The sequence below is a fragment of the Phoca vitulina genome, unplaced genomic scaffold (assembly GCF_004348235.1).
Source record: "Phoca vitulina isolate PV1807 unplaced genomic scaffold, GSC_HSeal_1.0 scaffold12, whole genome shotgun sequence".
Lineage (NCBI taxonomy): Eukaryota > Metazoa > Chordata > Mammalia > Carnivora > Phocidae > Phoca > Phoca vitulina.
The window spans coordinates 39,881,866-39,953,954 of NW_022589715.1; the positions used below are offsets into that span (position 1 = coordinate 39,881,866).

The 72,089-nt window shown below is 38.9% G+C and overlaps 2 protein-coding genes, 1 non-coding gene and 1 pseudogene across 6 annotated transcripts in view; all 4 read right to left on the reverse strand.

Annotated features, from left to right (window-relative positions):
* Positions 1-9,429: 9,429 nt before the first annotated feature.
* LOC116636516 lies at positions 9,430-9,536 on the reverse strand. The gene has a single exon (XR_004300358.1). It is a non-coding gene; the product is annotated as a U6 spliceosomal RNA (small nuclear RNA).
* Positions 9,537-16,000: 6,464 nt separating this feature from the next.
* Positions 16,001-40,407, reverse strand: CUNH2orf73 (chromosome unknown C2orf73 homolog). 2 transcript variants are annotated; one of them, XM_032410981.1, is made up of 5 exons: positions 40,266-40,407; positions 36,288-36,498; positions 30,059-30,212; positions 17,343-17,458; positions 16,020-16,532 (listed from the first exon to the last, which is right to left on the reverse strand). In XM_032410981.1, the coding sequence occupies exons 1-5, from the start codon at positions 40,289-40,291 to the stop codon at positions 16,164-16,166; spliced, it is 876 nt and encodes a 291-aa protein (XP_032266872.1). In that variant the 5' UTR covers positions 40,292-40,407; the 3' UTR covers positions 16,020-16,163. The 2 variants fall into 2 exon arrangements, 1 of the variants encoding a protein (XP_032266872.1); XR_004300316.1 differs by lacking the exon at positions 36,288-36,498 and having other exon boundaries at positions 16,001-16,532.
* Positions 25,964-26,050, reverse strand: LOC116636497 (annotated as a pseudogene).
* An 18,496-nt stretch (positions 40,408-58,903) lies between the features above and the next one.
* ACYP2 (acylphosphatase 2) overlaps positions 58,904-72,089 on the reverse strand; it is a 161,674-nt gene continuing 148,488 nt past the window's right edge. For all 3 annotated transcript variants that reach the window (XM_032410983.1, XM_032410984.1, XM_032410985.1), the window contains exon 4: positions 58,904-59,358. In XM_032410983.1, coding sequence (XP_032266874.1) covers positions 59,244-59,358 — 115 coding nt within the window. In that variant the 3' untranslated portion in view covers positions 58,904-59,243. The remainder of the gene's footprint in view (positions 59,359-72,089) is intronic.

The window sequence follows — 72,089 nt, forward strand, 5'->3', positions numbered from 1 at the left end:
CAAAGCATTCCACGTGCAAGATCTCACGGACTCCCTAGGACGCTGTGATGTCGCTGTTTGCGTTCTCTTCCTGTCACAGAGGAAGGACCGTGACCCCGAGAGGTGAGGTAGCATTCTCACAATCACACAGCCGGGAAGTGGCAGGGGTGGGAAACCTGCCTTCCTGCTTCCTTAGGCTCGGCTCCTCCCAAGGCAGCTCTGCAGCTCCCAGGCCCCTCCGGCGCTCACCCACACTGTGGGATTAGCTTCCTGGCAAGCCGCTGCGTTTCTGGCGCTGATGTCGTCCTCCTGGGAGCCGCCTCTGAGGCGGCCTCGGCCCTCGCCCACTATTGGCATGTCTGAAATTTACTAGAAGCAAGATTCCTACAACTGTGACAGCAGGTGGGACTCCTGCAGGCACCCGCCTCCCCCCTTGAAATTTGCAGACTGTTGTATTTGCTCTGGGATGGGCGTGGGCTGGGGTGGGGTAGGGGTCTAGCCCCTTCCCCAAAGCCAATGGGAACCTGGGATGGGACACATTAGTGCCCCCTCCGCTCCCCCCGGACCCAGCGCCAGAGCGGATGCCAGGCGCAGATGCTCCTACCCCCTTTCCTGGCCAGAGGGAGAAGCCCAGACCGCTGTGTGTTGGGGGGCTGTTGAATAAGGACAGGCTGGCTTTTCCCCTCTAAATCCAAGGAGAGCCAGCACCCTGGGGAAGGCTGTCAGCCCCCAGGGTGGTACCTGCAGGCTGGCTCCTCTCAGTCCCTGGGCACCCTGGCCAAGCTCAGTACTTTTCCCAATCTCAACCTGCCTTCTACGTGGGGTGCTCAAAATCAAACGACAACATTCAGCACAGGGACGGGCTTCCTCTTCATCCTTGAGCAACCTAACACATTGGCACATCTGCGAGAAGATGAATCTATCCACTCATCAGAGACCCTGAAACTGGCTGGAAAGGCACACCAATGTCCGCTGCTTTCTGTTAAAGGGCACCCTCTAGGCCCTAAGGAATTTTTCCTGAATTACAAAGGAGGAACAGATCAAATGCCTGTCATAACACACTTCAGAAAACAAGGAGCAACCAGAAGTTCCCATTCATCTAAGGAATCTTTGGAAAATCCTGTCTTGGGTGGAGTGACATTTGGTAACAATAAAAGCAGTTCACTGGGCAGGCAGCCCGGGGATGGCCAAAGCCGACGGGCAGCCGGTCCCTCCACGGATTGTGGCTCACCTCTCAAGGCTTCTAAGAAGTTCACAAGAATGTCAGGAACCCTGTCTGGCCTTGGTGGGTCCCAGGCCACCCCCACCCAGGCTTCCTCTCCACCCGAGTCACAAGACAAGGCGCCTCCTTCACAGAACTTTCTTCTTCTGAAGACCAGCGAGGCTTCTGCACCTTTCCCACAGCTCAGGCTGAACAGGGTCAGCGTCGGAAGAGTCACCAGGCGGAACTACCCACAGATTCGTGTGTGTCCCACAAGTTGTCTGGGTTCCTGCCCAAATCAGATGCTAGGGGTGGAATCCTGGATGGCAAAAACAAAAAACATCTCATCTATTCTGCAGCAACAAGTCTGAGTTAATAAACTTGCTACTCTTCCTTAGAGGGTTTTTTTTTAAAGCACCAGAATAACAGCTAATATTTGTACTGTTAAAGGAATATGTAAAGTACTTTTTATAATTAACATCTCATGATTTCCTTTACATTCTTACAGAGGTGGTAGGGAATTTTATTTCCTTTCCCTCTTCTTTCTCTGAAAATGTAATTTTCACTCTTTTTTTTTTCTTTTTGATAGCTGGCAGCACAGAAATCTAATATAGGACTAAAGTAGGATGGAATTACTCAGTGTTTTGTGCTGTGTGAATGTACTGACAACAATGTTGGAAGCAAGATGAAGAAGGGAACATCCCACTACCCTGCAGTGGGATGGCCTTCATTGCTATCAGTGGGTTCCTTTAACAACTCTGGCAACTTTGGTGTTGTTAAAAAACAAAATTCCTCCACATAAACTGAAAGATCAAATTGGGTTTATTCAATAATTCATGAATCGAGCATCATCCCATCCAGCAGATAGAAAGGAGCTCTTTTGAGCTGCAGAAAAGGTTTTTAAAGGCAGGGAGGGAACAGGAAAAAGGAAATTATTAGCAAAGAATGCATTGTTTCAGGCAAAGTCACCCTGGTAAGGGGAACAGAGAGGATCTCTCAGTGGGTTACCTCCTCATGCTGGCTACCTCCTTGTGCTGACCAGGAAACTCCAGGTTGGCTGGTTAAAGGTCGCATTCCGTAGGGGGTTGAAACTGCAGTTAGGTTAGGTATTGAGTCTTCATTTGCTGACAAGGACCTTAACATAAAGTGACTCAATCTTGGGCCTGTGATTTTCTTTTTAGCAGTGTGATGAGAAATGTCAGTGTCACATTGATTTACAAACTACTCCTACTCTGTGGCCTAAAAAGAAAACCTTTTTTTTTTTTTTTTTTTTTAAGTAGGCTCCATGCTCAGCATGGAGTCCAAGGCTGGGCTTGAACCCACAACCTTGAGATCAAGATCTGAGCTGAAATCAAGAGTTGGATGCTTAACCAACTGAGCCACCCAGGCACCTGTAATATATGTGTCATATATATACAGACATATGAAAATAAATGCATGCAGTAGTGTTCTTTTTCTTCCCTTCAGAACAGTGCTTCACTGTAACCAAGGAATTATCCTAGTTATTTAAACAACCATTTTTATTTGCCTATTAAAATTTTCACAGGATCAGGACTTCAAAGATAAGATAAAGAAACGGCACACCTGTCTGTTGTTTTACACATTTTAAAGCACTTTCAAATAAATTTTTGATTCCAATTTGATCCTTCAGGTCACCTGTGATTTAGGCAGAGTGAATGTAACTGCTCTTGGATCATGAAACTGGTATTTCTTTGGATGAGATGACCTGTTCCAAGACCTGCCTTGGGGTTAGAAACCAGATTTTTAAGCATTTGGCTCAGGTTTGGTCCCAGGTGCCTCCTTAGAGATTTCCAGGATTTTTTTTAGCCTCCGGAGAAGGGATTGCTGTTAGATGATAGGAGTCCAAATGTCCATAAATCTAGGATCATTTCACTTCAGATAGTCATACAGACACACACCCTACACAAATTTTTGGAAGTTTTGTCTATGTCAGTTTCATTTTACTTTTTGGTAAACTGAGGATTTAAGTTCTTACTCTGAGAGGAATATTGTGCCGTGACCCGGATGACTAACGGTTCTCGTGGCCCGGTGTGTGTCCTCTGCATAAAGCTGCACAGCACGACCAGTCAGCAAGGGCCGGCAGAGCGAGTGCGGAGCCCCTGGGGAAGCTGCGGCTTGGGTCTGAGAGGATGCAAGATTTTCAAAAATGTTGGAAGGACAGTTGGGCTGGATTGATGGAACCGCCCTACTGGGGTAGAGTTTCAGTCAGATTCCCAGGGGAGGCAGGGTGCACCAGAGAAGGGTGCCCCGCACTAAGGGGACACCCGGGCTGGATCTTGGTGCTCTGCTGAGCAGGTCCTACGTGTGGGAGACAAAGAATGTGATAGCTAGGAAGTGATGACCCACTTCAGAGGGAAACCCCCTGACTCTGCTCCCCTTCCTGGTCTGGGTCTGGCAGCACTACTGGTATTTTATTTGAACAGCCGTGTATTTAAAATGTTTCTGAATTATGATGTCTTTAGAAAGGGCCTTGACTCCTTAGTTTACTCTAGGTTCAAGCACTGCTTATTGCCTCATTTTTAATAACTTTATTGAGATATACAGTTGACCCTTGAACAACATGGGTTTGAACTGAGTGGATCCACCTATATGTAGATTTTTGGATAAATGTAGTACAGTACCATGATTCTTTTCCTTATGATTTTCTTAACATTTTCTTTTCTCTAGCTTTATTGTAAGAATACAATATATAATACATATAACATACAAAACATGTGTTAATCTATTATTAGTAAGCCTTCCATCAGCAATAGGCTATCGGTTAAGATTTGGGGGCATCAAAAGTTATACGTGGATTTTAGACTGCATGGGGGGTTCGGCACCCCATTCCCCCGCATTGTTCAAAGGTCAACTGTAATCGACATGCAATAAAATGTACTGTTTTAAAGTGTAGAATTCAGCGGTTTTTATTACGAGGTTGTGCGTTGATCACCACTGTCTGATTGCAGAACATTTTCATCACCTCAGAAAGAAACCTTGTACCCATTAGCAGTCACTCCCCATTCCCCTTCTGCCATTCCCAGCCCCTGGCAACCACTGATCTTTTGTTTCTATGGATGTGCCTATTTTGGACATCTTCTATACATGGGATCATACAACTTGTGGCCTTTTGCGTCTGGTTTCTTTCCCTTGGCATAACGTATTTTCAATATTTGCTCTTACTGCTGCATAATCTTCCATACTATGGGTACGCTTCATTTCATGGATTCGTCTATAAATTGGTGGACATTTGTCTTGTTTCTGCTTTCTACCTATTATAAATAATGCTGATATGAGCATTTGTGTGTAAGTTTTTGTGTGGACATATATTTTCTGTTTTCTTGGGTATATTCCTACAAGTGGGATTACTGGGTTGTATGTTTAACTTTTTGAAGAACTACCAAACTATTTTTACAGTGGCTGCAGCATTTTATAATCCTACCAGCAATGAATCAGGGTCCCAATTGCTCCACATCCTGGAAGACACTTGTTGTCTTTTTTATTTTGCCATCCTAAGGGGGATGAAACGGTTATTCATTGTGGTTTTCATTTGCATTTCCTAATGTCCCTTGATGTTGGGAATTTTTTCATGTGTTTATTGGTCATTTGTATAGCTTCCTTAGAGAAAAGTTTATTCAAATCCTTTCCCATCTTTAATTGGGTATTATTTTAATTGTTGAGTTTCTGAGTGGTTTATATGTTTTGGATACAAGTCTCTTAAATGATTTGTAAATATTTTCTCCAGTGGGTTGACATTTATTTTTTTGACGGTGCTCTCTGGAGCACAAATTTTAAAGTCCATCTTACCTATGTTTTCTTCTGTTTCTTGTGGTTTTGACATCATACAAATCATTGCCTAATCCAAGGTGATAAATATTTATACCTATGTTTTATTTGTAAGAGTTTTTTAGTTTTCACTCTGACATTTAGGTTGTTGATCCATTTTGAGTTAATTTTTGTTAAATGTAAAGAAGGGGTCCAACTTTATCCTTCTGCATGTGGTTATCCAGTTGTCCAACACTGTTTGTTGAAAAGACTATTCTTTCCCCATTGAATGGTCTTGGCACCCTTGTTGAAAATCAATTGACCAAAGATGTATGAGTTTATTTCTGAACTGTCCAATCTCCACTGATCTTTACGTCTCTTTTTATGCCAGTACTACCCTATCTTGATTCACCATAATCTTGTAGTAAATTTTGAAACCAGGATGTTTGAGTCCTCCAATTTTGTTCTTTTTCAAGCTTGTTTGGCTGTTCCGGGCCCCTGGCATTTTCATATGAATTTTAGGATCAGCTTCAATTTCTGCAAAAAGGCACCTAGGATTTTGAAAGGTATTGTGTTGACTCTGTCAGCCAGTTTAGGGAGTGTTGCCAGTTTAAAATTACTTGTTTCAATCCATGAACATGCTCTGTCTTTTTATTTATTTAGATCTTCTTTAATTTCTTTCAACAACATTTTGTGGTTTTCAGTGTAAAAGTCTTGCACTTTTTTTGCTATACTTATTCCTAATTATTTTATCCTTTTTGGGAGTAGGATGGGAACAGGGCAAGTTAAAGCACCACAAAGCTTACTGTTCTCACAGAGACTGTCATTTTTATTGAATAAATGCTCTTCCAATTGTTGTAAGCCTTTGGTTAATTTTCAGAGTTTTGAAACAGTTGATTTCAACAATTTTTGCCTAGTGTTCTCGTTTCTTTTACGGAGGAGTGGATTTTTAGAAATCTTTTCTCTGTTGTGCCAGAAATCAGAACTGCCTATTGTTTATACCACTGTCTTTCTTAGACCATCTGCCTGGTCTCTGAGGATATTTGAGCTATAGAAGCAAGTGACTGGCAAATAAAGAGGTATGATACAGAAATTCATTGGGCCACAGGGCATCTTGGTGGATGTTATATATCAACAGGTATACTGGACCAGAATTCTCATCACTGAGGTCCCAGGGAGAGTGGTAAAACTGAGGTATTAGAAGCTGTTCCTCAGTGACTTAGAAGTGAGAGAGCAATGAAATGTCTGATAATAAGGAACATTTTTCATGTTTCTTGGTGGGAGCTCAAACCAGGAGGAATATTGTTAAATCTCAAATCTAGGAATGACAAATGCATTTCAAGTGTCAACTTGAATCAATTCATAATAATAATCTGGAGCTCAGTGTTAAGAAAATTCTGTGATCACATGTGGCCTTAGTGCCAATCACTGTATTGATCAAGTCTAGCCAGGAAATAGTGGCCAGTCAAATCAGGTGAATGAGGAGAATTTAATAAAAGGATTATTTAGGAAGCTGTGGGCAGAGTTAAAGGAAGTCTATGAGGGAGTGGTGCTGGATATAGGACAGAGATTGGGATTCCCACTTACAGGCCTGAAGGACCTTTAATAGGACTGATTGAAGAAATGAGAGTTTTAGTGATTGATCTAGAGTTCTTCTTCTTTCGGCCATTTTTTAGTACCATCTGTGAGATTACTTGTAGTAAAATCAATACTTTGTCCTTAAAAATTTCAGAAGTTTGGGACACCTGGGTGGCTCAGTCGTTAAGCGTCTGCCTTCGGCTCAGGTCATGATCCCAGGGTCCTGGGATCGAGCCCCGCATCGGGCTCCCTGCTCGGCGGGAAGCCTGCTTCTCCCTCTCCCACTCCCCCTGCTTGTGTTCCCTCTCTCGCTGTTTCTCTCTGTGTCAAATAAATAAATAAAAATCTTAAAAAAAAAAAAAATTTTCAGAAGTTCTTAACTAAAAATGCTTTGGAACATTTTTAGAGCAAAACAAATACGATTTATTATTAACTTTTATCAAATATTTCAACTTTATCTAATATGGTGAGAGATTCCACATTACCAAGGGTTTTCACTGTAGATGTCATCATCTTACTTAATTTTCACAAATAAATCTGTATTGCAAGGTTTGAGAATCCCCAAGTGCGGCCTGACTTCTGACATCAAATTTGGGGGTTGTCACGACCACCCTCACATTTGTTAATTTGCTAGAAGGACCAAACTCATTAAAAGCTCTTATACTCACAGTTATGGTTTATTACAATGAAAGGATACACATTGAAATCAGTGGAGAAAAGAGGCACATGGGGCAGAGTCCAGGAGAATTCCAAGCATGAACTTCCATTTGTCTTCTCCCAGTGAAGTTGTGAGCAGTGCTAACTTCTCTCAGTAACTTGTGATGAAACACATGGAATATTACCAACTAGGATGCCTTGCTGAGTTTTGGCATCCAGAGTGTTTAATTGAGCTTGGTCCTATAGTCATGGTTGACTGCCAACCTGGCTGACCTTAATTTCCAGCCCCTCCAGAGGTCAAACTAATACTGTGTGGCCCAAGACCTCTCCCCCCACCAAAAATTGCATTGTCAGCATAGACTTTCTGGCATGGCCCAGGGTCCCCAGATAAACAAAGACACTCTTATCAAGCAGGACATTCCAATGTCTTAGAAGTTACGTCACAGAAGTCAAGGGCAAAAGCCAGACCTCTCTTTGGGCAAGGTTAATCCTTCACTACACAAGCATGTACTATGGTTATAAAAGCCTAATATAAAAACAGGACGGAGGAAACCCTACAGGTAGGCAGACATCTGATAGGGATTTTCCTTTTGTCCCATAGCTCAGTGATATTTTTTAGTGTATATAAGAATTACTGTATACAAAATTTTGTATACTGGACATCATGGACTATATAGGGGACTTTCAAGGGAATTTTTACTTTATAGGCTGACACTTAAAAATACCTTCTCAAGGGGCGCCTGGGTGGCTCAGTCGTTAAGCATCTGCCTTCGGCTCAGGTCATGATCCCGGGGTCCTGGGATCGAGCCCCGCGTTGGGCTCCCTGCTCCTTGGGAAGCCTGCTTCTCCCTCTCCCACTCCCCCTGCTTGTGTTCCCTCTCTCACTCTGTCTCTCTGTCAAATTAAAAAAAAAAAAGATTAAAAAAAAATACCTTCTCAATATTCCCAACTCCTTCCACAGTGAAACACACAGACTCATAAAACAACAAAAGCAAAGGGGTGCCTGAGTGGCTCAGTTGGTTAAGTCTTTGCCTTTGGCTCAGGTCATGATCCCCGGGTCCTGGGATCGAGTCCCGCATTGGGCTCCCTGCTCATTGGGGAGCCTGCTTCCTCTCCTCCCTGTTTGTGCTCTCTGTCTCTCTCTCTCAAATAAGTAAATAAAATCTTAACAACAACAACAACAAAAAAGCAAAGCAAGAAATAATAGCACCCTAAAAAATTAAATTGTTTTTACAGAGAACTTAATCTGGAAATTCAGTTTCTTTTACTGCCACAATTAAGATTCTAGCCATGGAAATTGTGCTAGGTCATACATTTTTTTCAAATCATTTGCCTATGATTGTGAAGCAAATTGCTGGGAACTCTGGGGACCATTTTTGGGGTATCTCTTTCTGATGCAAGGTAGACTAGAGAATGGGAAAATTGTGTGAGACCTATAAAATTACTTAAGAGTAAAACCTTTGGCTTTCTTAATCTACAGCATAAAAAGTTTACAGAGTAATTTGAAGAAAATTTTATAATAGTTATTATTACAAGTAAAAAGTAACATATATTCTCTATTTCTCACAAAATTCACTCCTTCAGAAGTGTTCTGTGTGGTTACCCATCTTTGATTTTGGTGGGCATGTAACAGCACTGGGCTCTGCCTTCTGGGCTGAAATATTGTAGATCACCTTGATATAATTTATCAACAAAAAGCATTTTCTCCATAAACCTTAATAAGTTAGCAGTGAGTTTCTGTGGTGGAAAGCGTTTTTTTTCTCCTTTGTTACATTTTGATTTATAGCATGGCCTTCAAAGGAGCCGTGTTTGAGGAGCAGTGTTTGAGGAAAATAGTGATTCTCACTAATGGTTACATGCAGCCTGTCCTTCTCACAGAATGAATACAAATAACAAAATATACTAATACCAATAAATATTTTTTGGTATGACACACCAGTAATTAACTTTGCAAATTTGCTTTAAAAAAAAACACACAGAAAACAAAAAGCCTTTGTTGCACAATAGATCAATGGTTGCCAGACTATGATTTCACAGACTAGGAAAATTACCAAAGTTTTGGGGGGAATTGACATAGAGTAGCCAAATATTTTCTTTTGCCAAATAAAGACACTACAAGAGGAAAAAGTCCCCTAGAATCTAATATTGGAATTATTTCATGAAATAACATTTCTGTAGTCAATACATAAATTGATCCATAGGATTTGCTGATTTAGTTTTCTTGTTTTTCTGCTTACATCCTACTTGTTCTGTCCAGGTTCCATACCAGTCTTTTGCATGTGATCCTCACACGGGGGCCGTGCTAATCTTCTCTGTATTGTTCCAGTTTTAGCAAATATGCTGCCAAAGCGAGCACCATACTAATATTTTAAATGATTTCAGTAGTGATCTCATTGAAGATCTGTGAGTAAAAAACTCTATTCTGTGAGTGATTAAAACCATGGAATCTGAAACAGGATGCCTGTGCTTGAATCCCAATTTGGCCACTTACCAGCTGTGTGACCTTGGTCAAGTTACTTAACCTCCCTGTATCTCAGTTTCATCATCCTTAATATAGTAATATTAATAGTATCTACCTCAGAGGCTTGTTGTGCAGATTACGAGTGAAAATATATAAAGCACTTAGAACCGTGCCTTATAAAGTTGTATTATATAGGTACTTGCTATTATTGCTAAAATGTGTATGTCTGGCAATGTCCATATTTTGTCCTCATTCTTGACTTATAGTTTAGCTAAGCATGGAATTCTATGTTGAGCATTACTGCCTTTCAACATTTTCAAGGTATTATTCCATTTTCTTCTTGTATCTCTCATTCTGGCTGAGAAGTTTGTCTTTCCTTATAGGCAACAATCTCTTTTCTCTCTGATTTGCTTTTAAAGTTTTTCTCTGTACATTTGATGTTCTGTGGTTTTATTATTCTGTGTCCATGTGTGGATTTAATTTCATTTTTTCTAGCTCAAAATTCATTTCGCTCCCTTAAATCGAAGACTCCCATCTTTCTCTAATTGTAGAAAATTCTCAATCAGAAGTTACAATTAGATTCTGCTGCAAGTGGTTTTAAAAAACAACTCTAAATCAAAGTGGTTCCTACAAGATAGAAGTTTATTTCTTTTTCACATGGATGAGGCTCTCCAGGTGGTGTTTGATGGTGTCAGGGGCTCAGGGACCCTTTTATTTTATTGTTCCACCATTCATTCTCAGCAAGTAGATTCTCTAATCAAACTTAAATCATACCATCTGCATTTGAGCTACTAGGAAAGAAAAAGTAGAGAGAAAAATCCTACTTCTTTAAGGACATTTCTGGAAGTTGTACATGCTGTTTTGGTTACATTCTAGAACACAGTCATATAGCCAATCCAGGTATAAGGTAAACTGGGAAATATTGTCTTTATTCTGGGCAGCCTAGTTCTTAGCTAAAAATGGGTGATTCTGTGAAAAGGGCAGAGGGGGAGACTGGTTATTGGGAACAGGTAGCAGTCTCTATCATAGCCGTTTTTATTGCAGATTTCTCTCATATTCCCTCTATTGTGTCCTTCTGGAACACTTAGTAATGTTCTATTTTCTCTGTGCCTCTTTCTTTTTAATATTTCTTTTTTATCTTTTTGTGTTTCATTCTGTGAGATTTCAACTTTGCCTTCCAACTTTCTTTTAAGCTATGTTTAGTCTACAAAGTTTTTAAATTTTTTTTTAATCTAAGTTTTGAAAAAAATGATATATTTTTTATCTTTGGAATTTCTATAGCTTATTTCCCCCCCTGAAATATGCCTCTTATTTTTTATGCTGTTCTGGTTTTTCTGTATAGTTTTTATTCCTTTATGTCCAGAATCATTTAAGCTTACTTACTTTATAGTCTCTTTGCTCTGTTGTCTGTAATTCTCAGGGCATGAATTCTGCTAACTCCCTCCCCTGGAAGATAGGTATTTTCCATCTCATCTTTAGGTATTTCTTTCCACGGTGTCTCATGTCCCCAGGATTGTAGAGTGTGACTATGGGGCAGTAGTGTATTTGTCTTTTGTCTATACCAGGGTCCTTTGGGTTTCTCTGATTCTTCTGGATCTTTGATTCTCAGGTTTTTCTGTTGCCACCTTGGTTTGCGTTTTCTGTGCTACTTCTCAGGAATACACCTGTGGCTCCTACTTTGTGCACAACTTAGTTAGGGAAGTGTGTTGTCTGGGAGGTAATCAGTTTGCTTCACCCCCTAATTCTCAGGCTAATGGGAGAGAGATTCTAAAATCCTTTTCACAACAGCTGAGCTTCAGCTCCATTGCACGTGGGGCCTCAACTCCCATTGTAGCTCCTAAGCTCAACTTCTGATTCCACTTCTGCAGTTGCCTAGTTAACCTTACCTCTTGATCACTACTTTCTAGTGTTCTCTTTTTTTCTGGCACCTGAGGATTTTGCTTTCTTGTTTTAGTGCTTAGTTGTGTATTTCGAATGTTTTTGTTTATCGAGCCTTTGTTGGTGTAGGTATGATAGGTGCTTCCCACAGCAACTTAGTCCATCATAGTGATAAGAAGTCTAACAGAGAGCATTTTGAATCCCAAAAAGCAGTAAAGTGAAAATCTCTTAATAAAAGTTTTGAAATTGCTTTTATACTCCTTAACCTTGTTTTTTCGTTTGCAATGGGCCAGCATTGTCCTGTGCATTGACATTTGAGAATGAATGGACAGAGCACTGAGAAACTTAGGTTCTGGCCCTGGTTTTGTTGCTTGCTAACTGCCAACTTGGGGAAATTATTTAAGTTCTCTGAGTCTATTAATTAGCTGGAAGATTGACATACATAGTATTATTTTCCCTGCTCCATAGGATTATTGTAAAGATCCAATGAGATAATAGATTGGAAACTGCTTTAAACCTTAAAACACACAAAGATTTATGGTATTAATAGCAACGTTAAGGACTAAAAACCATTAGCTCATTCATTAAGGTATTTTTTAAAATATTAAATTTTATGAAGGACTTTTTTTTCCCCCCTTTGTTAAACAGAAAACAATCCTCATCCTGGTAAAAGCTATAATTCTTAGAAAATACTAATAAAGGGACAACTTGAAAATATTCAAATATTCTTGTGAAATTTAAGAGCACTATTTGTACCAATAGGCAGTTATAACTTTAATAGACTATGGAATTCATTGTGGAGAGACACAACCTTAGCAGTTAAAAAAAACAGATAATTGAACCTGGAAATCATCACTGCATTTTGTTATTATGTGTTTTCTCAAACAATGGATACTAAAAGTTTAATTACACTTTGTAAGGAACGATAAACTTTTTTTAAATGCAGAAAACATGTCCTTATACTTGAAAATGTTGAGAACCACCAATCTAGCCTATGGTAGTAGTCCACTAACTGGGCTGTTTGGCCCCAGACCCTCCATCTCTCACTAAAACACATTCCCTAAGACAGAAGGACTATGACAATTCTTACCTAATGTCTGCCGGTCAATTGTGAGGTCTATTGCAGAAAATCTGTGATTTACTAATGGCCACAGTACTAAGTTTGCAAATGATTTACTTAAAAGAAAATTAGAGAATGATTCACGATGGCAGACTGGTCATACATATCTACCACTTACTGCCCACTAAATCTCACAAAAATACATGTAAATAGATATTAATAATAAAATATAGTTTAATAGCATTGGAAACCAGGGAAACCTACTATCAGAAGAAATAGATTTTTATTAAGTTCTAAAAGATATTACCAGAGAACAAATGTTTGGAGGAACAAAACTAAATGAAAGAAAAACCGAGGGGTGCCTGGGTGGCTCAGTTGGTTAAGCTTCCAATTCTTGGTCTCTGGTTGTGGTCTCAGGATGTTGTGGGACCAAGCCCTGCATGGGGTTCTGTGCTCAGTGTGGAGTCTGCTTGTGATTCTCTCATTTTCCCTCTCCCTTCCCCTCTGTTCCTCCCCCAACTCATACACACTCTCTAAAATAGATAGATGAAATCTTAAAAAAAAAAAAAAAAAAAAAAAAAAACCAACGCATGTCTAGACATGACTGCTGTAGAGGGAGGTTGGATAGAACTACGAGTGTAGAGCTAATGGATATTTTATTTTTTATTTTTATTTTTTAGAGCTAATGGATATTAAGTGGAAGGGGGTCTGGGGCATTTATCAATTTGAAAAATTAGGGAACTGCATGTGGAGCAGCAAATTAGTAACCCCTCCCTGTTCTGCATGTGCTAAGTGCTGGGCAGCTGTGGATGAATTGACTCATACACTAGGGCTAGAAAAACAGGCCAGTGCTCAAGTAGCTACTGACCTCCATGAACGTCAAAAATCCTATCACATAAATCATCTTCAGATCACGTCTGACTCATATCCTAACCCTGTCCCAAAGTCAGGTGCAGCAGACAGAAACAGTTTACACTGATAGGGATCTGAAAATCACATAATCAGAGAAGAGTATACAACCAAGAATCACCACACATTTGAGGAAAACAAGTATAATACCAAGAAATTGAGGCATCATGCTCAACAAACAAAAATTAACAGAATTAAGATGTTAAGCTTTATTATGTTCTAAGAGTGATAAGAGAAACTATCATATCCATAATATAGGAAGAGTCTTATGTATTAAGGAAGCATTTATAGATCTTAGAAATTAAAAAATAAAATACTAATTAAAAAATGTTTTCCATAGATGGCCTGGTATAACAATTGACATGGCTGAAAAGCAAATTAATCAGTAGAAAATTAGTGTCAAGGGATTCTTGCATTACTTAGTGGTAAAGTACCATGAAAAAGATCATGAGAGAAAAGTTAGGACATATAGAAGATAAATCTGAGTGTTCCATCATTCAGCTGGTAGCTGTTCCAGAAGGAGGGAAGAGAGAGAATGGAGGGGATGGAAATAATAGAAAGGCTACAGAGTAAAATTTTCCAGAATGAAAGAAAGACAAGTACCTTTAAGTTGAAAGTATTTAAATTCTACTACCTCTAATTCTGAGGTTTAACCATTCTCTTTGTTATACTGCAGACTCCTACTCAGTTTGGTTTTCTTTTTAGTGATCTGTAATTTTTGTTTGTGACCTTACCTTTAGCAGGGACTGTTTCTTCTGTGGATTGTGGAAATCTCTCTCTAGGGGAGTTTTGCATTTGCATTTCACCAGCAGGACTAATTTTTATGTTAATTTTCTGTCCTATAAGATGTTCCTCATGTAAATTCATATTCCAACTGGAATGTGGCACAAGCTTGAGGTTTTACTTTCTTACAAAGATTTTAACCACTATATATAGCTGTAGGAAGAGGAAAACTTTTTTGCTGTCTGCCTGGTTATACAAGTGAAGTTCTTCTAGTCTGCCTTGTACCAAGATAGGCCAACTATTTGAGGGTTCTAGCTTTATGCAGGTTTCAATCTCAACTCTATTTTGGAGGCCATAAGATTCCATCAAGGGGCGCCTGGGTGTCTCAGTCAGTTGAACAGCTGCCTTAGGCTCAGGTCATGATCTTGGGGTCCTGGGATCGAGCCCCGCATCAGGCTCCCTGCTTAGCGGGGAGCCTGCTTCTCCTTCTCCTGCTCCCCCTGCTTGTGCTCTCTCTCTCTATTAAATAAATAAAAATCTTTAAAAAACTTCAAGTCCTTAGCCTTTAAGACCTCTTTCCATATTTGCTATCAAACTTCCCCCCACCCTTTCCCACACATACACTGAAGCTTGCATTCTTTGTGCTTCAATTCTATAGTATATCTATACTAAGGAAGACTATGCAGCTCTTAAAATAATGAGGTACTCTACACAAAAGATCTTTAAGGTGTATATTGATAGACAAATAAGCAAGTTCTTATTTGAGGGTTTCTCTGTTTTGTGACCTTGGCTATATATTTATTTGTTGTTTTATTTTATTCAGCATTTCAAGGTGTGTGTAATGAAAGTGGCTCACTATTACCCTTAATCTGCTGTATTGTAAGAATTGAAAGTCCCCAATACACAAATATATAATAATGGCATTCATTCATTTGCAGTCTATTAAAGTTTCTTTAGTGGAAAAAAAGGGATAAAGATATACCTATTGTCTTATCAACACTACAGATAATAGTGTGCGACTGATATAGTGCCATGGAAATTTGCTGAGCATATAAATACTCTTTTGGCAGCAGAGAGATATTCCACCTACTGCACTTGTGTGCAACAGAACACAGCCTCTGATAGATACATTTTGGCACACCAAATGTGCCAAATAGAAGAGCTGGTAGAATTAACCACGCCAAACTCTTGTAAAAAGCAAAGATTGAGTTAGTGCTAGAAGTGATCTAAGTAAAATAGAAAACAACTTAGGAAATATTTTTATATTCTAGGTATCCATATGTCCTTGAATTAAGAGTATGTGTGTGCGTGCGTGCGCACACATTTGTGTAACTAGTACCAGGAGAAATGTTTCCAGATTTTTCACACTCTTAATTGTATACAGAGGGACTAAAAGTTTTAAAGGAGGAAAATTTAAGGTTATAGGAGAACATTATCTTTAAATTTAATTATAGTAATAGTGATAATATAATCACATTGGTTACTTACTGATCAATGTACATAATCTCATGCTCATTAACCTTGGGAAATCGTTATTATCCTGATTTTACAGACGAGGAAACTGAAGTCTAGAAAGGTTAAGTAATTTACCCAAGGTCACACAGCTCATAGGTGTAGAGGCAAAATTCCAACCCTGCTTTGATTCCAGAGAATGACTATCCCATAGGGCCTCTCATAAGAGTTTTATATTTGTTAATTATGTTCATTTTTGTGAAAAACAAAATTGTTTGGGTTATAAATAATATGACTTAGAAATATGTCTCATTATCCACCACTCATTAGAGACCACTCTTAAATTTTTGGTGCATTTTAATTGTCTTTTTTCATTTTCCCATTTATGTAAATTGAATTTTTTGAGGTTATTGATAACAGAAAAAGCAACTGTGATGGTTTGTGTGATTCTGCAATTTCTCTCCATTCCAAGGATTAGATTTTTATCTGAAGAAGGTAATTTATCCTGACTTATCCTGACTTTTTATTGGTGGATTGAAACGATCATGCCTGGGGAGAAGAACGTTTACTGCAGTTACTTGGAAGATGTCTGCGACCTTCTCCCTTCTCTCAGGACTTCGGGGGCATGCCTTGGCTGCCTCTCTGACATCTGTTTCTGATAAGGGAGTTTCAGTCTCTGACAGCTCTGGGGAATTTTGTCGGCAGAGACCTGGTGAGATCATTTTGCTTTCCGCTGAGTTTCCTTTCTCTGTTTTTTTGGACACTTCTGATGAGCATGACCCCGGAGCATTCCGTAATACCTCTGTTCCCGTAGGAACTATTGGCCTACTCCCTGGTTTTATCTCTGTCTGCACAAAAGCTCCATGTCGCTGGAAAGGAAAACAAAGTTGACATTAACCAGGGCACAAGTTGCTGGAAGATGCAGCTGTGAACTCAGTTCATGTGTTAGCTCAAGTTCTGGTGAGGCAGGCCCTTATTTCTGCCTCTGCATTGGTTGTCACCTTAGTCTAAAACTGAAGACAGTGGCATAATAATTATTAGTGAAACTTTTAAATCAATGATAAAAACAGGGTGTGCCAGAAAAATAAAAGGGAAAGGCAGAAAGCCAAAGAGTCAGCATCTTGTTTCCCCTTCTCAACATTTCTATCAGTTGGCTTGTATAAGACTACGCATATCAAATTTCATTTCTTGCTCTATAGTTTGCTGTGGATACAATAACAACTACAGTTCATAGACCTCAGGATTTGTGATTGCATCCCAAATATCAGTTAGTTTCAATGAAAGACTTAAAGTAAAATATGAAAACAAACATCTGCAGTTGGAAAAAAAATCCAGCATGTATTGTAATATGTAATAACATTTACATTTGGCTTTGTAAATCTTAGATGCATTCTCCTGCCTCACCCACATGAGCATATCCAACAGTTTATCAAACTGCTTTACCTTAAGTGAATGATTGTAATAATTGAAACCAAACTCCAAAGACTGTGATCCAAAATTATGACATCATTCCTTAATTTTAACTATGACATGTTGTTGAGATTTTACCCCCCTAACAACCACGTTAGTTTGTTGAAATAGACTTTTAGAAAGATGGTTATGACTCGGAAAGGCTTAATGTTCTAACATAAATCTGTCCCATCCTAAAGTATTAAATAATTGATTTTGAATACTCTCACCTTTCCCCGGATGGGCTCATTGGGATTTTTCCTAGCATCATATTGATGTAAAAAAGAGATGTGCTGTATAAAATTCTTTTGAAGTTCTGCTGATGCATCAGGAGAGGCAAGTGGAACTGAGAACAAAGATTTTGTGAAGTCAGGACAAAAATAAGATTTGTATATGGAAATATAATCAATATTCATAATCATACTTTTTAAAAAATGTTAATAAAACTTAATTTTTTAAAGTATGGATAAATATAATGGATACATCATTCTTTCTCCATGAAAAGAACCAAATCCAAACAACTGAATTAGCCCCATATATGGAATTACTGGTACTTTCTAAAACTAATATTAATGCAATAATGGCTTTAAAAGTCTGTTAGATATGTCTTTTGCATATATACCAAACAAAATTTTAGGAAAGGTGTAAGTACAATTCATTTGTCAACTCATTTTTTACTACTAGAAAGGCTATGTGAACTTTATGCATACGTTGCTCCCAACTAGCACTAACAGAATAACCTGGAAGACTCCAGGGTTGCTGTAGTTACAGTTGAACATGTGATTCTTTTCATTTCCCATTGACAGATGTTCTGAAAATTTATAAGACTGTTAAACCCTTTAAAAATCACTTTTAAATAATTTTTCAAGCTAGGTGATGGGTATATAGGGATTCATTCTATTGGTCTCTCTCTGTTTCACATTTTTAATAACTTTTAAAACTCACTTTATTTTAACGTTTAGCATGCAAGGTTATATAAAGATCAGAGCAACTCCCAGTTTAGTGAGGTAAAATTATGGCAAGGAAAAAATTTAAAATTTCTCCCTTTTATAAAAAGTCATATATAAGAGGTTATGTCCACCTACCATATCTCTGGAGCAATATTCAAGAAATTGATAAAATGACTGCTGCAGGGGGAGAGAATTAGGTCACTGGAGGACAGAGGTGGGTTCACTTTCACTGTGTATTCTTTTGTGCCATTTGAATTTTGCACTATATGCTTGTGTTAACTATGAAGAAATGAAATTTAATTTTTAAAAAATCTTGCCTTTAAAGTTAGGGAGAATATATAAGAAGGAGAAATATGTTAGTAAATTCATACTTATTAAGCATTCATGAATTCAATTCAATATTCAGACATTGATATAAACTAATTTTGCTAGCAGGAATGATGAGTCTTTAAGTATTTATATATTATATGACTTGAAATGGCAATCTTTTCCCTGTTAGCAGGGAAAAAAACATTAACTGATAACATTTTCTTGATTTCTAATTGAGATCAGTTACTCAAAACTCATTTTCTACATAATCATTACTTTTTTTTTTTTTTTTTTTTTTAGGATTTGCTAGTGTACAAAAGAACAGCAGGTGCCAAAGATTTACTAAAAATGTATGGGCAACTATGACATTGAGAAAATTCTAACCATAACATACACATTTTTTCTACCATTTTGGAAAAGACTGTTGGGTTTTGGGTAAATGCCATGGTCTAGCTCACAGAACATTAGTGTTTTTAGAAACATGGTTTGATAGATTCTTGAATAAAATAAAACAGCTCTAAATTCAGTCATTAATCAGTTGGGGTTAATGGAGTATCGAAAGCATGGGCTTTGGGATAAGATAGACATGTTTTCAAATTCTAGCCCTACCACATTTCCTAGTGGTGTGACTTTGGACAAATCACTTAACTTCATTGAGATTCAATTTCCTCCTCTCTAAAATGGGGATAATAATTTGCTTTGAGAATTGAAAGATGCTGGGATCAAATTAGAGAAGGTCTTTCAACCTAGGCAAGGGGCCAGTTCTTTTGTATCCTAATGAAAGGGAAAACTTTGGAAGGGAGAAGTATGAATCTGAGGAACTATTGACTGTTAGAAACCCAAAGACTTTAGTGGACTGGGGTGAAGGGTTGGTGGCAGCTTGGGCTGGAGGGTAGGAAGGTCAGATATGGCTAAGAGAGAATAGGAGGCAGACAGGTTTTAAAATCTTCTCTTGACACCCCCTCCCCCCCCTCCACATTGCCTGGGAAGATCATTGCTTGCCTCAGGGGGAAGAAACTGGCAGCAACTGTCTAGCCATCTGTTGTCAACTTAGTAATTTGTGAACAGCACAGAAGTCCCTCTAGAGCTGATGAAATGGGTGCATGCTACCCCTTTGGGTATTTGCTCTGCTACCATTCCCCCAGCAACCATCAGTGCTGGTGGACTGAAAACATCAAGAGATTGCCTCTTCTTGTGATGCCTCTTTTTAAGAGTTTAAAGTGGAGGGGAGGGGTGGTGTTCTAACTAGAGGACTGGCCTAGTACAGTGACAGCATATGGAAATGGTCAAGGTTGGTTTTATGGGGTCTGACACTCTCTAGCCTGACCCTCATTTTCTTTCCTTTAAATTCACTGGGAGGCACACAAGTCAGACCCTAATCTTTACATTTTGCCTCCACAGGGCTGTTGGCTCCCCTTGGGGAACATGACCTAAGATAAACTAGACAGACACTATAAAGAAAGACAACAAAATTTAAAACATATACTGTGTGAGGCTGAATAATTAGAACCGGTACTCCAGGAATTTAAAATAAGCACAACAAACATGCTCAAAGACACAGAAAGTATTATTAATATGAAGCAAGAAGAAGGGGTCATTAAAAAAGAATCACATATATATCAGAAATCAAACAAAATATAATAGCTGAATTTAAAAAGATGAGATAAAAAGACTCATGAACTAGACAGACTGAGAAACTCTCTCAAAGGGCAGCAGTAAAGGATAAAGAAATTAAAATATAAAAGAAAAGCTAAAAGACATGGATGGTAGAGTTCAGGAGACCTATATAAAGAAACAGAGGGAAGGAAGTAGTTGAAGAAATAATGATGATAGGGGTGCCTGACTGCTCAGGTGGTGGAGCACATGACTCTTGATCTCGTGGTCATGAGTTCAAGCCCGGCGTTGGGTGTGGAGCCTACTTAAAAAGAAAAAAAGGAAAGAATGATGATAAATATCCAATTAGAGAAAGATCAAAGACCTCAGATTGAAAGGGCTCATAGATTACCAAGGAGGGTGGCAGGTCCAGGAGTAAGATGAGGCAAGTGAGACCCATGTGCTGTAAAATTTAAGGGGGCATTTACATAGCCCTGGGAATGAGTGCCTCCTTAAGTTTTGCACCTTGGGTCCCTCACTTGCCTCACTCTCCTCCCTATCCTGCGGGATACATAAGGAAAAACTAACAACCAAGACACTTTATAGAGAAATTTATGGTCATCTAGGGCAAAGAAAATTCTAAATGCTTTCAAAAAGAAAAGGTAGGTTACTTACAAAGGAGGAAAAAGCAGATTTACATAAAAATTCACAGCAACAGCACTGGACACAAGATGATAATTGATTAATATTTTTTAAAATGTTAAAAAGAACTTTAAGCCTTGAATTTTTATACCCAACCAAACTGTCATTCAGCAGTGAAGCCAAAATAAAAAATATTGGGAGGCAAGGAAATCCTCAGAATATTTCCCCATAAAAAAAGCCTACTCCAAAATTCCAAGAGGAAAAACCCAAATAAGGATAGAAATAAATCAAGGAAGGTGTGTGCCTAAGATATATAGAAGAAAATAACAAATTTTTTTATTTCTTTAAAAAGTCAAGGACTAAAGAACAAAAAATTAAGTATTACACACATAACTCAGAACTAAAATTCTACTGTTATTAACATATTAATAGAGATACTGGTGAACTATATATATATGTAAAGTATATATATGAAAGAAGTAGTAAAATGATTTCAAAGGAAAAGAAAAAACTCTCATTATTTGTAGGCAACATGATTACCTGAATAGAAACACCACTGGAATCAACAAAGTATGAGAATAAGAGTGTAGCAAGGTAAACAGTTAAGTGTATAAAAATCAAAACTATAATCTACTAGAAAACAAAACAAAAAATAAGATACACTCTCTGTGGGAACAACAACTGTACAATATCAAGTTTTTAGAAACTAACAACTAACAAGACCTCTCCTGAGAAAAAATTTAAACTCTCTTGACATAAAGGTAGAACTGAATAGACTTTCCATACTATTAGATAAGATGAAATAGTATGTTACTGTAAAGGTAACAATTTTTCCTAAATTAATCTATAATGCCAACAAACCCAATCAAAATTCTACCTGGATATTTTGAGAGTTGTCAAAAAAATATTTTGAGGGATGTCATAAATTCCAGAGTTTAAATGGAAAAATAAAGGTCCATAAATAGAGAGGTCAACTCTGAAAAGGAAGAGCAAAGAATGGAGACTTTCCCTATCAGATATTAAGCTAAAAATCCAGAAAATTAAAACATGTTAGTACTGATCCAAGAACTAAAAATTAATAATAGAAAGCTCAGAGACAGACCCATTTATATAGGAAACTCTAACATACAAGTAAGGAGATTCCACAAGTCAACAAGGAAAGTATGGATTGTTTAGTGGATAGTATCCAGGAAACTTATTCACCCCATGGAGAAAAATGAAATAGGTTCCCTATTTAACACTGCATATAAAGGCAGATGCTAGGATTAAGGCTTAATTATGGAAGGTAAAATTATAAAAACAAGGAAGAAAATGTAGGAGAATATTTTTGTGATGTTAAGGTAGAAAAACTCTTCATAAACACCCAATGCACAATCCATAAGTGAAAAGTTCATAAACTTGATTACATCAAAGTGTAGGACTCCTGTTCAGTGAACACTCCGCAGACAAAGATAACAGTGAGATTAGGAGAAAACATTTTTAACCTGAAAACTAAAAGGGATAGGACATCAGTGAGAATGGTAGAGTAAGAACCCCCAAAAAGCTGTTCCTCTGTAATAGTATGAGAACACTGGCAAAAAAAATAATCAAAATCAACTTTCAGAACTCTGGAAATTAACCAAAAGCTTACAACAATCCAAGAAGCATTTATTCAAGAAAAATGGCTTAATCTCTGTAGTGAAAGCAAGCTTTATGGCATTTTAGTTTGCCCAGTTTTCATGCCTCTCTCCTGTACAGAATCCTTGCAAACCAACAGCCCTGCAATTACAGTGAAACAATATTTAAAAATTAAAGGCTTAAGGAAAGAAATATTTTTCATTTGTAATATTAAATCTGGGATATTAATATAAATCATAAGTAACTATAAATAACTCTTTCTATATATAAAGGCCCCCTTTGAACATTAAAAATCTTACATCAAAACATATTACTCTCAAAAGATTAACAATTGGACTTCCTGCAGATTTGATGTAACAATAGGCTCCAGAAGACAATGGAATAATATCTTCCAAGTGTAAAAGGTAAATAACCATGAACCCAGAATTCTATATCCAGCTCTACTCTCACCCATTAGAGTGAGGACAATTTGAAGACATTTCAGACAAAAGTAAAGTGAAGAGTTAGCTACTCCTAAACTCACATGGGAAGAACAATTTAACGACGTGTGGTAGTCCATTACATTGATGGCTCTAGTTTACTGGTCTCCCACTATTCACATCCTTGTACAGTCCCCTCCTTGTGAACGTGGGCTGGCCTTGTGATTAGCTTTAACCGATAGGAGGTAGCAAAAGTAACACTCTGCCAGTTCCAAGCATAAAAAATACCCCTGAGAAAGCCTTTCAGTTTCTGTTGCATTTTTGGGAGCCCTGAGCTGCTAGGTAAGAAGTTCAGCTACCCTACTGGAGAGCCCATATGGAGGGACCACATGTAGAAAGAGGGGCCTGGTCATTCCAGCCTCCCAGCTGAGTCTAGTCCTCAGGTGACCTGCCAAGTGAATGCAGCTACAAGTGTCCACCACCAAGACCAGCCAAAGAACTGCCCAGCTGAGCCCAGCCCAGATTACAGAATCATGAGCAAATAAAATGATGGTTGTTTGAAGCAACTAAATTTTGAGGTGACCTGTTATGCAATTAAGAAACAGAAATACTTCAGAAGCAAGTCAATTAAATCAATTAAAATGAATTATCTTTTAAATAGTGATCTAGGGGCACATGGGTGACTCGGTTAAGTGTCTGCCTTTGGCTCAGGTCATGATCTCGGGGTCCTGGGATCGAGCCCTGTGTCGGGCTCCCTGCTCACGGGGATCCTGCTTTTCCCCTCTCATCCCCACTAGTGCTCTCTCTCGCTATCTCTCTCTCTCTCTCTCGAATAAATAAAATATAAATAAATAAATAGTGATCTAGAACCTCCCAGAATCTCAAAAATAATAACTTAAAAAAAAAAAAAAACACTTCTTTATGGGAACTAATAGAAAATGAATCTGCGCTATTAGAGAAATTCCTTACTCAGACATTATATCTATTAAAATCAGACATAACTACCGTATTAATTTATGCAAATATATGAGACTTTTAAAGAAGCCCACAATAGTGAAGAACATCTAAGTAGGAAAACATCAAAGAAGATATTCAAGTTCTTAGTGGTTATTCTACTTCAGAATTCAAACTGAACCCAAAGTAATTACTTTTAAAGAAGCCTTGTTACATGAGGATTACAAAACATAAGGCAAAGTCCATGAAGAATGTTTGAAATCCATTCTCTGTTTCTTGGAAACTTGATCTAATTAAAATAGAAATTTTCTAAACAAGGATACGCCAAACAAGTTGGTGTCAGGCCATCTATATTTTATCAACAAAGACAGAATTTATTCAAACACACAACTTGATCCTTTTATTGGTGGGAACTCAGCAACTTTTACTTTGGGAAATTTTCTTAACTTTTTGTGTGTGTCTACTTAAAAAACATTCATCAGTAATATTTTTCTATCAGAAACTCCATTCTTCTAAGTAGTATTTATTTTGATCTTATATAAAAGTATTATTAATGTAAAAAATAACGGTATAGATTTTCAAAATACAGTGAAAAAACTCGAACATAACTATTGCAAGAAATCATTATTAAGCTACACCTTGGTGCAAAAGAAGCAACACAAACTAAAGCCTACTTCAGAAAACTATTTTTAATGATAATAATAATCTGATTTTGCAATTCAAGAAAACATTAAAATATCAAGTCATTGAAAAAGACTCAAAGTTTTATTTAAGTAGGACTTTCCTCACAAATTAGATCAGCCTTTCCAATTTATAAAGTTTTATGATATAAAACCTAAAGTGAACACTTATTCTTATAGTGACTCAGATATGATGGAGCCCAGCCATTTGTTGAAGTGACCATGGATGGCAGCCAGGAAATTGTGTAGTGGTACAAGAATAAAGGGCACTTTCATTATCAGCACAAGATGACATTGCTGAAATGCCAAAGACCAGGCATAATTAAGTGGGCTGATGGAACAGAATGACCAGGAGATGACTTTTAATTGGTATGATGCATGTTTACATCCACAGTTTCTATGTCTGTATGCATATGCACATATATATATATATATGTAAAATCTGGAATATACAAACTATATATATATATATTTTAAAATGTCATGCTCAAATATTTCCTCTTAAAAACCCTTTTCACTAGTATCCAAACCCCATCCAAAATATGAATAAATTGCAGGTCTATATTGTAGTGTGTATGTTTGTTTAAATTACATTATGTCTTTAATCTGTTGAATAATATGTAATTATCATTAAATTAATCAATAAATATTTGTTGAATCTGGGCATCGTATTAGGACCTGGGATACAATAATGAATTTGGCAATGAGAAACACCAATAAAAGAACAGAGAGACAGAGACAGAGGAGGAGAGGCAGCAGGAGGGGTTGGTAAGGAGGAGGGAGGGCGAGGAAGGAAAAAGTGAGACTTCCACACCTGGTTTCCAAAGCTAAATTCCAACTAAACACCTAACGTAGTACAATGCAATAATTAATAAAAGAAATAGCTTCCATTTGTTGTCTCCTATGTACCAAGCACTGTGGTAGGCACTTGACATATTTTTTATTTCTCCTAACAATCCTGCAAAGTAGGGATTATTATTCCCACTTCTTGAATTGAGGAAATAAAATGATGAAATTTAAGTAATGGGCCTGGGATCAAACCACTATAAGTGCTAAATCAGTATTAAATTCTACGGGGAGGGAGTATTGATGGTGATAAGATGACCATGATTTCCAGTTAAACATGACAAATTCAACATCTGCATTTCCCTCACCCCCTCCCAAAACACCAGTACAATGATAGTAAAGACCTTAAAAAGCTTAAATCCTTAGGAAAAAAGAGAACTAAATGAGAGCAAAAATAATAACAAATTTGGAAACTGGAAAGCAGATTGTTAAATGGCAATGAACTTGAGTAGACCACAAAAAAACTGGAAGCTTAAGTGCTTATGGGGATGGGGTGGGGTCCCAGTAAGGCTCCAAAAATGGAGGCATCTGACAGCTCTGGGGCAGGGAGCATGTGACAAGGTGAAGTTTCCAACAGAGGATTATTGGAGAAATTCCCAGATTTTTTGTTCCTCACTCCAGCAGAGGTTTGGAGGATTCCACTCTGGGAAAATAGACTGGCACAACAGAACAGACCGATAGGCATTGATGTTGGGGGGTTGGGGGTCTCTTATGAAATGGCTGGGCCTTGCCTGGTCATCCTAGAACAAAACCTAGCTCTCTGCTCTCATCTTCTACCATGTCCCATACTGAACTAGAGTAGAAGCAACCCCACCTTATGAGAAAAAACTGGGATCTGACTGGTTACTTAACCAAAAAAGTTTTCAATTAGCAATAATCGCGCCTCGGATAAACCTCATTGGCTACAATACTGCCACTGCGCAAAGCTTAACCAAAAAAGTTAAAACAAAGAATCGTGGAGTATTATATATACTAAACTTAGATACTTTATTCTAACCAGTTCAGTCTCCAAATTTTTACTGGAATGCCAATGCATTTCCTTTGCGGGAGTATCCATTGATTGGAATTGCACTGTGTGTTTCTTGTGTAAACCACACCCCTAATATAACATTTCTAGTTTGTTTCTTTAAAACAGAATGGAAATTTAAAGACACATCTGAAGTAAAATGACTGCAGAATCCTTCAAGGTTTAAAAAATTCATTCCAGCTCCTCTCTTATAGTGATTTTGTCCACACCTAATTAGCACTTTTAAAAGTTAGTGACTTTGGGGGGCACCTGGGTCGCTCAGTTAAGCATCCAACTCTTGATTTTGGCTCAGGTCATGATCTCAGGATCATGAGATCAAGCCCCACATCTACTTGTCCCTCTCCCTCTGCTCCTCCCCCTGCTCACGTTCTGTCTCCCCCCCGCCCCAAATAAATAAATAAAATCTTTGTTTTAAAAAGTTCATCACCTTTTGGCAAGCCTTTCCAAAATATCCAACTTTGAATGTATTCTAGAAACTCTCTTAGTACTCAGATTTTAATTTATAAGAATAAATTAATTATGGAAATACAGTAACAAATGCACAGGCATAAATCATTTTGGAAATAACCATGATTTTCAGAGAACATTCTCTGCCTCCTTGGCCTGAGTTAATTGCCCCTTCTTGAAATGTCCCTCTCATGATATCATGAGCAATAGGGGATAGATTCCATAGATTAAACAGGACCGTGTAGGCCATGATGAGGAATTTGAAATCAACTTTACAAACAATGAGAAGTAACTCATCTAATGGAGGAAAGTAATATCATTTGTGTTTTTAAAAAATCCTTCTAACAATGGTGTGGAAAACATATTTTGCAGGAGAAAGAGAGAAAGCAGGGTAACAGGAACTGTACAACATTAGTAAGAAGATTTGGAGTATATTTTGGAGATAGAGGTGTCAAGATTTGCTGATGGATTGGCTATAGAGAGTAGGGAGTTTTGGAATGACTTCTAGGTTATCCAAACTTGAGGGGGAATAGAAGTGGCATTTATTGAAAAGAGGAAAACTGGCAGGGGACAGGTTTGAATGGGGGAAAGGAACCGTTCTATCCGAGCCATGTTAAGTTTGAAAGGAGATTAGCTCTCCAAGAAAAGATGTTAGGTTGGTGGCTGGATGGGAGTTCGAGGTTCAGCAAAGAGGTCAGGGCTAGAGAGAGAAATTGGTTCTTATATTAGTTCCTTTGACTTCAACCTTAAACTTCTATTCCTTGTTTCATCTGCTTTGTGTAGTATCTCTTGGGTACTCATGTTAAATAAAGATATTAGCGGCCTTCTTTCTACTTCCCATCTTCTGTCAACTGTTGATGTGCTTTTCTTGTTAAGGCTAGTAACATAATTCTGTTCTGTACACACATTTAAAATTTCCATACTGTATCTATATAATGCTAAAAGTTGAAAACTACAAAATAGCATTTATAATATAACTATATGAATTTTGTTCACTTCAGGGCCAAATATTGTGCTGGGACTACATTTTTTTCTCACTGTGTCCAAAGCCTGGTGCCACTTGAAAAAGAATGGTTCTAGTGTTTGTGTTAAATAAACCCTCTTTTCCAACTAAAAAAATTTTCCCCTGGAAACTTTGAAGACATAACTCCATTTCACTTTTGCATCAGTACTTCTTGATTCCATACTGATTCTTATTTCTTAGTGACTAATTTTTCTTTCTCTTTATGGAAACTTACAGAATCTTCTTTTTGTAATTATTGCTTTGCAATTTCATAATGATATATAGGTTGTATATCTTTTGTCCTTTCATACTTAGAAGCACTCAGTAGACTCCTTTAATGCCTCACTCTCTTACATTGGGAAACTTTTTTATTATTCTAGAGGCTGTGTTATTCTATTATTCTAGAGTACTGGTTTTAATTGGAGGTAGACTGAGTTCAAATACCAGTTATTTGCTCTGTAGCCTTGGGCAAATTATTTAAACTCTGTGCTTGCTTTCTTATCTGAAAAATGAGAGTATTAATAATATTACCATACTAATATATTCCTTAGGGTTGGAATGAGAATTGAATGAGCAATATTTAGGAAGTTCCATAAAGTGCCTGGCAAATAGTATGTGCTCAGTAAGTTTTATGTGTTGATAATTATCTCCAGTTTCAATTTTATTCCTTGCTTTTCTGGAGCTCCAGAAAAGTTGGACCTCCCAGACTGATTCTCCACTTTGCTTTTATTCTCTCATATTTTCTAGTTTTTTGTTGTTGCTGCTGTTGTTGTTTTATGTTCTGTGATGTTTCCTTGACTTTACCCTCCAAACATAAAAAAAATAATAATTTGGCATAATTGTAATCTTTGGCTGTCCATTCATAAACTAAGAATAGGATAAGAGATCAACTTGAATTACAAAAAAAAAAAAAAGTAACTGGTGTAGTAATTGACTAGCTGGCTGAGACACTGGGCTCCACTAGTCTTAATGTTGGTGTAGAATAGAATGTTCATGACTGGAGTGATTATTTAAAAGACAGACTTTCAGGTCACCCTTGGATTCTCTCCTTGGATTCATTCTTGCCTTCTGCTTTGCCTGCTGACTGAGCCTCCAGCTACTTTGAGGTTCTTTCGGGTAGATTGGCTCTTTGCTGCCTTTCCCTCTATCTTTTCTGGGCTATTGCTTCTTTGCTTTCTTTAATACATCAACAAGTTTTCATTCCTTCCCATACTGCAGAAAGTTCTTCTTTCCATTCTCTTCATCTTTATGGGTTGATTGCTTTACTATCACTTAATAGAGTCTTGGGAGGTGGGGGATTTAGATGTCTATGTTCAGTCTACCATCCTGAATCAGAAGTGCAAACTTCATTACCTTTCTAAAGGAGAGATCACGTTACAGATTATCTAACAGTCCTCTCCATTAACTACCACCCTTGAAGTGGAAATCATGCTGAATATGACCATTTTGTAATGCTCTGATCTTCAATCTACCTGCCCTTTGTATCCTTAACTAAACTGGCCAGATCACAGAGGCCTGAAGGCTAAAATTAAGTAAGGGACAGCTGACCGATAAAAGTATCCCTTTGTTATCTACTGTCATGTTCAGAAAATTATTTGAAGTTTAGCTTATGAACTTTTATATGGAGTGACAACCAGAGTGGGTACTCAATAAATACATTTTTGTTTCAACTTGATCCTGCACTTCTTTAAGACCTGCTAAATTCTACTCCAGCAGTAGAGATGACTAAGACATGTGGTAGGAAACAGATAGAAACTGACTAAATATGAAAGACTTAGTTTATTATAATAACGTTGTCAGGTAAATAACTTTAAGATCTGACAATGTTTTAACAGTCCATGTAACAGTATTTCCTACATTGTTTTATGGGATACCAGTCATCTGAAATAATCTCTTCAAAAAAGGGTGAGGTGGTCAATATTGGGGAAAACAAAACATTCTTTATTCCTCTTCTTGGAATACATTATGCTTGTGCTTACAGTAAGGGTTTTAAGAGTTCTATGGCTTAAAACATCTGTTTAGCTTTATAAATTCAGTTTTTACAAAACTTATTTGACCACTTTCCTCTTTTTTTGAGCAGCATCTACAAACATCGTAAGGAACTAGTGTCCCTCAGAGTGTGCTTAGAAAAATACTGCCTACAATTTTACTAGTTATACTTTTTAAAGTTTGGTGACAACAATAATGAGCAGAATGCTACTAAGTATGTGACTTGGAGGCTGGTGTTATCAATGATCAAGCCAATTTTTATTATGTTATAGTAAATATGTTTGGAGATAAGCTGTCCACCAAGAAGGGATAAAGAACAAACTTGTTAAGGGTTGCATTTGCTGTATGTGTATTTTCAACTCCTATAGAGAAGTAATTTTCTCAGGAGGTGCCAGTACATCTAATAAACCTTAATTTGATAGCAGTAATGTGAGAGAATGGGAAAGAAGTTTTATCACAGCTAAACTTACCTATTCCACAAGAAGGCTTTTGCAACTTGCTGTGTTTGACTGGCAAAACCAATGGACATGCTGGTTTTTGAAAGTCACTCCTCTGGGTGCTCTTAGTATCATAAGATGGTTGGAAGGGATGCTCCAGTCTTTTACCATGTGACCACCAGTCACCCTTTATGGGAAAAAAATTGGAAACACAAAATTGAATACCTTAGAACATTTTCATGTGCTGCTTGATGTCTGAATGTTCAGTGATTTGATTCAATAAGTTATTGGATATTCTAGTGCTAAAATGGAATCCCGAGATCTAGGAATAAGTATATTTTTACAAAGACTGAATTTTTTAAAAGGTACTTAAAAGTGAATTATCACATATTTTTAGCTAAAAGATAGCTGCTAAATTCTTAAACTACTTCCTGTCAACAGAAGTGGAGTGGTAAAAATCAACCAAGTAGTTATATTTCTATATTTTGTACTACCATTTTATTATATATATGTACATACATGTATATATATGGCTTGATTTAATCTAAAAATTATGTTCTATACTTTTCATTATGAAAATACAAATAATGTATTATCATCTAAGATGGTGCTTTTCATAGTTTTCAGTCCATGATGCACACCATGAAATAGATTCTGCCATGCAAGAACACACAATGCATACATAAACATAAAACTCAGTTTCACCATATTTATTCTTACTACATGCAGTACACTTGACTATTTTTCTATTTTATCATTTATCTCTTCCATTTCATTTCACAATGCTAGTTGCAAACCACAGTGCTTTATAGCCCACCTAATGCCTCAGTTTGAAAAACTTTGTTCTAACGAAAAATATCTCCAATGTTACTGAATTTTTGATGGTAAAACCTGACTTAAGTACCCAGGAAAGGGAGAATTGATAGATTCTCCATGAGCACATATTAGAATCTGATTCTTAGAAGTTGTGAAAACAGTGAGGGGAAACTTACTAAACTTAATTCTAAGTAAACATTTTTCTTTTAAATCTGGTTGATCAGGTAGACTTAAGACAACCTTGGGAAAGGGCAACTGTGACACCTGGGAGTTCTTGGATATTATTAGACAGTGAAAGAAACTTTAGGTATAATCGAACACCTACTTTGGGCTTTGAGGAGAGAGATCAGGCTTTTAAAAAATCAACCATGATTTTGTAGTCAGAGACTTGAAAAATATGATTCAAGGGGGATGAATATGAGATTCACGTAAGTAAAATTCTGACAGTGCAATTGAAGCTACAGTGCTATGAAAAGTAAGAGGCATTTGAAGACATCTATCTGACTCCACAGGGAGTCAGCTCCCAAAGTAGCTTAGTTTCTAAAAAGACAGGCATGTATAAAAGAGGTGTACAATATCAAATTAAAAAAAAATAATTTCATGGGGTCACCTTGTCAGGAGATTGTCAAGAAGCTTAGAAGAAATTCATGAAATATACCAAAGGCAGCAAAAATAGGGTTTTCTGCGAGAAAAAAAAAATCTTATATCTAGAAATCACAGAAAGTCTAAGAATTTGAAGAAGAGTATGCCATTCAGAGCTAAAAATCAGAGCTCCTCAACTTAGGTTCTTCATTAAGGGAAATTATCTTCAAGCTGAAAAAGACAGGATGAACATGGACCTAAGAGGGAACTGAGCCCTGACTAATGCAAGAGAGAGTTAGACCTCACTTGGCAACTTTAAATGAGTGCTAGTTTTTAGGCCAATGACAAATTGTAACCCCTGGGTAATGAATACGTTTGCAGAGATCAAAGGAATTTAGGAACCAGGGAATTTTGGAGAACAGGAGAGATGGGCTGAAAGGTGAATTACAAAACTTAAGACTACTTGATGTCGATCTTGGGAATTCTAGAACAGATTACTAAACAGATGGTGTCTTCTCACTATCTGGCTGAAAATAGTCACATCTAACTGTTGTCAGAATGCCTGCTTCTTGCAGGCCTCCTCCACTGCACAATTATGATAGTGCTTATTATGCCTCAACGTCTCAGATTTATAGGCCTTTTCTCACTTACCCTCACCATGATTCTGCAAGTAGATATACCCACTTTATAGATGAGAAAACTGCTGGGAGATTAACTTCCCCAAAGTGTATCCCTAGCAGACAACAGAGCTGTCCAAGTCAGACCCCTGCCTCCATCCATGCATGCCCCTAATTTCCGTGCTACATTGCTTTATCAAATCTGCTGTAGAATGCAAAGCCACAGAAGCACAAACCTACTTAAATTATTTCAGAAGTAACAATAGAGAGATTTTAAGTATCTTGAGAAAGATCTTCTATGAAAAGGTTTTAAGGAGTACACTGTATATTATCTTCTTTTGTTGATCAGAAACTTATTTTGCTAACACCCAAGTTACCGTGTAAGTGACTCTGGGATGAGCAAATTGCTAGCAAATGCCTGGCAGCATTCAATTATTTTTTGAACAAGAATATATTGCAAAAGTTACCCCAAAAGCAGAGATAATCAATTCACCTCTCAAGATTTCTTATGAATTTAGAATTTTACCAAAATGGTCTCTTTAGTTTCACAAAATATAAAGGAAATAATGAACAATGTTTCCTCAAGTGTGACTGATGACTTGAAGACCTCAGAGCTGGGGAAGTATTCTGATGGGTGTTGTAAGTGGGATGAAGCTTCACTTCAGCAGAATGAAATCCTACAGTTCAAAAAATGCTGTTTTTCTGTTTTCTATTTCTGGATAGTCTGCCCTTTGCCTGAAGAGTCTGGTTTGTTCCTGTAAGAGTGAGAATATATATGGGCCTGTGCACATGTACATGCCATGTTGGTACAAGCAATTGCTCATAAAAGATTATAAGATTAAAGAGATAGGTGAGAGCTTGTTTTTTTCCTTCAGTCCATGTTGAAGGGAAAGACTAAGTATAAAAATTTACTGCACCATCACTTGAAGTGGATTGTGAGGGGTTGATATGAATTATTTATGATGAAATAAGCCAAACTGGGAAAAGTTTTCTACTGTGATTGCTTTGTCTAGGCTTCAGGGGTCAGTCCAACTCTTGCAGATTGTGGAAGGGGTTTTGCCTAAAGAGGTAGTTGATCTCAGTTCAAAACTTTGGACCCAGAGAAAGCAGGATGGCTCCCCTTCTAGCCCAAGACCGGTCTTTCCTGCTTCAGGATAACAGTCATTGCAGCTCCATGGTATGGAGACATCTAGAGATTCCTGAGGAAGAGGCTCCCACTAACCCCCACCCGTGGAAGACCTGATGGCCATTATATTGTGAACTCCTTAACCACCTTTGGAAACCACTGTGAAGCGGTCTTTGTTATACTTCTGCTATCTCTAAGCCTTCAGAAAGGCATTAGGAGACATTAATTAGTTTTCATTCTTTGGGAAATTAAGGGAGAGTCTTGGGCAGAGAAGTAGTAAAGGCAATTGGGGCAACCTGGAGAAGCCAGTTAAGAGAATGCAAGAGGTGGTAGGTAGAACTCCACGGCAGCCTGACAAAGACGGCTGCCACTGGGGGCGGTCCTCTGTGGAACAAAAAATCCTCCTTGGGGGTTCCTAGGGAAATACGGACTTTTGACAACACTTTACAGAGAATCACGTTGTATTAGTGGAGCTCAAAGGCTTTAAAACATTGAAGTGTTATGGGAAACACTAGAGGTACATTGTATCTATGTTCATCTCTATTTTGCTGTGGATACTGGGAGTGCTGAAAATACCTCTTTTTAAGCAACCCATAATGTCCCTGATAAGTTATTCCTAAATTGTGTTCTGTGGAATACTAGTTCTGTGGCATATTAAAAGGTGTTATATAAAAAAGGTTTCCAAAGTTAAATAAATTTGGGAAATACTGAGGTAAGTAAAGTGAAATAAGTTTATCACAGGATTTCTTAGAACCTTTCTATACAAATGGGATTTGTGAAGCTTTAAGATCTAAATATATAGCTTTTCCAAAATGTATTGACTTTGGAATGTTATTTTATTGAGCACATAGGCAGGGCTAATGCTCTGAAACATATACTTTGGAACATAATGACCTAGTATAATCTCTTTTAAAAACACAAGACCACCAAACTCTTGTGATTTGCAGTGACCGAGCTACAGCTTTTTTACTTTTTCTGGCACCCCCAATTTTATGTCCCTATATAGAACTGTGTGGTTGTTTTATTTAAATATCTTGTAAATAAGTAAAACCAACCAATCTGGTGTTAGGTTCTTAAGCTGTTATCTTAGCAAAACACATAGGAGAGCAGATGTGTCACTTTAATATTAGGCAACATTATTTTCTTTACTCTTGCATTAAAGCCAGCACTACTCTAAACCAGTTAATTTTTTAAAACAACCAAACTAACCTTTAAAAAGAAACCTGTCATCTTAGATAAAGGACCAAAGTGTACAGATACGTGAAACGAGCATTCTTTTATTACTCCTCGAGTCCATGGAAGTGAGTACACTTATATTGCTGTTTTTGTTTTTTAAATATGAACAGTGCCTTCACTCCACACCCAAAACAAATACACTCTTAACTCTGTGATGCATCTTCAGTCTTTCTTTATACCTCCTCACTCATGTCCACCAGCAGCCTCTCTTCCCTGTCCTCTTACTTCATCTCAAACTTCCTTTTACCATCTCTTAAAGGTCTCTGACTCAGTTAGCCTTTAGTACCCATAAACAAGGATCCTACTGCTATTATGTTGCCCCATAGGGACAGCAGCTCCTAATACTACCTTTCTCAAGACACCTATCAACTAAGAATAAGAGAAAAGTAGTTGATTGATTTTTTGAGATTTTTACATTTTATATCTCCATTCTCAAACCCATTTCTTTTCCTTAGTATCTCCAAGGTAAGGGTGGGTTCAGTTAACAGTTAGGTTTTAATTCAGCCCTGACTTAGAGCTCAGGAAGTCATTCATTAACTTTTGTAAGAAACATGGGAACTTCACTAACCTGGATTTCTGGACCAGACTTATTTCTCCATTTTAGGCCTGGACTATCAATATCTTTTAAATCCCCCAATAATTGCTTATTTATAAAACAAAATAGCCTTAAAATTGCCCACATAAATTTTTATTACATGACATTAATGCATATATGACTACATTAATTCCTGCCCCAAGAAGATCTCCCATTCACACACAGTGACCTGGTACGTTATCTATTTTAAGATAAGAACATTGGATGTTATTGATGTGAAGATAGGTCGCTAAAAGCAATCTCCATTTAAATGTTAAATCACAACTACACATAAACTCACGTGGCAAAAGGAACTTCGCAGCTGAGATTAAGTTAAACATCTTGGGAAGAGGACATTATCCAGGATTATCTAGGTGGGCCCAATGTAATCACACCCATCCTTGGAAGAGGGAGGCAGGAGAGTCAGAGAAAGATTTGAAGATGCCATGCTGCTGGCTTTCAAGAGGAAGGGGCCACGAGCCAAGGAGCGCAGGCAGCTTCTAGAAGCTGAAAAAGGCAAGGAACTGGATTTTCCCTTAAATCCTCCAGAAGGAAACCAGTCCTGCTAATAGCTAAGGAGACTGATTTTGGACTTCTGAGCTCAAGAAATGTTGAGAATAAATTTGTGTTGCTTTAAGCTAGTGTTTAAATTTGTGGCAATTTGTAACATCAGGAACAGGAAACTAACAGAATAAATTATACCTCAACAAACCTAAGTTTAAAGAAAGAAGATAATGAAATATATTTTAGTACGATAGTGAATAAAAGCGTGGTTTGACTAAACCAACAATCCTGGGTCAGAAACACGACTGTGACATTTGCTCACCATGTCATCTCATCATGATACGTTATCATCTGTAAAATATTTCTAATACTAACCCCTAAAAACTGTTGCACAGATTAAAGGATATAACTTATATGAAACACTTAGCTCATCCCTAGCACTTCACACACTTTAAATAAATGGTAGCTATTATTTTATAGAGAGTATCATGGGAATTTTTTATATTAGAATATGTGACACAAATACAATATTATAGATTTCTTCAGTATCTGCCAAGCACTACTAAGTGGCCATAATCTGACTCAATCTAGAAAAATGGTTATTTGGATTCTTTCCCTTTTTATATATTGTTTATATGCAATACTTATTTGGGAGAATAGTCTCAGGTTACTGCTTTTAACTATTGGATTATAAAAAGTATTAGTCTGAAATATGTCACATCCTTTATGTAGTCTGTGACCAAATTATCCTGCAAAACAGCTTCTGAATCTAAATCTGTATTTGTATATAAGGAACATCCATCCAACCTGCTTTTCTGGCCCTTTTTTGGGATCTATGTAGGGAACTGGTTCATTGAATGTTCTTGCGTTTGTATGAATGAATTTCGCATAATATACACGTCCTCTCCCGACACATGGTTTTGAATGTTGTATACTTTTTCCAGGTTTTTTGTCATGTTTGATTTCTTCTTTTTTTTCAGTTACATACACTATACCAGCATCTTCTATTTTATGCTCTCTGAAAAACAGAATTAAATAGTAAGTAATGTATCCCAATGAGCATTTTAGGACTGTGTCATAATTGTATAAAATAAAATTTAAATATATTTCAAGTATCAGTCAAGACAATTTAGGCTTTATTAATAGTTATAAGGGACTTGTGCAATTAAAATATGGAAGGGTATCTTGTCATTTTAAATCATATAAAAGATAAAGGGATTTGTGTTAATAATGATTATTCATAACAATACACCAGTGCATTGTACAGACTTTCACTTGCTTGGAATAAAGAAAGAGTAGTGATTTGATCATGGTTACAGATCCTGTTTGCAGCATTTATTCATGAAGGTGAGTTACATGCTTCTCTTAACTCATCTTCTTTAAAAGTTAGTTACTTAAGGGGCGCCTGGGTGGCTCAGTAGGTTGAGCGATTGACTCTTGATTTTGGCTCAGGTCATGATCTTGGGGTCCAGGATGGAGCTTGACTCTTGATTCTGGCTCAGGTCATGATCTTGGGATCCAGGGATCCAGCCCAGCGTCAGGCTCCATGCTCAGTGGGGAGTCTGCTTGAGATTCTCTATCTCCCTCTCTCCCTGTCCCTCCTTCCCTCACCCTACACACATACTCTCTCTCTCTAAAATAAATGAATGAATCTTAAAAGGAAAAGTTACTTAGTAAATTCAGTCACCTGGACAAGGATAGCTATTTAATTTTAAAAGTTCACTTGGCAAAACTTATAAAAGCTACCAAATGACCACTATTATTTATCTTTTCAGGAAAAGACCATTGTGTAGGCCTGAGAAAAATCAATTCAATCTCATCACTTTTTGCTTTTAATAACTAGACTGGTACCAAAATGAACATTATTGAATTTTTTTAAATATTAAAAAATGTTTAGAAAGAATTTATAGAAAGTTTCTCTTTTAAATAAAGAGTGATAGACATTATAAAAGGCAGTATTTTAAAATTTCACATTCTTGGAAAATAAAGGAAAGAATGAAATAGAGGAATGTGAATACTTTTTACATAGAAGCTTTTAAAATCAAAGCCCTGACCCATGGAAGGTGAGCAAACAAGATTCCAAATTTATAGAGAAAATGAGCAGTTCTGCTTGGTCTTGGCCCTTAAAATATAACCCCCACGTTACTTCAAACCAAAGCCAGGTTCATCTTTTCTATCATGTCATTTTTTTAGTGAAAACTCCCAAATGGCTTTGTGTTGCATTTACAGTGAATACTGCTTCTTTATCATAGCTCTGAGGCCCAGGGACCCAGCTCCAGCCAATCTCTTCAAATGCACTGAGACCTCTCTCCCCTCACTTCTCCAGACAGCACGGCTGCTTTCAGTTCCTGGACACACCAGTTTTTTCCCTTCAGGGCATTTGCACACACTGTCCCCTCTGCCTGGGTAGCTCTTCCCCAGCTCCCTGCACCACTGGTCCATTATCTTCAGGTCTCCGTTTAAAAGCCATCTCCTCAGAAGCTTTTCCTAGATTTCTCCCTTCCTGCCCCATGTAGTCTCTATTTTAGTACTTGCTTTCATAATACCATGATTTATAATTTATGTACCTAGTTTTTTGTTTGTTTTTGTTTTGTTTTGTTTTTTGGTAAGCACTACGAATACCCTTTACTAGTCAGTAACCTCTATAAGGGTGAAGATTGTGTTTCATTCATCATTAAGTAGCTACCTGAGGAAGCATCCTGTTCATCACAGGTGAATGGACTGCCATTACAGTATTTGCATATTTCTGCTGAATCTGCTGGGATTGTTTTTTAGTCTGGCTTAGTGTAGCTGTATACTCCCAACCCCCACTCCAGTACACATACAAACAACATTCAGCACCCTTGGATTCTAGCTCCCTGCAGCCCAACAAAAACTGCTCTCTGTAAAGGTTTTGGAAAAACTGATTACTGGTCAAGTGTGAATAACTTCTAAGGCTTTTTCTATTACCTTAAAAAAAAAAACAACTTATATCTCTGGAAAGGTCATGATCAATTTATTATATACATCTGATAATCAGTTTTTTCCATCTGCTTCTCATGGTTGTAACTCAGCAATACACTTGCACTAGCATCACATCCTTGAAGGAAGGTCCGACTGTGGCTATATGCTTGCTTACATATGCATTTGTTCAATTAAGTATTTGTGGTGTGAGTAGTTATAGATTAACACATAAATGTGAACTATATGATTCTGTAGTAATTTCTTACTAGAAGGAAACACAAAAACACTAATGGGCAGTGAAGAAAGTTAGACCTGGGTTGGAATCCCAACTCTGCCATTTAATATCTGAGTCTTGGTTTCCTCCTTTGCATGGTAAGGGCAAGAATGCCTATTGAGAGAGATGTGACAATAACATTGAATAACTCATTCTTTCAACAGATATTTATTGAATTTTGTGCCTGGTGCTGCTCGGCACTGAGGATAGGGGAGTGACAAAACGAAAATTCCTGCCCTCACAGAACTTACATTCTAGTGAGGGAAGGCAGATGGAGAAATCAAATAATAAGTAAAACATACAGTCTTTTGGATGGTGTTAAGTGCTGAGGACAACAATAGAGCAGGGAATGGGGAAAAGAAGTGCATGTATGTGGGAGAGAGGCTGCATTTTTAGACAGGGTGGAGGCTGCATTATGAAGGTGGCAACTGAAAAAAGGAAAGAGGGGAGCGAGCTAAGAGGATATTTGAGGAAGGGTGTTCTAGCAGAGTGAACTGTAATTGCCAAAGCACTGCAACAGAAGCACCTGTCCTTAGGTGCTTCTCAAAGTATGGTCCCGGAAGTAGCTGCATTGACATTAATTTACCTTGTTAGAAGCACAAATTCACTGGCCCCATCCCAACCTGAGGCAGATTCTCAGGAAACTGTTTTAACCAGCTCTCCAGGTGATTCTTATGTATGTTGAGAACCACTGTTCAGTGACAAAAATATAGGCTTTGGAAGCAGATACCCCTGACCATGTGGTATTAGCTGTAACACCTTGGTCAATAGTTCTTAAAATTTAGGGTACATCAGAATCACCTGGAGGCTTCTCAAAACCCAGATTATTGTTCTCAACTCCAAATTTCTGATTCAGTATATCTGTGGTGGGGAGGCTGCAAGAATATGCATTTCTAATAAGTTCTCAGGTGATGCTGGATGGGCAGGAGGGAAACACACTTTGAGAATCACTGCTAGCACGGAGGCCTGCGTGCTGGAGCCAAGTGGAGTCGGAGGGCAAGCGGTAAGACCCAATAAAGGAAAAGGGGCAGTTTGTGTAGGTCCCACAGGCCACTGTAAGGACCCTAGCTCTTACTCTGCAAGGGCCAATGGAGAATAGTGATCTAACCTACGTTGTTAAAAAAAAAAAAAAAAGACCAGACTGCTATGTTGAGGACGCTGCAGAGAGGCAAGCGGAGCAGCCGAGGCTGTTAACAACATCCAGGTAAGAGACGCTGGTAGCTGGGCGAGGGTGGGGATTATACTGGAAGTCTGGATATATTTTAAAAGTAAAGGCTACAGAATTTTCTAATAATTTAGATGTAGGGTGTGAGAAGGAGTGGATGATTCCATGGGACTTGAAGAATGTTGGGCCAGGCAATGCATGTAAAGTGCCCGACACACAGTGGGTGCCCAGTAAGTGTGTTTTAAAAAAAATATTCCGGTAAGCGCGCTCAACTACTAGGATGGAAGAGGAGAAGCTCTAATGATGGCCCGAGGACCCACCCCTCGGGTCTCACTTCACCCTCCCCGAAGGAAGGAAGGAAATATTTTCAGAAGGGGAAAGAAAACCAAACCCCAGCACTTACTGCTGCTTATCCTCCTTTACCTCCATGGGCTCCCACGGCCTGACACGAGGCAGCGAGGAGCCTCACGGGAAGATCTGGGACCAAGCCCTGCGGGGAAAGGGGCGCGCGGAGGGCCGCGACTGTGACTCGCAAGTTGCTAAGCGACGGCGGGCTCCCGGCGCGCGGCCTCGGAAAGCGGCTTGGGGGCGGAGCCGGAGCGCGCAGGCGCAGTAATCCGGCTCGGCCCCGCAAGCTAGCGGGTGCGCCCACAGGGCCAGGCAGGGGCTGGTGGTCGGATCTCTGGGCGTCCTCCCCGGACCCGCCCTAGGCTGAACGTTATGTGTTTGAACTTGGCCTTTCTTATCGGGCCGGGCGGAGTGTTTATTAAGGCCCACTTTGGCCTTGGGTATCGGCAAGGGGCGGTTCCCAGAGCCTCCCCCGCGGCCCTCGGCTCTGGTGCTGGAGGCTGTACTGCCTGCGTCCGCGCAGAGCCTGGCAGGAGGCCTCCCGGCGTTGCCCACGTCTGCGGCAGCTGGCTCCAAAAGTGCACGCAGGCAGGAGAGAAACTTGTTTACGTGAACCGTTAAATACTGTGCAAGTCATGATTAGCTGCTCCTGGGCTGACTAGTCTTTGCTTGAAAAAGCTTGGCTGTCACTGTTCTCCACGATTTCTGGCAAATCTTCCTTCCCCGGCCCGGCAGCAAGCATTAAAATAGAGCAAGGGAACACTCATCTCCTGCAAACGAGACTCCCCGCGGTGTGTGCATCTGCTCCAGCCTGAATGGGGTTCAGAATCGGGCGGAGGGGACGGTAGGCTTTGGCAGCAGGTTGGGGTTGGTATTAGTAGCGCTTATCCAAAAAGAGCAAGTTGGTGACTTGCGTCCACCTTCTGGCCCCGGATTTTCTTACCTCATTTCACCATTGCTTCCCAGTTTCCACTACCAGAGCCAAATGTCTTTGGCATCAGCCATGGTAACTCTTGCACTTGCCTGGATAATGGGAAAAGAAAAATCCTTATTGAGTTGAATTCTGTTGTATAACCAAGCTATGCATGTGCGCATGTTTTGTAACCCAGAGCCAGTATTAGTATGTATTTACATTTACCTGGAGTAATGAGAGAGTCGAGTTTGGTCACCGGACTCATTGTACCTACGTGAGCTTAAGTCCCTCCTATGAAGAAGAATATATGAATAGAAGTTTGATATCTAGTTACCTACACAACTGAGTTGGTAAAAAGAGTGGAGTGTGTGTAAATACGTGTTTGGGGAATAAGGATTGGGTGGGTAAATACGTATGGGGAGAGCGGGTTGAAAACCCCAAAATGGGGAAACTAACAATTGAGCTCCGGCTTGAGAGCCAGGCCTTTGTTCAGCACTGTATTAAACACCACATACTTACCTGGTTTTATCCTAGTCATCAGTCTCTGGGAGCATAGGCCTTCGGCACAGTCGGTGTTTGAATCCTTGTTCCACCCCTTATTAGCTGCTTCAGTTGGGCAAATGATCTATTATCTCTGAGCTTCAATGTCTTCATCCACAAAATGAAAATATTCTTAAGGTTGTCCTCAGGTGTGGATGATTTAATACAGGCAGAGTACTGATGGGGGGTTGGCATACTCATGGTCAGTCCTTGGTCATTATTAGCTCGGGTTTTGATTGAGCAGTTTGATGTGATATGCTACCCCATGTCTTTAAGACTTAGTCAACTCTCTCGTCAGTCCCTCTAATATTGATTCCATCCTTCACCAATCTCTTCAAGCTCCTAAAACCACTCACCTTCAGGGACATTCCCAACTGCTTGCTGTGAATAAATGAGGAATTTCTCAACTTTGTCCCTTTCAAAACAAATTCACCTGCATCCATACAAAATGAAAGTTGTTTGGTTCTATTTTGAGTCATGTAGTATAAGACTAAAATCTAAATATATGTCAATCTCTTTCCAATTGTTAAGCAGTTCATATATATGTAGATTTATTGAGGGATGTTAGAAGCATTTTAAAAAGATAATTATGCCTACCACCGAAAAGTCACAATCTAGTTAGGAATACAAGACATACATACTGAAAAAAAATGTGAACAATGATACACAATAGTAGTATGTAACTGATTGTCACAAGTATCAAATTTCAGTACTGAGGATAATACAGTATTATAAAAATGTGCCACTTATTTGAAAATGCCCATTACTTATGATTGGTACATCCTCTGTAGGGCACTGCAAAATAATGTGGATTTTAATAGTGACTTTTTAATGTAGAACAAGCACTGGAATGTTAGTTTTTTCTACTACTAACTAGCTACTCTGACCTAGGAGAAACACTTAAACCTGTCTGCTGTAGATTCTCATTTGTTTAAAAAAAAAAAAGGTAGATTAGATCATCTTTATGATCCCTTTCAGCGGTAAAATACAGTGATTCTGGGTAATCTATGTCTGAAAATCAGTGAACACACTAGCCTCAATAATACATGTAATTTTCTCATGTTAGGTAGTTTGGATTCTTGTCAGCGAAGAATAATTCAAAGTGGCTTACTAATATTGTGCAAGTTAAAAATACCAGTGCTGTTTGAGCTAGAACACCATATGTGAGGAAACACAATAGGATAGAAATTGCTCATCCGAAATGTTATAGATGCAGAAAATTGTCAACACTTTTTTCAAACCATAGGAAAATGTCAAAAATAATGAAGGTACAGTTGTATAACCTGATAGGAAAAGAGAGTCCAGCTTCCTCTCAGTTCTTTATTCAGTGATGTGATACCAGTGAGGAGCTCAAGAGTATGGCATCAAGTCAAATCTATCTCTACTTTTATTTTTTTAAAGATAGTTTGTTTTCCTCAATGATAGGTATTGTAAAGTTAAATGAGAAAATACAGAGAATTTACCCTGGCACATAGTAAGCACTCATTAAAACTTAGCTGTTAGTATTCTTCCTGTTTTTATAATTAGTAGGGTAGACAGTCTATCAAGTACACATATTATATTGTCATTTTTTTCATTGTCTTTACTTCATTACTTTAGACTAAGAAATTTTTTTTTAAGAATTGATTTATTTGAGAGAGAGAGAGAGAAGCAGAGGGAGAGGGAGCCCCAATGCGGGGCTCGATCCCACGACCCTGAGATCATGACCTGAGCCGAAATCAATAATCAGCCACTTAACCGACTGAGCCCCCCAGGCACCTCGTAGACTAAGAATTTTATCAAACCAAAATATACATTAATTTGAGGGCAATGGGAATGAGAAATGTTAGGTTTGCTTATCTTTGAAGATTAATAGTTTCAAATGAATTACAGATAGGAAAGGAACCCCGAGTTTTCCTCTGGTCTAAGTTCAAAACTGATTTATATTGTACTTTTAAGAGAGAGAAAGATTATAAAACAATATGAGGTGTGACATCTCTTAAAAGTCTCTAGTATAAATCACGTAGATCTCTCTGATACAAGTGATCCTGGATATATGCATGAACATGTTTATATTTGTTTAATGTATACATAAAAATCTTAAAAATTTTATGAGATCTCTTGAAATCACTAAAGCAATCACAGGCGGCCTGGGCTACTCCAAAATCATTGTTAGAAATCATGAGTTTGGCAATTTGCTCCATTGAAGAAAGAAACCTGTATTATGATTTTGGAGCGTTCTAGTCACCTCTATAATTTCGTGACTCAAGGTTTATTTTAAAATAATCCACCTATGGTATCTTACATAGAAGCTGCATAACCAAAGGATGAGCGAAGGTGGTCCTAGGCAGCTGTTAGTAAAGGACCATGTTGGTACTATAGTGATGTCCTCAATAGAGTGGTCATGTAGTAAAGATTTATTGAATGAATAGCTATGGACATACTACTTCTTGAGAAAGGAATACAAAATGAAACATGTTTGAGGTGGTTACCATTCCCAAAAAGTTAGGAATCCCTAGTCTAAGCTGTCTAGTTTTGAGGGTTTTCTGTCTTCTAGCGTATTTACTAGAAGGGGGGGCTGCTTTCCTTGTTTTCTATGAAGAATTCCAGAGATGTAGTAATGACTTGCAAGGAAGATGATCACGTCTTATTATCTAATTATTGAGCAATCCAACATATATTCCACACCTTTTGTGTTCTGGTCTCTTCTTGCTGGACCATGAGATTCATAGTTGATTCATTTAGGGTTCTCAGCACCCAGGAAAGTGCCTTGCAAACAACAGGTCCTATCAATGAAATTATCAATGAAATTAACCCAGAAAAAATACCCAGAAAATACAAAATATATTGTACTACTTTGAGCTTTTCAGTGTTTTTACTGGACATAGGTGGTAATTGTTCAACAACTCCTTAGAGAATCTCCGCATTTTAAAAAGGGTAATTAAAACTACCTTCTAAACTAAGCAACTTAAGTTCTTAAATTTCTGCCCAATAAAACCAACCTTTGATCCCTTCGATGATACAAATTACTATTCCCTGTACTTGCCCTAGCAGAGGAGAACTAATGTTTATTGAAATTCAGGGTTAGAGCTGAGCTTAAGTCCTAGCTCTGTTTTTAAAGCTCTGTGACTCTGCATAACTTAGTTAAATTCTTTGAGCTTTAGATTTGGACTATGTCTCTTATTAATCTTTAAAAAATAAATGAATAGTGCTCGCTTCAGCAGCACATATACTAAAAAATGAATGAATAAGATCCCAAAAGAGTAGGGATGAAAGAACTTACCTTGTAGGGTTATTGGATCGAATAAGGAAAGCGTAAAGCGCCTTACACAAAGTAGGCACCCAAAAAGTACCGTTTCCCACCGCCCTGCCCTAGCCTTAACCGTGGTGGAAACTCACCCAGCTGGAAAGAGAAACAGCGAGGATTTGTTTTTAGATCAGTCTTTTTTATACCTCAGTGCCTTTGCCTAATGTTTCTCTACCTCTTGTTTAAATCATGCCAATAAAAATGGAACATAAAGTTCAAAATAGGGTCTTCCTAATGTCACTATGGTGTGAGAATGGGTAAAAATAACTAGAAAGAGTAAACCCAGCAGATGTTTCAGGAGTGGACTCCTTCAAAACAGGAAGGCTCTGATAGGGGAGGAGAACATAATAGCCATCAGAGATTGGGGGGGTTGTTGAAAAGCGAAAGTTTGCACCGTCTACTTGTAAACTGTCACCATACACAGTGCCTCGTCACCAACGTGTAGCAGCTGAAACTGATGTTGAGGTGCCGGAGCTGGTGAAACAGAAGCAGCAGTCCAAGAACAAGCACACAATCGCTAGTTGCCACAGCTCCTGGCGCCACAGTGTCAGCCTGGGGTGACGAGCTGCTGAGCCATGGTCATTGTTTTTATATGGATGGGTAGACCTTGATAAATTTAAAAATGCTTTTCCGCTTTAGTACAAGTGAAGACTTAGGACAGAAGCTTCCACTTAAAGAAAAATGAGGCTTTTGACCTACAAATTAGAATATCCCTTAATAAAAAAAAAAATCACAGGTGAGATTTTAAATAGAAAAGTGCAACACTTTTAATTAATAAGGGGTAGTTTACCTCAAATACCTCCTAGGCCCATCTTTTCAATCTGACATGGCAAATCAACATTTCACAAGTCATTTCCTTTAAACTATTTTTCTAACCTATCCCCTTTCCGTTATGTAATTATAATGGTATTACGTGCTCCAAGTTATAGTTAATTATTTTGGTGTTTATAAGCTTTTCAAGAGTTTGGAAACTTAGCCATGTTTTTTTTATCATAGGGTAAGCTGGGAGCAAACTTCCTGATTTAAATTTCCTTTTTTTTTTTTTTTTTTTGGCTTTCTCTGCCAACATTGCTCTAAGGCTTTAATAATGGGTTGTAAGATTCAGGAAAAGAAATCTTAAAGGACTTTCCTATATTTTAAGAGAAGGGAAACAGCATTAGGAAGAAAGCAGGTATTTCTGTAGTTTTCTGTCATGTAGAGGACAGAGCGGGAAATACCATAGTCCTAACTTTATCTTGGCTAGTCAGCATCGTGGGGACGGCAGGAAGCCTTGCAGGCTGTAAGGAGCTGCCACCATGAACAAAGACCTGAGCTCCCCTGACAGAAACCCAGAGGGCAAGTCTGACCTCTCGGGGTTTGTGTGCTTTAGTCCATACATTGGGATACCAACATCTACCCTATCTGCCCCGGCGAGGCCCTTGCACCTGCAAGAGCTTTGTTAAACCCCCCTTTATTAGATGCATTGGTTGGGCCAGGCTAGTGTCCTCACCTCACCTTCTTGGGGTTAGTTGCAAGAGAAAAAGCAACTGCTCACATGTTAAGGACAGTTTGCCTCAGTGTGCACTTTGGTAACAGACTCTCCTGCAAAACTTGTATTTTCTTTTGCTTTTTGTTTCTATTTTAGCTTCTGTTCCCTTGTTGAGCCTTCTGTCAATCCTCATTTTAAGCTATATTTCATCTGTGTTAAGACTGTTACCTTATCCATAAGATAATCTGCTCCAAACTCTCTGTAGATGGGCCTGAATAGAGTAGAAGATGGGACCAAGTAATTAACGTTAGACTTTTGCTTTGAGTGGAATATAGTTTGATTAGATTGGATGAGAACAGAAAGCCTCACTAATGGGAAAATACAATGATTTTAATTATGTTATTTCCCTAATGAATGTTTGAGGTTACATAAAATAAAATCTGTAGAAACCATATAATTTCATCTTGGCCATACTTCATGGGGTTATATCCCAACGTTACTATTTTCTTTTTATCATTTCCTATCCATATATGTAAGGGTCGTGGGTATTTTCCCTTAGAATTACTACTCTTTAAACTTTTTACCTTATCTAAGAAAATTTTTTATATTTTTTAACAGATCCATTGTGGTTTTTGTTGTTGTTGTTGTTTAGAGAGGGAAAGGAGGGGCAGGGAGAAGGGCAGAAGAAGGGGAAAGAGAGAATCTGAAGCAGGCTCCAAGCCCAGCCCGAAGCAGGCTCAATCTCACAACCCTGAGATCATGACCTGAGCCGAAATCAAGAGTCGGAGAGTCAGACACTTAACTGACTGAGCCACCCAGGTGCCCCATCCATTATCAACTTTTCTTCTGAACTGAATATAGATAGAACTGAAATTCTACTTGTTTTAATATTCTTTTTGCTTCTCATTCAGTATTTGCAGGAATATACCATAATGGTCACAAACTGTGCTCTGAAGTTGGAACCACTTCTTAATGACATGACTTTGAGCAAGTTTTACCTTTCTGAACCTTAATTTCCTCATCAAAAAGTAGTAATAATTATTGTCCCTGCCTTCCTCATAGTGTTCTTGTGAGGCTGAAATAAGATGGTCCATATGTACTGCCTGGCCCATGGTAGGTGCTAAGCCACTGATCAGTCAGGATTACCATTAAAAAACAAATGGTTTAAGAGTTGAGATTGTCTCATACTCCTCTCTTTGTGCCCAGCCCCATGCTTGGGATCTGGCAGATTCTTGGTAGATATTTCCTGAATAAATGGCAAAAATACCCAGTAAGTTTTATGTAGTCCTCATTCTTTGTTTGCCAGGCCACCGGATTATCCCTGCTTCTGGAATTTTTCACTGAGAGTTATGGGTACCAGAGATCGGACTCCTGGAGTGTCCTGAAACCTTGGTGTTTATGCAAGAAAGGTTGCATAAAGGTTGCATATTTTGGGGACGTATTTTTCAGCCCTCTCTTGGCTTTCGACTTGGCACTCTTACAAGGCATGGATCTCTGTCTTCACACGGCCCTACTGATCTCACAGCTCCACAGTTTGGATCCTCTAGTCCAAATGGTGTATTTTACCATAAACCATCCTCATTTCTGCGTTACTCTGTTTACAGATATAGTTAACTTACCTGGACTCTGTTCCCTCCTATTTGGAAGAAGGAACTTTGACTTTTGTTCATGGTTTAAAAGGAAACTGTTGCTGCACTTCTAGCATCCCTCTCTCCACCCACTTTCATTCCACCGTGGAACAAATTTGCTCAGCAGACTGTCACGACTGGACATTGACTGGGACCATTTTACCAGCGGGTGGGATCACTGCATTAAAGGTCATTGCTCAGGAATGTTGTACTTCCTGTCCCCAGGAATTGGACAAACCAGAAAGAGTCTTTCTCAGCTGGCCTGGCCATTTTAACACTCCGTTCTACCTGCAGCTGGATGGAGCTGATGGAGCAGTCATCCAGAATCATGCAGCTGTTTAGAGAGAGTCTAGAACTCAAGGGAAAACATGGAGGAAGTAAGAGGGCTTGCTTTGGCCTCCTACTCCAAATCAGTTTCTGTAATGTAGGTTTTAGTCGTAGTCTACTTTTACTCCATTGTTGAACTGGGTCCTTGTCCAGTTAATGAAATCATGACTTTGTTTGCTATTGGGCTGTCATTTCTTGTCTATATACTTCTTTGGCAGAGAATCCCAGCGGTAAGACCAAGGCCATGTGCAAAACCAAACCCTTAATGTCCTTCTCCATCCAGTCCAACCTAGTTCACTAAAACCTTTTAGACAACCACTGTAAGGATCTTCTTCTAAAGCTAGACCTTTTGCAGTATTAAGAGAGGTAGCCTATTCAAATCTTCCCCTATTTACCCTGTTGATGAGGGAGAGAGTCCTGCCCTACAGTTACGGGGATGGTTGAACACAGGACACCTGACCCTGGACAGATGACACCATCCACAGTTTCCTAGTCACACAGCCACAGAGATGGACACCATGCCCTGCAGGGCCACATGGGGGTTGCATCAAGAACAGAATGAACACCCAGAGGCTGTGGGAGGCAGGCTTTGTAGTGTCAGGAAGATGAGGTCACCCCTGGTTTCCACTGGGGAATGTGAATGGCTTGTTTGACTAATTTTGCAGGCTGGCAGGGAACTAAAACTTGCTACTCGGGGTTAAGCGGGAAGTGCATCTGGTCCCTTGGAAGGGAGGTTGTTAGGCCAGCGAAACTTTTCCCTGGTAGCAGACGGGGAAAGGGAATTTGCAGTTGGGCCATTTGAGCTCCTCCTGATGTCATCCAGTGTCAAGGCAGCGCATAATATTGGGCCTTAATTTTTTAGGATTTGCACCACACAGACTATACTAACATAACGTCATTCATTCATTACCTTGGAATTTTACCCTAGATGTGTGTTTGTGAAGGTCTGTACTTCCCAGTAAGATTGTGAGCTATTCAGGGACAGCCAGCACTTAAAAAACTGTGCACATTATGGTTTGGAAAAACCTGATTTGCATTAAAATGACCTGTCCTATCTCAAAGTGGTATTGTCAATTGTAGTCCTATGAATACCATTTAATACACCCAAGTTCTGTCCTTGGATGTGGTTAATTTTTTAAATGTAGCAAAGCTTTGAGCACTAAAGGATGTGCTAGGTAGAACTTAAACTTGTATCGGTGAAGAGCTTGAACTCCTGGCTGGCAACGCTGCCCACATACAGCCCTCACACCGCTGACTTCCAGCCCTGTGATGTGCCCTGCATTGACAGCTCCACAAATTTAGAGTTATCCCTGTTTGCTGACATTCGAGAAGAGCTAATGTGGTTTTTTTTCCACTCTGTTTTCAAACAATGGGTAAAACAATAAAACGAATGGAACACTGGCATTCTTTTTAAAATCAGAGTTAAGCTAAGGCTTAAATACCAGAATGCTGATGTCTCAAATGTATTATTCAGGCTGCATATTTTAGGCACTAATGGGGCCCATTAAGAGGTCTTATTGTTGATAAATTGAAACAAATTGGTGTGAAGGAGGAAATGTGAGGAGGTCGCAGACAGATTGAAAGAATTTACAGTATATTCCCTCAATTTTCTAAAAATCTAATATAAAGTCTTTTATTCATCTCAATTTAAGTCCATTAAACTAATTTTATTTTCTACTTTATTAAAATATTTGTTAAATTCTACGCAACCATAAACAAAGCTCTTTCCCTTTTAACTGTGATATACTTAGACAAATGACTGAAAGTTTCAAAATTTCACTGATTTTTATATTGTCTGGGTAATCCATTATGTCTCTGAGATAAGAATACCTTTCTTGTACTTCTTAAAAATAATCCTATCTAGATCCATCAACGTACAGAGGAGCTATTGTTGTAAAGAAACTATTCATTTCACTCGCACATGGAAACTTGAAACTAGCTCCTTAAATTCAAATGAGATTTCCATTTTGCTCAACTCTTCATTGGCGTAGAAATTCCTATCCAGAGATGAACCCTGCTTTTAAGGATTAAGTGCTAACTCAGTTTCTCCACTATTAGAGTTTAATCCTAAAAACTTTCTGGTGAAATCACCACTTAAAATTCCAAATTAGGTATTAGGAATTTGATGTACATATGTTTTCAATAGGTGTTTTTTTTTTTCATATTATAAAAGAATACCTGCTTATTATAGAAAAATTTGGTAAACATATATATAAATAAAGCTCAATTTGACCCGCTAGAGACAACCAGTGTTCAATTTCAGCGGATTTGTACCCATGTGTCCCTCATCAGTCTAGAGCTGTGCTAATATGGTAGCCACTCACCACCTGTGGCAGTGTCCCCCTAAGCCCCATTCTGTCTCTTCTCTTCAGCAGGGCCTCCATGCACTGTGTGGATTCCCTCTTCCTGCTCCTATGGTCTAGAAATTGCCTGTAGGCAGAAAATAATGGCAACTGAAGGGCTCACCTCATTTGCTGCCCTTTCCTCAGGGATCACGGTCCTGCACGGCCTGTGGTCTGATGTCTGGAATCAGTCGTTCTATATATTTTGTGCAGTGTTCTAGTGTTTACCATGTGAGATTAAGTCTAGTGCTTGTCACTGTATCACGAATGATAGTGAAAGTTGTTGTCATCTTATTTTATGTGTCTCATAATCAACGTGTGCTTGATTATGGGAGAAGTGTTTATAGGGGAATTGAAAACATGTTTCACACATTTTCCTGAAGATAGAGTCTTCTGTCATCTTAGTTTAAGTCTTTGGGGAAGTATTTCCTTCTCTATATTAGGTGCTACAGATGGAGCAGGGCACAAACTTAGAAAAATTCCTGCCCTCAGGTGGCTTACATTGGGATAAAGACAATAAATAAGTAATATATAGAATATTAGACAGTGATAGACACCATGGAGAAAGAGAGAAGTAGATAGAGAGTTAGGGGAATGATTGACAATTTAAGTAGCTGAGCAGGGAAGGACTGGTTGATAAAGTGACATTTACCCAGAGACCCGGAGTGGTATCTGTGGATGTCTGAGAGAAGAGCGTTTAAGTCAGAGAAATTAGTAAGTGGAAGGAATGCAGAGGATGCCTGGAACTGGCCAAGAACAGCAAGAAGTTCCACGAGGCTGGAGCCGGTGAGCAAGGGGAAGAGCAGTAGGAGATGAGGTCAAAGACATAAGGGGAGCCCAGAAGGGTATATGATTGTAATACATTGTAACCATTGTGGCTTTTACTTAAAGTAAAATCAATGGCAATCAGAAGATTGTGAGCCAAAGAGTTAGTGAGAAGTGGTTGGATTTGAGCATCTATGTTTTAGCTTTTTATTATGGAAAATATAAACAAAGGAAAAGATAGGGAATGGCCTAATGATCTCCTATGTGCCCACTTTCATAGTTGTCAACTCATGTTTAATCTTGTTTTATCTATACCTCCAGCCACTTTCTGCCCCTCCCTTCCTCCTACTAGATTATTTTTAAACAAATTAAGGACATTTGAAGAGACAACAGGGGAATGAATGAAAGAGAAAAGTCAAAGATGACTGTCTTTTTCCCCCTGAGTTTTTGCCCTTGAGCATCTCAAACTGTGGTGTTGCCACCATTGACAGAGATGGAGAAGTCTGTAGGAGGGACCATTGGTGAGGTGGAGAGTCTGTTGGGGGAGAAAATTTGGAACTGAGTTTGGGACATGAAAATTTGAGATGTCTAATAGAAGTCCAATTGGCAATGTTGAGTAGGCTGTTGGTTATATGAACCTGAAGTCAAGAAAATAAGCCTGAGTAGGAAATGTTAATTTTGGAGTTGTCAACAAGCACATGATATATAAAGTTAGGAGATTGGAGAGGTGTCTGGGTGGCTCAGTTGGTTAAGCATCTGCCTTTGGCTCAGGTCATGATCTCAGGGTCCTGGGACTGAACCCCGTGTTGGGCTCCCTGCTCATTGGGAAGCCTGCTTCTCCCTTTGGCACTCCTTCTGCTTGTGCTTGCTCTCTCTGTCAAATAAATAAATAAAATCTTTAAAGTTACGGGTTTGGATAATATTGCCAAAGGGATGAGTACAGATTAAGGAGAAGATGTCCAGGACCTAAGCTCTTGGATCCTCCAATGGCACAAGGTTAGAGGAGGAGAAATCATCCAAGGAAGACTGAAAACGTGTAAATAATGAGGTCAGAGGGAAATCAAAAAAGGATGATATCCAGGAAGCCAAATGGAAAAAAAGTGCTGATGGCTTTAAGAGAAGACTAGAGAAAGGAGCAGTGGATTTAGCAACAATGAAACAAAATCATTCAGGATAAGAGGAGTGTTGGTAGAAGAGAGCTGGAGCAAAAGCATAATAGAAACAGCTTCCAAGAACGGAGATACTGGGTTACAGCCAGTATAGACCACTTTTTTGGAGGAGTTGATCTGTAAAAGGAAGAGCTATGTGGTGGTAGAGGGAGGGGTCAAGAGAAGGAGAAATAATAGCATGTTTGTAGACTGATGGCAAAGATTCATTCAGTAGAAGACACAAATTGGTGGTGAGGAGTGAGAATCGCAGGAGCGGCATCCTTGAGGGTATGAGATCCCGGCATTGCCTTTGCTGGGGTGAAACCCCAGATGGTTCGTCCGGCAACAGTCATCGGCAGGAAGGTCGAGGAAGTACTTGGGTACCAGTGTGGGAGATGGGTAAATGGAACAGTAGGAGCTTGTGGAAGTTCTCTTTTCTGATGGAAACAGGAAGCAAAGCCACGGCCGAATGAGGAGTAAGTATGAAATCATTGTTTAGGAGGGTGGGGATGAGAGAAACAGAACAGTTGCTGGGCAGCAATTAGGTTCTTTGTGAGGTGAATGCCAGTGGGCCTTGCCTTGTTTGTCTTAATAATTATTTTTTAACCAGACTTTATGTATGGGCTTCTTTACAGTAATTTTTGCTTAAAACTTAAGTCCTTTCTAGGTTTATAACTTTATACTGTATACTTTGTAGCTATATCGTTTCATTCAAGAACGTTTTCTTCTGTCATAACTGATTTTTTCCTTTCTGTTCCAATTATTCTGGCTTTTTTTTTACCCTGCACTTTTATTGATTTATGTGCTCTCTTTCCTCTAAACCACTCATTTCCACTCTCACATTTTCTTTTCATTGTTCTTTCTTTCACTTTCCTGATGACGTTTTCAGATTTAATTCTCTACACCAGTGTTTCCAAAGCCTGCCTGATTGTCAAAATCACCTGCGGGTATTTTTAAACATGCAGATTCAGGGACAAAAGCCATGGAAGATTCTGATTCAGTAGGTCTGGGTTGGGGCCTAGTAATCTGTGTGTTGAAAAGGCTTCCTGGGTAATTCTGATAATCAGCTGGGATTAGCGACCACAGCTCTCCATCACCAATGACACTGGCCAGGTCCGAATTCCAAAATGGATTGCAATTCTCCTGGTCCTTTCTGCATTCCCTATAGTCTGTCCACAGCTTAAATGTGTGTCTGTATCTGTGTATTTCCTGCTCTTCAGAATGATTTTTAGATCTCAGCTAATTTCCCTTAATCCATATATTTTATTTTAATCTGCACATCTCCCCCTCCCCCACAAGGGCTCCCTGCTCTTCTTTCAAAGATCAACTTTCATTACATGCTGTCAAGGATAAAAGCAGATGTTCCCTGAAAATTTTTTCCTACAATAAATAACTTTTTGAGGTGTATACTTTGCCTGACTCTAAAGGATAATGTTCCATTTACCTTAGCTGGAGTGCTTTTTTTTTTTTTTTTTTTTTTTTATAAATCTTAAGGCTAATTTTGTTTACTGTTTATCTTTTAATGTGGAGAGTTTGGTTATATCCTGGTATTTGCCAATAGAGGGTGGGTATCCCTCTCAAGTCTAAAGCCCCAGAATGGTTGATCTCGCCCAATCCAGTATTTTGTTATTTTCCTATGAGATTTCTAGGAGACTTAATTTTTTTAATTATGAGATGCACATATGAAAGGATATATAAAATAATTTATAAAGTTCAAATCATTATCAAGGGAACGCGGAAGAAGCTACCTGGCCTCATTTCCATGCTCTAAGTAAAGGGACCACCCAGGATGCCACTGCCCGTGTCCTTCCCTTTCCTGCGTGCTATGATTGAGAAGCGAGATGATCCCGGTTAATGGAGAAAGGATAGTAGTTGGGATCAGAGAACAGAGAGAAGGCTGGATTCTTGTTTTGCTACCTCAAAAAGTAGTACCCGAAAAGTAGGATTTCTATTCCATTTATTCTGGTTATTGTAGATACTGCATCTCAAAACTAATGGTACATTGTGTCTACCTGTTTATGCCAATTTCTTGGTGAAGTATTGCAAGCATGTTGTTAATCCAGATTAATGTGCACTGAATTCAGTTAGAAATTCGGTTTTGATGCTTGCAAATGACCAAATGACTGATGATAGTCCTTGCTTTTAATACTTGTTTTGAAACAGAAACTCTGTTTCCAATACAATTAATCTCTTGCATCTTCTCTTTCCCTATGCATTTCTAGTATTTGTAAAAAATAAGAAGGGGGCGGGGAAGCAGCACTGCCATATTGGAGGCTTGTATTCACGGATACGTGCAGAGTTTACCATGCCACCATGGAAAATCAAGCTAATAAAAGAAAAACATAGTTTGAGGATAAAAGCAGCATCTTGGACATCCAACCAATAATGTATACAGATCTTTTAGCAGCAGAGAGAGCATAAATCATGTCTCTAAAGGGGGGGAACCCACTTTCTGCTAATAAATTCACACAGTAACTAGATTTTTTAATTCTAAAGTTTAAAATTTTTGTCAGACTTTGGTTTTATTCCAAACAATTTGAATCCGTTAAGAAAAGGAAAATTACCTCTTACACATAATTCTAAATGTCAGGTTAAAATAAAGATCTCCAAGATATGCTTGTAAAATACATTTTAATTAAGCCACTAATTATGTATTTATATTTCCTCTTGCATGCTTTTCATTTTGGTAACATAGAAACAAAAGATCACAGAAATCAATTTCAGAACTATTTTAGCTACCATGGACCTTTATGGAGGCCACTGTGAAAACGAAGAATTTATTTCCAATAGTACTTGTCATAAATCATGCACGCTTCAGTGGAAGGGGCTGAAGGGAGACCATACATGCCACACTGGCTTGACGAGAGAACAGGACATGAGTTCGAGTTTAACATGTTTAGACACTTAGAACAGAAGACCCCAGATCCTAAATTCAGTGTTGTCTTGTTGTTTGTTTTTGTTTCTCTGAGGAAGAATTCTTCTCAGATGTCTTAGGGAGAACCCTAATGCACGGAAGAGAGGAGAGCAGGGCCGCTCTGATTGGAGCAGATCTTGGGACCTTCAGCTGTCCATCTTCCAAATGGCCCTTCTGTAAGGGGCACCACCTCCTGGGAGGCCCCTGGCTTACTGGAATCCTGCAAAAAGTCTCAATTTAGTTGAAATTCATGATTTTGCAAATGCACCCAGGCATACAGCTAATTAATGGATGGGTTGGGCCCAGAATGCACGTCTTCTGATTCCTACTTTCTACTGCACAAAGTTGCCTATTTGCACTTCCTGAAATTAGTTCCAGATCTAGAAATCTCTTCCTTTGAACTAAATAGTGAACATTCTTTGATATTTAAATTAACAGACACCAGAGAGAGCTACCATATGAAATATATTTGTGAACTATAGACCTTCCAAATACAGGCTAATTTTTGGAAGTAGATTCTGGTTTTCTGTTGTCTCTAATTAATGAGCTTAGAGATAGGTGGTGCTTCTCAAAAATTCCTTCAGTAGACAACGTTAAAAATATTGAGAAATAACAATAGTGACCAGTTTCCAGCACAAACTAGTGGGTGTGGCCGTGTCCCCACCCCCCACCCCTCACCCCACACCTGTCAATTGTCTTCCTTCAGTGCTTCTCTGCCCTACCTTTGAAGCACTAGGATCCTTCAGGCTGCAGGATATGCCCCTGAACTTAGAGATTCCCAGTGTCAGATGAGACCTCCATTGCTTCTTCTCAAGGTCAGAAGCCCATACCCTTCCTAATGGGAAGATCTCATGTTTCTCCCACATCCCAGTCGCTTCTATGTGCCCCAGCTGGTAAAGAGTCTCTCTTTTGCATATTCCCTCCAGCCAAGAAGATTGTACTGAGCTTTACTTCCTGAGCTAGCTTTTTAAAAGATAGGCATTTTTATATGAATATAAAAAATAGTATTTAGTATGCTCTTACAAATCATACCCCCGATTCTGAGGGTGTAGGCATGGGGATTGTCGAAACACCTGGTTGATCGTCACTGAACTAGATACCCATCTTTTGCTTAATTTTCTTTTCTTGGCTTTTAAAATGTCTAATTCTGACAAAACTAAACCTGTCAAGGTTTATTATCTAAAATATGTAAATTCAAAATTCCCTGTGTGAGTTCACTGTGAAATCTGACATTATCAAGTTTACTGGTAAGATGTGTTATCTGGTCTCGATAACACATGTGTAAAATTGTTTCACCAGTTTTTTTTCTTTCTTTCTACCCATTCATGAACACTGACTTTTAATCATTATTTACAACATTCTTCATCCAGTAATAGAATTTAGTTATGTGTTCATCACTAAGCAACCTTGACTAATGTGATTCACTTTGTGAGGTTAGAAGATTGTGCCAGCAAAGTATGATTTTTTTATAAAGAGAGCTGGGAAGGGAACTAGCAGAGGGTATTGAGGTAATAAAAAGTGACATATTGGTGTCACTTCTGAGGTGGTATTTTTCTAAAATCACGTAGCCTTTCTATGTATAAAGAGATACATATTTTGTTTCAAACTTGAGTGTGCAAGAAATGTCTATTTTGTTTTCTGTAAATCAAATCAAGCCTATTTCAAGTCCCATCCTGAGAGGTGGGAAATTAATTCTCAGTCATCCCTGGGGTTTTATACCCTCTTCCAGAAGGACCACATAACGGGTCTCATGCAGAGAGAACATTCAGGAAAGACTTCCCTGGTTTCCAGTCCATTCCAATTATCAGGACGACTGTCCAAGCCACCACGGTCCCTTGTGGCAGGATGCTTTGTAGAACTTTTGGGGACAGGAATCTTGCCTGGTGCCGGACTCCCTGGGCCTGGGATCCCGCTTCTCTGGATGCTCCTGCTGCTCCCTCCTCAGGTGCAGCCATCCTGCAGAGGGGCCACTGGGGAAAAAAGACGTAGGTCTCCATCTCTTGGGAAACCCACAGCCTTTGGTCCCTTTCCAAAGTCTTGGATAATCTCCTTCTTCCCGTGGCTCTTGCCACTTCTGCTTCTCTTTTACCTGCTAAAGGTCTAGAGTTTATCTCTGTCCTCAACTCATAGCATCATGCCCTCTTTAAAATAAAACCTCGGAAGAGAAGTTGTCTTCAGGAGACTAGCACCAAAGCCTTCCCTGAGCTTAGGGAAAACAAAGGCTTTTCTCTCTTCCTTCAACCAGGAGTAGGGAAATAAAAGGAGACCAAAATTCAAAGGAGTATCACGATAGAGTCTCCTGTATGATATCTAACACTTATAATGCTCAACATGATGACGTTAGAATAACAGGAAAGTTCTTTATTCCTTTAAGTGTTTTTGGAAAGTTTAAAAAATACCTTTGTCAGTCGCTGATGTTGTGTTGTCCTACGTATATTTGATACCAATATTACCATTATCCATAGAGTTAACCTTTCAAAGGAACAATGTCAGCCCCACTTCATTTCCTTTTCTCAGTTCTAATCTTGCAGCAGGTGAAGGAGAGAGGCCTGCAGTCTTTCTCCTTGCTGTGGAGAGGAGCAGTGGAGATTGGTTCCATAGGTAGAATGGTGGTTTCTAACGTGTATTCCTAGGGGATGTGAAATTGTGCAAGGCAGACAAGATGCAGGAGAGCAAGTGAGACCAAGTGTGCAGGGATCCAGGGACCTCCATGCCCATTTCAATCATACTAGTTGTGCTTTTTCACTTCATGTATTTAATGTAAAATTTTGTTTTCATGATGGATGCCATTGTTATAAAAATTGGAAATCCTTGAAGGATATATGCATGTATATACCTACAACATTTGAAACTCCCCAGTATTTGGAGTTAAAGATCTTCCTTTTTTGATAGTATAATTCTATGGTATAGAAATGAACCTTCCCCTTAAAATACTCTCTTGCTTAATTAATTACCACTTACATGTGAAAATCCCCAAATGATAGGTCAAGGTTAGGGGATAGTATGATTTATTTAGACTCTCAGTTCCTTTTCTGGTTAATAGGATAGCCATTGTAGATAGTTGTTGACATAAATCTTGCTGCTCATTGTACTATAACTGTGAGTTCTTATCAGTTCCATCACCCACTTGCTCACTGTACAGAACAGTACAGTTCATAGGAAGCATTAAGTACTAACCTAAATACTGAATCATGGCTCAACCAGGATTTAAAAAATTAATTCTTTATTGATATGATTTTATGGTTATACTAATCATCATACATTTATATCTAACTATTGGGTCTTTATATTAAACAAATTACTCAACTTCAATAACAAATTATTATGCAGAAGGTTTTAGAATTCATTTCAGACAACAATGATTTTTAATTTTTAAATGGTTAGCTTTATTTTATGCCTAGCCAAGTAGCATGTTTGCTAGAACATTCATTAGACTTAAGGATTCCATTAGACAAGTTTAATATTCATATTAAATGTTTTGTAATGACATTTACTTTATAATGCTAAGTTTTTACTTTTTAAAAACATAGTTGAGTAAAACTATTTCAGTGTCAGACATTTTTAGTAACAGATATTCTGTTGTAGCTTTCAGAACAGGAAGTTCCTTTTTTAACTTACTCTGCTACTAATATTCTAATACATAGACTTAAGATCTAGTATTTGTTGTGCAATATAAGCATTAAAATTTTTATTGCTCTTCTATTAGTATCGAATACTAAAATTTGAGTATTCAAGTTTAGAGATGGTTTTCTCATTAGAAAAGTTTGTGCGGTCAATGCGAGAACTAGGACTTCCAACTTTGCTCAGCCAGGACATCCTACAAAAAATAAACAAAAATTAGCATATAACATGTATATCAGGACATCCTACAAAAAATAAGTAAAAATTAGCATACGACGTGTATATGGGCTAGCTAAAATGATCCTACCCCAGGTCCCAATGGGAGTTTACTGTAACTTTTGCATCTAATGTGAAACAAAATTTTGTTACATTGTATACATCATGTATATATCGAAGTTTAATACATAATTAAATATGGACAAAGAAAAGCTAATAGCAAATTAAGCACAATAAACTGATGATTTCATATTGGGGTTATTTTTTTCCCCCCTCTTAAAACATCCAAAGCCATTATAACCTAGCTCTCATATGTAAAAGGATTATATTTTTACAAAAAGATAAGTAATAATAATTCATCAGTTTTTTCTCATTATCCAGCACATGGTAGATCTCACACACACACACACACAATTTGTGCAGACTAAAAGAAAAAAATGAAAAAAATGTATAAAGAATGTGATTTTCCACAAACATTAAAATGCAATTAGATGAACATTTTGTTATCTATTCAAAAAAACCATTTCTTACTACATACATTATCAAAGTGACTACATTAAAGGGACAAGTTAAATGCTCTGAAACTATTTCTGCTTCTGTAGTGCATTGGTTTTTCTTTATTAGCAAAATATATGTGTCTAATTTATGCCTTTGGGTACTTCTCTGAGATGCTTCCTATACAATTCAGGCATATTTTAATATTGTTGACATTTGAGATATTACTGTTAAAGATTTTTCCAGACTTTTTCTACCTATTAACAATTAGTTGCAACAGATGACAGATTAAGTGGGACAACAGGTAAACAATATGAGGCAGTTTTATACAAGCGATGGCTGCTACCCAGCCGTTGCTGTAGAAATAGTCGGCAAGTTTGCTCATATCCCCAAAGTTCTTTCAATGCGAAGCTAGTTCCACACTCAACTGCGTCATATAGTAAGTAACAATCTTATATAACCTTGAATTACAAATATTTTCTAGGCTGAAGTCATCTGATTAGCTGAAAATTACTCTTACTCAGGCTAGAAAATTCCAATGACTCAAATTGCCATTGTAATATTTAACCCTTTCTTTGGCTCTTATGACAGTTTGGGGTAAGGTAAAATTTCATGTTTCTCCTCCTTAGAAGCTAAGCCCAGTAACACATCTTACTTTCTTCAATTCAGTTAAAATCTTAAAAGTTGAAATTGCATGTGTTGAACAAGAAAATTCAGTTATTATAAAACGGAGCCAACGGCTTCAATTTTACTAGCCCTATCTCCTTGAAATCTTCTCTGAAACAGACCAGAAATAATAAAAGTGAAAATGTATTGAGCACTGTTTGCTCAGCATTGTGCTGAGCTCTTTACATAGACTCTTAACTCTGATCCACACATTAACCCGTACATTATAGTCCATAGAGAGCAGAAGAGTTACGTAATTTGCTCAGGGTAGTAACAGTGGTGGGGGTGACAAATGGTCAGATTCTGGAGATGTGTTTTGAAGGTATAATCAATAGATTTGCTGACAGATTGGACATGGTGTGAGGAAAAGAGAACTGAAGGATGACACTAGAGTTATTGGTGAAAAACTACTTGGTTGTGGTCGTGATTGACTGAAGTGGAGAGACTGTGAGAAGAGCAGATTGGGGGTGGGGGAGAGATCAGAAGTTCAATTTTGGAATGTTGACTGAGATAACTAGTAGACATCTACATGAGATGTTGTACAGGCAGTTGGATCTTTGGCTGGAGGAGATAAAGTCAGAATTTGTCTGCAGGTGGCCAGTACTGAAAGTCATAAGATTGAATGGCATCACCAAGAAAATGAATATACAAAAGGGAAGAGTTCTGAGGATTGTACTTTAGGTTAGAGCACCACAAAGTTCAGAGCCCAGGAAGCAGAGGAAGAACCAGCAAAGAAAAGCAGCAGCATCCAGAAAAGCTGCAAGGGCATCCTGTCCCAGGAGTCAGATGCAGCCCTCCAGGAGCAAGGAGGGATCAACAGGGTCCCTGCAGCTGGCAGGTCAAGTAAGGTGAGGACTGAGAACCATTGCATTGGCAACACGCTAGTCACTGATGACCTCGCTAAGAACAGTTTTGGTGGAGTGAAAGCTGTATTTAAATGGGCTCAAGAGAGAATGCAAGGAGAGCAATTGGAACCAGTGAATCTAGGACCAGTACTAATGGCTCCATGAGTTGGCAATGACTAATCCACCTAGGATGATAACTTAATGTATGTAGCTAGTTGAGAGCCTGACTACCTACTTGTAGCTGGTCTTCAACACCATTAAGAACTTCATCAGCCAGAAGTATGGCCAAGGAGAAATCTATGCCACTGGTAGGGGCAGAATGGTTGTGCTGTTAGGGAATTCAGCTGTCTTTACACTGTGTGTAAAGTGGAGGGCCACTTTGCTCCATGGCCCCAAGCATGGAACCCCTGTTGCTAGGAACCATCCTGCCTGACCTGCCTACTTACCTAGGAGTGTTCTGGTCACCTGTCACTTTGCAAGCCCTAAGACTTCACTCATGTGCTGCTCCTGCAGTCAGCACTTTACAGGTGTGGCTCAGGTCTGGAGATGGCAGATCTAGGAGTCCTAGCTAAAGTGCTGTAATTTCACCTCTTTGTTTCACGAAGGGTATTAGTTAAGAACCACATAATCAAACAGTACCTGTTAATTCATTTCGATTCAATAAATATTTAAGTAGCACTGTATGCAAAGCATATCCTTGATACTGGAATGCATACACGGATATCTAAAAGGAGGTTTCCTCCCTCAGTAACTCACAATCTAATGGAAGAGTTTGGAGAATGATAAAAATAACTATAATTCAGAATGTGATGAGCAATGTGATTTTAATATAAAGGGAAAGGAATTGGATGGGGTTAATTTCTAGACAAGGTACTCAGGGACATCTTTGTGATAGCAGTGGCATTGAAGCTAAGTTTTAAATACTAGAGAAATTTCCAAATGTTAGAATAGGAATGCCAATTTAAGCATGGCAGGAAACCAAGAAGCATTAGGGAAAAAATTGATAATGTTAACTAATTAAAAATGTAAAACTTTTGAATGGTCAAAAAATGTCTTAAGCAAAGCCAAAACAAACAGCAAACTGGAAAACTTACTTGCAGGTTTCTTACTATACTAAGAACACTTAAAAATCAATACATAAAAGATAGCCATCTAATAAAAAAAAATGGTCAAAGAACATAAACAACAGATGAAAGGGAAAGAAATACAAACGGCCAGTAAATATGTGCAAATATTCTCACTCTTACTCATAATTTTAAAAATACAAATCAAGCAAGAATGAGACACCATCTGTTACTTAGGGAATGGCAAATATTTGAAAATTTGATAATATCTAATAGTGACAGTTAAGGTGTGGGAAAAGCACTTTTCTGGATTGTTGATGGGAATGCAAATTTGTACAGCCTTTCAAAAGGGCAATTTGGTACCACTTATCAAATTTTTAAGTGTCCATGACTTACAGTCTTGCTGTCATAGAGAGGGGAGTCTGGGATACAGACTCTGCGATGGAGACTAGTTCCTAGGGATGCTCTCAGGTTCAAGAACTGTGGGAGGCAAGGAAAGTAGACAGGATTGGAATGAAGGAGAAGTTGGGTGAGATGCAGTTTCATTGAAGACCTCAGCCGACACATGAGGAACTCTGAAGCTGGGAAGACCCTTCAGCGTTGTCCCAATTTACAGTGAGAGGGTAGGGTCTTTATATCCCCCCCATGAGCGAGTCATTAGAGAAGAGCTGCCCAGAGAAGGAGATGTGACAGTTAGTGTGGTGACTTCCTTCTGCTGAGGCAACTCCTAAAGTGGGCTGATGCCTGGGGCCACCTTCCACCAGCACTCCCAGCATCTGGAGAATAAGTCCTTCAGTCCTGAAAGGGAGTCTGAGTGGCACATCTCAGTACTACTGCACATATTCTCACAAGTGGGCAGAGGGAATGAATTGAAGATGCAAGACAAAGAAGTAGTAATTGGTGGGACAAGGCTCCAGGGCAGGCTGGAACAAACAGGATCAGTAAGTAGACGCATTAGGTTTAGAAATGAGGACACATCTCTGTACAGAAGAGAAGGAGTCAAAAAAATGAGAGCAACTTGGATGTGAAGAGGTATTGCCATAAGATAACCTCCATTTTCTTAGTAAAGTAAGAGGTACAGTAATTCACTAAGAATTAAGGGAGGTAAGGTAGGGTTGAGGAATTAGAGTGAAAAGGTGTTAATAATTGCTATGGAAGTTCTTGATGATGAGCAGGGAGAGCAGTTGAGGGTGACCAGGTGGCCAGAAGCAGAATACACGCCTGCCTGCCTGCACTGCACTGTGCTTTCTTAGACACCTGTCCTACAAGCATAGTGGGACCAGTGGGGCCAAGGATCAGTGCTTGGGCCAAAGGCTTCTCCATAGGGACATCCATCCCATCTTAGGGGCAGAGTTAACAATTCAGTCGATGTTTCCTAGAGTGAACAATGGAAGGCAGGACTCCCCATCCGCCAATCTGGAATGGACTTCTCTTTAGCCAGAGGCAGAGCTGTGGTCTTAGGTTTACTAGAGGGAGGTGAATAAACCATTTCATGGGGCAGCCTCCAATTTTGGTATCTTTGTATTTCTTCTCTTGGACTGGGCAGACCTCTAGGGAAGGTGTGTCCAGTGTCCCACCTACAGTCTATCAATTTGGCTCTGTGTGTTTTGGGAAGAAGGGTAAGGCCTCAATATTCACTGTGTAACTTTAACTGAACACCTGTTTTCAGCTGTGCCTAGGAGACCATCTCTAGAGCATGAAACTCCGGCTTCCACCTAGGTGGGCAGGGAAGCTACTCCGAAGTGTAGGGGTGAGAGAGAATAGCTTATTAAACAAATCTTAAATCCTTGTATTTTTGACCCCACCTTTCTGCCCCCTTCCAGTGGCCTGAGCCTTGGGGGGTTTCCACTGTGTTAAAAGGGCCATTTCTCTGCTTCCCCCACTGGACCCTTACCATTCAGGTCAGCGTGACCACTAGCTCTTCTGCTTTCTAATTTCCAAAGTTTCGTTGCCCTGTCTTTCAAAGTTTTGTAGCTTTCTCTCCCATTCTTTGTTCTTGTGGGTGTTTAAACCTTTTAAAAAAAATCAATTTTGCTCACACTTAAGTGGGGTTTAGGTGGGAGCAGAAGTAAATGCATATGTTCCAAATGTAACATCTTTAACTAAAAGTATGGCTTTATCCTTTATATTTAAATCTTTAATCCATCTGGAATTATGTGATTGCATGATATGAAAAAGAGGTCTTAATTTTGAATGCATAGACATTTTCCCCAGAACAACTATAATCATAGATTAAATCTGTGTGTATGCCTGAATATTTTTCTAGACATTCTTTTTAACTCCATTGATACCTTTGGTTAATCCCTAAACCAGCATCAAACTATATTAATTCTTATACCCTTAGAATATATATTAATGCTCAGCAATCCCTACACTTTCCCACCCCATAAACTAATAATTCTAATTGTCCTTGTCTATCTAGAGGTCTACTAGATTTTAGCATAATTTTGTCTAATCCCTTCAAATCCCCTTTTAAATCTTAAAATAATTCCGAAAGAACTGGCATTCTAACATTTAATCTTGTCATCAAGAGTAACAATTTTCCCTGCTTTTGTTCAAGTCTTTATGTTCCTCATCAAAATTTTGTAGTTTACTTGATTCCTGATAATACTTAAATATGTTCTATTTTTCTTGCTATTTTGAACAAGATGCTTTTTAATGGTCATATTTCTAAACGGGTACCTAGGGAAACTAGTAATGTCTTCATTGTAATCAGATGCCTTACTGAAGTTCCTTAGAATAGTTTTCTTTCCTTTGGGGTTCCTAGGTAAAGCACCCTATGTAGTTCTCCGGGATTTGTTCTGTTAATCCATTTTTTTTTTTTTTAAAGATTTATTTGACAGAGAGAGACACAGCGAGAGAGGGAACACAAGCAGGGGGAGTGGGAGAGGGAGAAGCAGGCTCCCCGCAGAGCAGGGAGCCCGATGCGGGACTCGATCCCAGGATCCTGGGATCATGACCTGAGCTGAAGGCAGTCGCTTAACCAACTGAGCCACCCAGGCGCCCTGTTAATCCATTTTTATCACCTTGGTTGGATAATTGCAAATTACTCTTTACTGTAGGCTATCAAGCCACATTTCGGCTATTTCTGTGGCTTCGAGAGAATTGCCTTAGTATGTAAAGAAAGAATCATGAACAGTGTTCACCCAGCAAGGGGGCCAGCATACATGGCTCAGGCTCCAGCATATTTTATCTATTAGGTTAGTAGACTCAATAAATACTGAATGGATGGTTGGATGGATGAGTGAATTACATTTGCTTGAGTGACACTGAAGTCTAACTTTCTGCTGTAAATTTCAGTCTGCTTTGTATGTGTATATCTTTCAGGTATTTTTAAAAAATATCCACTGATAGGCTTAAAAAAAAACAACAAAAAATAAGAAGGCTCAACAAATAAAAATGGAAGGATAAGATGTAAAGTGGAAAATTCTATTAACAGGAGTCCTGTTACTTGATGATCGTGTTCTCCCTTCACTCTAATATATTTTAAATGTTGTATGTAGAGTTTGTGAAAATGAAACTAATTTCTATAGTGTTTCTTTTTACCAAAATCATGTTGTCCTTAACAATAAAGTAATATAAGAGGAAATTTCATTATAGATGCATCTCTTACATGTTTGATGAGGATTATACATAGTTGTAAGAATAATTTTTGTGTGGAATGGCAAAAGACAATGATATTGCTTGTATGTTAAGTATTCTTCATGCCATCTTTGCATAAAAGAAAATGAATAAAACACAGTGCTGATAAATGTTAGATGACGGAGGAAAAATGTATTCATTTAATAAATTAACTGCGTTGTGTTTTTTCATTCCTGCCCAGGCAGGGACCAACTATGGGTCCCCTCAGGGTTTCCACGGCACGCTGATTCTTCGGTGCAGATGGCACACATTTAGCTCTCAAGTATAGTAAATGCCACACATTTATGGCCTCAGCAACCAGCAAAGAGGCCAGCTGTGGCCTTTTAAAATGCACTCAGGTTTCTACCCTCCTAGAGACCCTTTGCTGACTGCCCCTATCTAAAAAGGACCCTGCCCCCCACGATGGTGTGCATCATGGGAATGATCACATTCTGTAATTGCTATGTTTATGTAATGCTTGATGTGTTCACTACGTGCCTCCTCCACATTAGAATGCAAATTCTAAGAAGGCAGAGTAGGAGTCTGACTCACTATCGCCTCCCCAACATCTCGCGTGATGCCTGATGACAATGGGCACTCAATAAATACGATACATACTGAATGAATGCATCTTTGTCACCTGCCTGCCTTCCAGTCTATAGCTTCCATGCATGAGAAAAGCGGGCATTTTTAGGGTGCTCCACAGTCCACACGCAGAAGGGAGCCCTGGGCACAACCTTTTAACTCTGATTTTATCTCACATGAAACAAAACACTCCCATTTTTTCCACACTTTGAAAGGTAAAAAAAGAGTTGCTCTTATTACAGAGAAATGAAAAAATTCATGGCAGTCCCTATGAAATAACATGAGTAATGACTATATTCATCCTCTTAGAGGAAGCTGGAGGTCTGTGGGTCTGACCTAATAACCTGGATGTAAGCATGTGAACCAAGTTTATTTGTGGAATCTGTTCACCTATTTTTGCCAGCCCCCGAATGTTATTACAATTCTTGTCATTTTAGGTTTACTCATTATATAAGAAAGCATGGTAACTGACTTCACCCAGAACACAGAGTGACTATTAGAACAGCCCCGGAGGGCCAAGTCCATCCTGCAAACCCGGTCACATGACCTGCCGCCATTTAAGTTCAGGGCACAGTTGGTTGTATATCCTCAGATATCCAAAAGTCTTTAGACATTGTTCTTAGTATTCCAAAGATGTACAAACACACACCTGCTGTCATAGTTGTAGTCAGGATTTTTAAGCTTTTTAAAAAGAAGAGTCCTTTCTCCCAACATAATCTTGCATGAAAGCCTGATTCTTGTAGAAGTGAAGTGCTTCTCTGAAGCAAGGGAATGGTTGGGGGTGAGGTGCAGAACCTCCCCCTCAGGCCTGTTTCCCAACTCTACCTGGAGCACCTCTGGGGAAACCCAAGGGCTCTCAAGAGCCCAGTGTAAAAATTGCCCTATTAACCTATCACTGACAAGGATATAGGGAGTGGAATGGATGGAGAATCCATCATAAGTACAAGGAGAAATCAACATAGGACTGTCTCTTCTATTACTCAAGTCGTTTAGTGTTTCCTACAAAATGTAGTAAGCTCCTGGCATGATAAGAAAAATTCCATTTAACTAATATCCTTCTTGAAAAAAAGAGGTGGAATTAAAGCACTAGAAAGCCAACACTATTAATAATTCATACCAGTTCTATTTCCTGGGTCTGAAGTGGGGCAGAATAATCCTTTTGGATATCTCTGCAGCACTGGTGTAAAATGTAGACCATAGCAAGAAAGCAGACAGTAAGAAGAGACAGCTAATGAATCAAAAGCAAACGTGGTGCATGCTGGAAAATACTGAGTTGCCTGCCCATTTCAAGCTTTTAAACTAGCATTAATAATGGAAGGAGAGTACGTAATATTTTTGTTATTCTCCTTTCTTAAGCATGTTTCTTATTCAGGTACATGTAAACAAATAATACCATAGACTTTTTCATTATTGATATAAGCTTTTTAATGGTATTTTACTATATAGTTGACCCTTGAACAACGTGAATTTGAACTGCATAGGTCCACTTATATGAGGATTTTGTATAGCACAGTATTGTAAATGTATTTTAATAAAATTTCTAGCTTATTTTAAGAATATAGTATATAATCAAGGGCACCTGGGTGGCTCAGTCACTTAAGTGGTTGCCTTCAGCTGAGGTCACGATGGGGGGGGTGGGGGTGTCCTGGAATTGAGCCTGCATGGGGCTCCCTGCTCAGCAGGGGAGTCTGCTTCTCCCTCTCCCCCTCCCCCAGCTCATGCTCTCTCTCTCTCAAATATAATCTTAAAAATATATAGTATATAATCTAACATACAAAATATGTGTTAATCAACTCTTCCTGTAATCAGTAAGTCTTCCTTCTGGTCAATAGTGGGGATTAGTTTTGGGGGAGTCCAAAGTCATACGTGGATTTCCAACTGTGTAGAGGGTTGGCACCCCTAACCCCCCCCCCCCAGCATTGTTTAAGTATCAACTGTAATGTCGAAAATTTCTGTCCTCTGTAGCCCATGAACAGAGAAGAGTTCAGTGATTTTCAAGGGAATCCCAGGACTTCCATAATTAACCTGAACCCAGATTACTCCTCTTTAAAAGGGGGTTAGCCCTTACCGTACTGAGTTACTGAATGATTTAAAGAGAATGTATAGAAATTGCCCGGTGCAACATCCCATACACAGTAAGCCCTTAATAGCAGTTATTACTGTGTAATTGTTCTGTCTTTGCCAAGGATGGTGGAGAGCCTCTTAAGCAAGCTCTGTGATGGTCAAAGTCACATACTTCTAGTGCAATTCCACTAGTAAAACCTGTTGGAGTTACTGCTCTGCTGCAGGGGGAAAGGGCATGTCATTCCATCTCCTCAGCTGGGAGAGTCTGGAAGAGCTCCCCAGGATTCCGAAAACGAGACAACTGGATCAAAGGGCCTGGGAGTAGAAGAGGCAGAAGTAGTGAGGGCATGACCTAAGCCTCTGGCTTCGCTGTCAGACCACCATTGTCGGGTCAGCCAAGTGACAGATACCCTCTCCTTTCTGTTTTATGGAGGGGAAAGACAAGAGAGTGGCACAGTGGTATGGAGGTGGACTTTGGGGTCAATTCTGCTTGAGTGCGAATCAGCTACCACTTCCCCACTGGCCATGTGGGGCAAGTTTCTTCAACTCTCAGTGCCTCCATTTGTAAAATGGAGAGTACATTGCCTGTCTCCGAGTTGTTACTGAAGATGAAATGGAGTAAAATGCAGAACCTAGTACACACTCCATATTTAGCTATTGTATCAGGGTGCTGTAGCAGGTCAGAAAACCACCTTAGCTCTTTTAGAAGGGAATTCGGTCCTTACAAAATCACTAGGCAGGCTGGAAGAACATATTTAGATTGGGCCTGTTGGAGCAACTCTGTAGAATTGGTTGTTAAAGAGTAAAATGTTAAAACTGAGATTCTCTGCAAATATAAAACAACTTGTATCAAAGATTTCTATTCAATGCATTCATTAATGACAGAACATCTTCCAGGTTCTATCTGGCTCAAAAGAAAATTTAGAGACTCATACATATGTAGACCCAGGTGTATATATACATACATACAAGCAGGGATGCTGAACTCATCTGGCTAATAGAGGTGAACTTGATTGAAATTCTATAGGGCAGGACTGTCCAACAGCTATAATATGAGCATCTTCTAGGAGCCATATAAGAGTAAAAAAGGTGAAATTCATTTTGACAATTTTTTTTAGTTCAATATATCCAAGCTATTATTTCAATATATGATCCATACAAACGATTAATAGAAAAAGCGAGCTATTTTACATATTTTATATTGAGGCTTTAAATTCTGGCATGTATTTTACACTTACAACATGTCTCAATTCAAACTTGCCACACTGCGAGTGCTCAATAACCACATATGACTAGGGGCCCCCATATTAGTGTAGTTTTAGAGCAATTAAAAAAAAAAATGTTTGGGATTACATTTTCTTTAGGGCAAAAGTCAATTCTCTATCTACCAGAAAAAAAGTAATTTGCTTTGCTATGAACAAGAAGTATTTGCATTTCTTTAGTTTACTACAAGTAAATTTCTACCTTAGAGTTGTAAAATAGTCTAGTTAGTAGAAAATCAAAGGTGCACATCTGTATAGAATCAGAAAATTCCTGAAAGCTACCCCTCGACAATACCCAGAACTTCCCTGAAAGACACCCCCTAATCTCCACTGCTAAGTCTTGGACAATTTTTTGTGTGACAAGTCCATGGGGGGAACTGCTGCAAATCAGGAGGCTGTCACCAAAATCACTGCATTAATGAACATGCTACCCTAACTGCACTCCAGGCATCAGGAAGTCCCAGAAGGATGGCTGGCTCCAGAGCCACGTGATATCTGCTAGATCCTCACACCAGCTAAATGGATGACTCGGGCACCTCTGCTGCTTCTCTTTCCACCTAGATCAGTTTCAAGTTCAAATTTCACATGTGGACCTCTGATGGATGAAACCTCCATCACCTTTGAGGCTCTAGCTGCAAGAGAGTCAGGGAAACATGGTTCCTAGCTCTTGTCTGCAGTCAAGGAAAGGCAGCAGAAGGAGTGTGGAACCATGATTGAGCAAGGCAACGTACCATGTCCACCACTGCTATTATTCAGTTAACAAGAACTGGATGAACTTCTACTCTAAGGGATACAGAGATGAGAAGTTTTGTTTTGTTTTGTTTTGTTTTGTTTTTGTTACTAATCTGTATGATAGCAACACTGTTGTGGGCTCTCTCGGATCTAGAGTTCTTCTCAGCACTAGAACAGAATTCCGAGGAACACAAACATTGAAGAGTCAGGTGGAAAAGGAGAAGAAGGCAGAGGACAAGTCGAAGGAATGACCAGAGAACAGGGAGATATCCACAAAGTGTGGTGTTAAAGAAAATGCAGGCCACAGAATATTTTAAGAAGGAGAAAGAAGTCAACTTCCAGATGCTGCTGAGACCTAAATAAAATCTGAGCTGAAAAATGCTTTGGGGACCTTAGCAGGATCAGCCTCAGTGACGTGGTGGGGGTGGAAGCCAGATTTAAATGGCTTTAGGACTGAGGGGGAAGTGAAGCAACGCAGACAGCAAGAATAGATCAATCTTTTGAGCTCTGAGGGAGAGGAGAGACACAGAGGAGCTTTATACATCTTTAAGGTTTTGTTCTTGGCAAGCAAGCCTGCCTCGATTCTGAATTCAATGCCTTCCAATATTTATGAGCGCTTTGTCTCAGAAGAACAATATTTGAGGAGGATTGTTTTAATAACACACAGTCTAGGGCGTTTTCTATTCCAGATATGTTAAAATCTACTCCTACGTGAAGCCAAATGAAAAACGAGTTGGCCAGACTCCCCTGTATTTTCACCCCCTCACCCTGACCTCTCCACTTCCCCAACCCAAAAAAATGCTCACAAGCAAACTGAGTGTTTGGGGGGATGCCATTAGCCGATAGTGGGCTACTAGATAGTTTAGAGCCAAACTGTGACCCACCCAGAGCAGAGGTCAGTATTTTATACATTTTTTTAAGCCTTGTTCCTGGCCCCATTTTATGTCCCCACCCTTGTTTTCTGTTCTTTTTCACTTTTAAATGTACGCTCACTCGTTATAGTTTTACATTTTCTGACCAATCACTTAAAATCATGTGGGAACCAAGTGAGGTATAAACACATAAAACTGAGGGTTTTTTCTTGCTGATACTGTTTCTTTGATTTTATAAAGGAAATTATTGGAAAGGAGGGTAGAGATTTATTTATGGAGTTTTGCTTTACCATCTACTTTACCAGATACTTTTCCATTAAAGCAAGGCATGCAACGTTCTGAGGTCCTAAAAATCTGTATCTTTAGGGCAGTGGTCTCAGTAGCTGGCTGCCAATCTGTCAATGGCCCTGAACTTAGGGACTAAGAGCTTTCAGCGTTGGCCCTGGGGCAAGGGCAGCTTGGAGCTGGGGGGCTGCCCTGAACAGAGAGGGGCTGGGTAGGGCAG

What these genes read in the sequence shown, in the direction of transcription:
- CUNH2orf73 (XM_032410981.1), bottom strand. Translation starts at nt 40,291, where the DNA reads ATGGAGGTAAAGGAGGATAAGCAGCA. An exon ending in AAAAAGGGCCAGAAAAGCAG is followed by an intron (nt 30,213 to 36,287) that starts GTTGGATGGATG and finishes TTTCCCATAAAG; the next exon opens with GGTGACTGGTGGTCACATGG. An exon ending in AAAGCCTTCTTGTGGAATAG is followed by an intron (nt 17,459 to 30,058) that starts GTAAGTTTAGCT and finishes CTTTGTTCTCAG; the next exon opens with TTCCACTTGCCTCTCCTGAT.